The sequence below is a fragment of the Chenopodium album genome, chromosome 7 (genome assembly GCF_948465745.1).
Source record: "Chenopodium album chromosome 7, dcCheAlbu1.1, whole genome shotgun sequence".
NCBI lineage: Eukaryota > Viridiplantae > Streptophyta > Magnoliopsida > Caryophyllales > Amaranthaceae > Chenopodium > Chenopodium album.
The window spans coordinates 18,320,832-18,392,920 of record NC_137840.1 but is presented as its reverse complement, the minus strand read 5'-3'; the positions used below and the strand labels follow the sequence as shown (position 1 = coordinate 18,392,920).

At 36.4% G+C, this 72,089-nt stretch overlaps 3 protein-coding genes across 3 annotated transcripts; all 3 read left to right on the top strand.

Annotated features, from left to right (window-relative positions):
• The first annotated feature begins 32,645 nt into the window (after positions 1-32,645).
• On the top strand, positions 32,646-39,190 carry LOC145640063 (uncharacterized). Its single transcript, XM_081691372.1, has 4 exons — positions 32,646-32,899; positions 38,376-38,664; positions 38,746-38,872; positions 38,975-39,190. Exons 2-4 carry the CDS (start codon positions 38,393-38,395, stop codon positions 39,188-39,190), a joined length of 615 nt encoding a protein of 204 aa, XP_081547498.1. The 5' UTR covers positions 32,646-32,899; positions 38,376-38,392.
• LOC145640064 (uncharacterized) lies at positions 34,543-35,895 on the top strand. Its single transcript, XM_081691373.1, has one exon. The coding sequence runs from the start codon at positions 34,543-34,545 to the stop codon at positions 35,893-35,895; it is 1,353 nt and encodes a 450-aa protein (XP_081547499.1).
• On the top strand, positions 38,982-40,735 carry LOC145640960 (uncharacterized). The gene is made up of 3 exons (XM_081692184.1): positions 38,982-39,263; positions 40,073-40,174; positions 40,268-40,735. Exons 1-3 carry the CDS (start codon positions 39,210-39,212, stop codon positions 40,520-40,522), a joined length of 411 nt encoding a protein of 136 aa, XP_081548310.1. The 5' UTR covers positions 38,982-39,209; the 3' UTR covers positions 40,523-40,735.
• The last annotated feature ends 31,354 nt before the right edge of the window (positions 40,736-72,089 follow it).

Below are 72,089 nucleotides of genomic sequence, written 5' to 3'. Positions count from 1 at the left end.
CCCACACGCCTTAATCCGACTCTACAATCAAAAGTTATGGAAGTATTTAAAAATACATTTTCGTATAAGGAAAACCGCAAACCAGCGCAACTCAATCAGTTGTGCGCGCCTGGCGCGCACGACTCATTGAGATGCGCACGGCACCCTGCGCCACTAAGAGAGTTGCTTGCGCCACCTGACGGCGCGACTCTAAAACCCTAAATCTAGATCCCTACGCCTATAAATAGGGGTCTTCGTTCAGCATTATGGGGACCAAAAATTTAGAATTAAAACCCTAGTATTCTCAAAACCCTAATCTCTCAACTTCTCTTACAATCCTACTATTTTTCTTCTCTTTTCCCAAATACTTTCCAACCCTAATTTAATCCATTGAAGTCCTTGGAGGTATGAAGAAGAAATAAAGTCCATAAACACATTAAATGGAGATTTAACATATAAGAAGAATAGTTAGTTTCCTGAGCACTTAAATAAATCACTTTCCTTTATTGTTTAAATAACTTTAATTGAATAAATAGTGTTGTTTGATCACTTGAAACAAACTTTTAATTAATTAATTCAAATAGTACTCTTTCGTTAATCAAGACTAGAGTTTGAATAATTAGTTGTTGTTTTTTCACTTATGACAAGAAGAATATTGTTTATTTATTGTTCTTTCACGAATATTGACTAAATAAGAATAACGACTTTTGCAATATAATTCCTACATGATTAATGCGTGTAAATAAAGTTAGGTAACTTAGTTTTAGGTATCGCGTTGCATATATTGTTTGGTGATGAAATTGTGAGAAAGGAAGAGCTAATAGAGGTCGCAGTAGGGCTAGAATAGTGATTCCTCCCTAAAAGGAACGTTATTTTAGTACCCTCACTCCCGAACACATTTCTGGTTTATGTAGACCAATTTGGGCATGGGTAAACTTACGATTCATGCTAATTGTCCCATGAACTCCACATGGGAGAAAGGCATGAACGAGGTTTATGAGTTTTCCTAAAACTCATTGGCGACTTCGTACTTGTGTCTTATAAAAAAAGCGTGATGATAAAATCAATTCTAATTCAAGGTCCCTCGAACAGTTTGGAATTCAAATCCTACTACACCTTAACAAGTTTAAAGTCCTAGGCTTTTAAAGGGCCAATGGGCATCTAAGGAAGGATCCCCTCTACGATGGGAACACCCTCCTTATAGACTATATATCCGTTGCTCATCCAATTGGTCTTCCTACTTCTCAACATGAAGGTAAACTTGATGGTCATGGCATAATTGGGTGGAAACGAATGTCACCTTACCGAGATGAGTTCTTACAAGCTCACCTTTATTTGTTACACCATATTATAGACGTGCACCCATGTTTAGACGAGCACATGGCTAGTTTGCGTGACGAATTTCCATCGAAAAGTGAAAGGGCACTTATGCAGTTGAATAATAAGAGGTTTGTCTATTGGTTTTGTGATCGAGTAATGGGTCCACTGGATGATACTAATTTGACCGATATAGTACGGTGGCTTGCGTACGGTCCTAAGGATGATGTTCATTCATTTGAGGGGTATAACATCAATGGGTACACGTTTTGGATTGAGGGTCGAGATTTGAAATCTTCCTCCACAAAAAACTTTGGTGTAACGCTTGAGGCATCGTCAAGGGAGTTTGCAAGTGCTAAGGATAAATCATCTGTCGATGCAAAGTTGTCATACTATGGTTGAATTCATGAAATATAAGAGCTTGATTATTGAAACTTCACGGTTGCTCTTTTCAAGTGTAAGTGGATTGATAATATTAGGCGTAATGTCAAATAAGATGACTTTACTCTTGTAGATCTTGGCACTTGAATGATAGTGCAGAACTATATATCCTTACGTCTCAAGCTAAGTAAGTGTTCTACGTAACTGACCCATTCAATTCAAAATGGTCTATTGTGCTAGCTGTCAAAAGAAGAATCCTAGGCATCCTAGACCTGTTGTACCAAATGACATAGACGATGAAGCAGGTTATATGCGATCGGAACACAACGAAGGAATTTCAGATTGAGGCAGTATGATTAAAAGTTAGTAATGGTTTCATTGCAAATATAGTTTAGTTATCATGTATATAGGAGCATAAATAGGCGAAAATGACATAAATGAGCTTGTACTTGACCCAAATCCTTTGTTTTTTATATAAACTAACATGTTTGTAGTTTGAAATTTCCTAAGTGTATTCATTATCATGCAAATACAACGTTATAAGACCTTAAGTAGGTGAAAATGGCTTTAGTGAGCTTCTACTTAACCCAAGTGCTTTGTTTTGTATATAAACTAACATTTAATCATTCTAAAAACTCATATTCATTATATTTAACATGTTTGTAGTTTGAAATTTCCTAGGCCACTGTGTAGCAACATATAGGCTACTATGCAGCCCGGCTAACCGGCTAACCAATTGCGGCTCTTGCTATGTTTGCGTGCCATAGCCTTTGGGAGTTGGAAATTCAAAAATTCATTCAGGTGCATATTACCAAAATTATTTGCAAGAACCTTTCTTTAATAAAATTGGTTTAACTTGGTGTAATAAAAGTGATAATGACAAAACTCACTATTAATTTAATAAATCATGAGATTTGTAAAAAATAAAAGGGAGTTGGAAACATGAACACAAAGTTCAATTTAAAGATTACAACTTTAACACCTGTAAATCCTTGAAAAATTATATCTTTTAATATGAAGACAAATAAAATTTCTATCACAAGATTTAAACTTTATGATTCCAATCAACTTAATACATAATTAAAAAAAAAGTTCAACAAAAATTCATGGAGTTTACCAACTCAAAGTTTCAATCACTTAAAACAATTAAAGATTTAATATTTAGTACTTGGAAGCAACAATGAACAAATTTTTCACACTTAATGTAATGGATTTGCAATTATGTGAAAATAAAAAACCAAACTTTCAGGCACCTATTATTACCAAGTAACCATGCTTAAAGTAGTTTAAAATTGCATATAAATTAAGGAAAGAGCCAAATACATAACCACCGTAAATATGCCATTAAGATTCAAGGTTAGAAAGACTTAAAATTTTACGTCAAAACAAAAAAAATCCTTAAATACACCTTTTCCACCAAAAATTCACTATTTTTAGGCAAAACTCTAGATTCAGGGCTAAAATCAGCTATAATACGGGCTTATAATAATAAAACCGAACTACTCATCTAATTAGCAACTTAAAACCAGAAAAATTAAGCCATAAAACACCTTGAAAAATATAAGTATAAAAATAAATGATTAAGGCTCCGATACCGTTGTTGGGTTTTGGTGAGTCTGACTCACCACAGAAGGAAATCCAAGCCAGGACCATAATCCAAAAAATTATAACCATAAAGCATAACTAACTTAAACAACAAGATTAAGAAAGAGAATAATACCTTTAGCATGTGCTTCGCTCTCTTACAAGAGCTCTTACATCTAAATCTCTAAGCCCCGCTTACACAAGGACATCCAACAAATTCCAGTCGTAATCGAGCACCGAAAATGGTCTATTGCTTAGGAGTTAGTTATGCCCGACCTAAATCCGAGTAAGTAATTGTGTTCAAAGGTTTTCACAATGTTGATGCTTTTTTCAACACTTACTCAAGTGCTTTTCCCAATACCAAAAGTTGTGTATTTATAGGAAAAGGCAAAAGTGAGAAAAGCTCTCCCATCAATGTGGTGTTAGGTTTCAGTGAGTCCGACCCACCGCGGAAGGAAACCCGACCCAAAAACCAAACTCACAATAATTATAACCATAGTTATAACGATAAATACCAACCTAGGAAGTTTTAAATACCAACCTAGGAAGTTTGGAATACTTCCTAGGTTTGTATTTATAAGCAAAGTCTCTAAAAATTCCATCATCTTTCCATGTGGGAGATTTTGATTTTATTCATTTTATTTTAAATCTAAAATAAAAAAAAATAAGCAAGCTACTAATAAATCAACAAGTGTCAAGCTCACATGAGGGGTTAGGTGAGGACCATTTGGGGGAGGGGGGACCAAAGATGCTCCCTACTCTCCTTGTAAAAATTGGCCACCTCATTCCCTCATAACCGTTTATTTTTGTGCCAGATTGCAGCCCAATTGGGTAACAACACATCCAAGTGGGCTGGCATACACTTGGCTAGTAGGCCTCGCACTTGCATGAGGGCTTCTTGGGCACCGAGGCCCCACTAGGGTTACGAGGCCCCACTTGGGCACCGAGGCCCAGCTGCACGCAAGGCCAACCATGTTGTGGCTAGCTATTACATGCTGGCGCGCCTAGCATGCTGGCCCTTGCGCCTGGTTGCAGTGGCACATCTATTAGCCAATGCACGCACGTGGTTGCGCCCAGCCATGCTAGCATGGTTGTGCTAGCACACACTAGCCAGCCTAGGCTCGGCTTGGTGTGCATGCCAGCCACCATGCTAGGCCATATGCCCCTAACACTCGGTTTTTTCGGGGCATTCTTAAACTAGGGGTGTTTTAGGAATTTGTTAATTTATTAGTTTTTCTCGTCACGTCTTTTTATTATTATCGACAGGACTTATGACGCTCGGTTTTGACGCTGCAAGATCGAATTTCCAACGTCTAAATATTAATTACTTGGGAGACTCATTAATTTCTTCCGAATTAATTCTAAGCTTTGGTTCACTAGTTGCTTGGGTTTGACCCGAAGGGTTCCCTCAAAATTAAGCTGTAATATTAATTATTCATTAATATTACTGATCGGAAGCGGCCTCTACCTAGGCATTCCGATCACTTGACCTCTTTGAATAATAAGCTTTCTAATAATTCCGAGCCATCTATCGGAATAATACACTTGTTCAAAGGACACCTATCCTTTCAAACTCCATGCGGACAAGTGCGCATCTAGGGTATAGCCTTTTTCCTTGGTCACTTAATGTCTCTTGATGAACTATGAGGTAAGATTTTTTCGTCATCCTTATTATGTCTAGAAGTGTTTCTCGATCCCGTGTTCGACTGCCAATAAATAGATGATTTTTTAAATCCATCCGAGCACGACCATTTATTTTACAGTCTCGCTCTTCGAGAGGCCTTGTAAACAACAAAGACATCTTTCCTATTTTATTAGGGGGGGATACCTAGACTTGTAATGTAGCTTCTCTTACCGAGAGGACCTAGCCGACCAAGTGTTGCTGTTATAATCCCCTATTACGGCAAACGTTTGACAACATCAAAGCAGATTAGTACTCAAACAAGAAAACTCACAATACTCATGGTCGACGAAATAGGTTCGGATAACCATAATGAAAAGTATACTTATACTGATTTTTAATCTATTAAAGTATTCTCATGGGTCGACCTAGTATGGTTCTAAACCAATACTTGTGCAAATGATTTTTGACGATCATATCCTTATAGCACAAGAAACAGTGCTATAAATCAAACTACACACTAATCTCAAATGGTCATTAATTGTCCATCGTTTAAAAAACCTTGATTAGGGATACTTTTCGATTATAATATTAAATGTTCACTTAATAGGTGTTTCCTTACCAAGATTGGTCTTGATACCCGATTTTTAATATTCTAAGAACGAATGGACTCATTATTTAATCCTAAACCACATTTAAATAGCAAACGGAGCAAAACATGAATGGTTTTTCTTAGTGTCATACATTAAATGTTGAAAATTAACTAAAATACTAAACTAGGAAATCAAAGCAAGTCTCCCACATGTCTGATTCTCATTGCCTTAACGTGGTTGTTGTGCTTCACTTGAGGCAAAGATTTAGTAAGTGGATCGGCTACATTATCATTCGTTCCAACTATGCAAATTCTGATTTCACCTTCTAATTTCCATTCTTGAATCATGTGAAATCGCCGCTTGACATGTTTGACCTTCTAATGTTCCCTTGGTTCTCTAGCCTGAGCAATAGCTCCATTGTTGTCACAATAGAGGGCTATTTGACCCTTGATTGAGGGTACAATATTAAGTTCACCAACAAATTTACGAATCCAAACATCCTCCTTAGCTGCTAAGTATTCAACTTTAGTTGTAGAATATGCATTTGTACTCTGCTTGGCACTCTTCATTAATTTAATGACTATTTGTAACGGGCAACATAAATGCCCGTTACAGATAAATACTTATTCGTAACGGGCATTTTTGTTGCCTATTACGAATAATACTTATTCGTAATGGACATTTGTAGACACCCAAATGTGTCACCCCAAAACCGAACACAGTTATGAATACCTTTCACGTCGCTTGATTATCGAACAAAGTTAAAGTGTGGAAAGTCCGATGATGTGGATGTTTTTATTAAAATATTTCTTATTATGTTTTCAAAAATATTTCTTTTCTTAATCCTATTTAAGAAAATAGCCAATCCAATTTAGTTTGGTCCATGACAAGGGTCCACTAATGGTGTAGTTGGATTGGGCGGAGCTTTCCAACGATATATTATACGCCCAATTCCAATGACTTATGAGGAAGTTATAGATTAAATTAAATTAGGCACAATGATTTTTAAAGGTGGCCCAATGATCTAGAGGAGGGCCTGTCAGTTATATTTTTAAAGGATGTTTTATTTAGAATAAAATATATTAAATTTTATTTCAAAAACTGCTCGGACGCAAAATTACCCACAAGCGGTTTTAATGGTAATTACGCGTGGATAAGCCCGTTGTCTTTTGGACCAGCGCGAGACGATAGATTCGTTGCCAGGCACTGACCTTCGCCGCCTGGTGCTTGTTGTAGTCGCCTGGTGACGGGCCTGTCGCCTGGCACTAACTCCTGTCATTTGCGACAGGAGGTATTTCATTCCGAATATGATTTTCGTTGACCCCGTGCTATTTTTCCTATAAATAGGGGTCGTATCTCCCTATTTTCAAATCATCTACAACAACAATCATTTCTGTCTTTCTCTCTCTAAAATCTAGAAGCTTTCTCTCTCTCTCTCTCTCTCTCTCTCTTGTTTTTCTAAACCTCCCCTTTTACAAAATTGCTCATACATTAGCTTTAGAAACACCTAGCCAAGTTCGAAGTTGCCTTCGCCCTACACGTGAATGGTTTTATATTTCTGAGGGTTAGGTCCCAAATCTCTATTCCAATTATTTAATTTAGTTATTTGATTTTAATACTTTACCTTGAAGTTACTAACGTGTGTATTTTGATATTAGAAAGAGGTACGAGGCACCGAAGTAAGTACTTTAATTGCTTTATCGCTTTAATTGATATAGATATCATGCATAAATTATTTTATTGATTCCTAGCATCATGTTAGGATGTTATATTACTACCTAGTATTATATTTAGGGTAAATTAATGTTTCTAATATCAAGTATGATTATTGTGATGCTTCCTATTTCTTTCTTTATATCATGTTAGTATCATGTTAAGTCTAAAGCTTTGATCTTTTATGTTTAGTGACATGCTAGTGTTTGTTATTAATCATGTTAGTATCATGCCTAGGATCTTGCTAATATTATTATGCTTTAACATGATTATTTTGATTATGATTATTATTTTAATTATGATTATTATTATGCTGCTTGATGTTTATTATTGTCATTGCTTGATCACACCTTTTATTGATAGGGTAAAGTCGTATCCCCAAATCAAAAGTAATTCCTAAATCCTCTAACTAATGTAGATAGGGAAGTAGGGTCGAATCCACAGAGAAACGAGTCTTTCTATTCCTAATTAATTAATATAATCTAGATTATAAAGTAACTAAAATATAATGATTGAAATAAACTAAACTACGAAGAGTAAAAGTGGGAAATAATAAAAGTAGGAGGAAAAACAATGAATAAAAGGCCTAGGGAATAGGTTCACCAATAAATAATATTCCAGGGAAAAACATAATAATCAATCATCAATGCATACATTAATCAGATCATAAAGGGCTTTCGCTACGTATTACAATCACAAAATTAATTTACTAGTATTAAATCTCAACTCTTGAATCTCGACCTAACCATTTATAAATTAACTTGTCTATTGAAACTAGACCTAAACACCAATTCTCATCTGCCGAATCTCGAATCAATATTGTTAAACTCATGCATAAAAGAATTGCGCAAATCTAGTCACAACGCATTAAATAAATCAATAGGAAATTAATCTAGCATTGACAATTAACAACAATAAATTACCCTTCATATTATTTATGGATCCCTAAATCCCTAGAAATTAAACTATTCACACATAATTAATATAAAGAGATTAATAGTATAAAAGTAATAAGGAAAACAAAATAGTAAATCTTGTGAAAAAGTAGAAAAGAAAAAAAAGAAAACTAAAACTAAAAGAAAAGAAAAGAAAAAAACTAAACTTAAAACTAAACTAAGAGAACTTGCCTACAAAACTACTACTATCTCCTTTTATAACAAAAAGGAAGTTAACATCCTAATCCCACTCAAACTCAAAGTTGCGGGAATTTTGAGCAAACCAACGAAGCCCAAAACAACGAAACTCAATAATGCATAAACGGGCCCAATAGCTGAATGTCCAACGTTGGTACTTTGCTGGAGGAGATCTCGCTGGGGCAAACTTTGGGCCATCTGTTCAAGCCTTTTCCACTTGGGCCGAAATTTCATTCTTCTTAATTTATCTTGGACTTGCAACACAATTAGTATTCCAAATAAACTGAGCCCTTAATCACCGAACCAAATTCCTTTAACACGGTATTGGGCTTAAATTATTCGATCAAAAAATACGATCAAACTCCAATATCTTTGTAGTGGTCTAATAAGCTCTAAAATTGTCACAATTCTTCAAATTCCTACAAAATAAAACCAACTCTACAAAAACACTAGAAAACGTATATTAGTAATAAAAATAGCTCCGCAAAACTCAAATAAGCACAAATATTACCGTGGGATGGGGAATAAATATACATATAAAATACACTCATCATTTATGCATGTTTAAAGGGAATTGGTACTTGTAATCACGCTTAATTAGGTATTTAATAATCTTGTTTAAGCTAATATGATTATAATTCAAGTGATCGCCAATAATAGGTTTTGTTTGTGCATCAATATTCAACCAACATAGGTAAACAGATTTAGGGTTAACTTAATGGTTGTATGTCAGTCAGAAAGCACACGTGAATACGAAAAGAATAAAGTAGAGGCCTATTATTAGGGCAAGTTCAATCTCTTTTAGGTTGGGTTTGTACCATGATCGTCAAGGGGTGTAACCTTCACCCTGTGAATGGTTTACAAGTTCCTAAAACTTGTTGGCGACTCTTTTACTCTAGCTTCCTTCCCTTTGGATGCCACCATGCATAAGTCTATGATCAAAGTGGGGTTCAAGTGTGGGATGGCTGGAAATATTCCATACATCATTTTTATTGGCCATTACAAATAAGTACTTATTCGTAACGGGAATTTTTGTTTCCCGCTACAAATAAGTTCTTATTTTGATACAATAAGTCACTATTCGTGACGGGCACTCAACACCCCCGTTATGAGCAACTCATTTTTTGTAATGGGCAACTAAATTGCCCATTATGAATAAGTACTTATTCATAACGGGCAACAAGTTCCTTGTTATGAATAAGTACTTATTCGTAACGGGCGGTGCCTGTTACAAAAAATAATGGCCATCCGTAGCGGCCGCATACGTAACGGACGCTACCCGTTACGGATGACGAGTGACATTTATGTCACTCCTAAGGTGTAGTTTTAGAGTCTTTTCCGTGTTTATTTTCCCTTATTTTCCTTTTATTCTTTTGTTTTCTCTTTAATAAAGTTTCTAGTTATTTTGGTAATTTTGGAGCATTTTAGTTTATTTTCTTTATTTTATTAGTTTTAGTCTATTTTCGTATTTTACTTTATTTTATTTGCTTACGTAGTTTTAATTATTTTTAGTTTAGTTTTATGTCTCTTACTTTCTATTTCATTTAATTTATTTTTATTTTATTTATTTTATTCTATTTTTCGTTGTTTTGTTTTATTTCGTCCTTTGTTTATTTTCATTTTATTTTATTTTATCTTTGTCCCGATTCTCCCTTGTTTTTATTTGGTTGTGTAGGATCGTGCTCGGAGGTCGGAGGCTCGAGTCAAAGGTCTTAATCCAAGAAGCTTTCAAGCCCCAAAGTTGATGCCCAATCTTAACCATCACCACACCCCATTATCCTCTACCACAACATCACCTCCATCTCCCCTGCTCCCTCACGCACACATCAGCCCACCATTCCCACAAACCAACAACAACCATACCTCCAGCCTCCAACCCTGCAAACACCACACACACCAGCACCAACCACCAGCTACCAACCACCAACCTTTCCCCTGCTCCCTCACGCAACCACCAATTCATCTCACCAGCCACCACAACCGCAGCCTCCTATCTTCCTCCACCAACAGCAGCTGCAACAGCGCACACCAAGGACCTCCATCTCACCACCATTAAAAATCAGCAGCCATGATTTCTCCCCCACCTCTAGCTCCCACGCATCTGACCACCAACGCGCAACCCCACAACCACCAACGCTGCAACCCAATACACAACCACAACAACCCTTCGCACCTAACAACCAGAACCCCTTGCTGCCACCAGTCCACCACAATTACTCACCCAATTCCGCAATTGCAACCACCAACACCCCAATTATCCCCTGCTCCTTGGCCACCACAATCAACCACAGCACAATCATTCTTACGCTCCTAAACCAGCAACAATTAAGCAACCAATTCGCACAAGCAACGACCAAAAATCAGAGCAATTAGCAAATTCTCAAGGTTCGAGAAAACCAATAAGAGTTCGGTCGAAGTGCGAGTCAGAAACTTTTGAGGTTTGTTATTCGAAGAGGAGTGGTCGAACACACCCATGGTTCGACCGAACCAACCCCGTAGTTCAGTCGAACCAACCATCGGTTTGATCGAACAACTTCACGAGCCTCGCGCATGGTTTTTAATGAAGATCGAACGGCCTTGATTGATGCTCAATGATAAGAGATGATGATTGAAGGTGGTGATTTAATGATAATGGTTGATGATGGTGGTATGATGATCACAAATAAGAGCAGCCATGAAGATCGAAGAAAGGAATTGAGTCTGATTGTCTTGTGGGGAATTTGGGTTTTTATTATTTTCTTTTATTTTTATTTTTATTTCCTTTTTCTTTTCTCTTTTCTTTTCTCTTTTCTTTTCCTTTATTTTCTTTATTTATTTCCTTCTTTTTTCTATTTTTCCTAGTTTTATTAAGTGAGTATAAATACCCATTTTTGGGGTAATTAGAAAGGAACAATTATACAATAACTATCTATTCTACTCTCTAATTAGTTTTAGGTTAGGATTACTTCATTGGTAGAGAGAGAAAGTGTGCTTATATTCATTAATGAACTTGGATTTTGAAGAAGGAGCTTGTTCAATTCTTTGTAGACCTTCATCTTCAATTAATGAGCAATCTCTTACTCTTTCTCTTTACCTTTGTTTTTTATTTTGCTTATTTGCTTTGATTTTTCTTCTTTGCTTATTAATCATGTTGATTCTTGTTGATTTGATGATTGATATTGTTTTCAATATGATTTGTGAGTAATCACCTAGCCAAGGGTGTGGGGATGGTGTAGTTGAAAATTGTTCATGCTTATAATGTTGGGGTTATGTTAATGGTGATTAAAGTCTTTGCATGCTTGATATTCTTTGGTCTTCTTACAAGTGCACGTTGTTAGTTGATCAAAGATGAGTCTTTGCTAACAAGTAACGGAAGTTGACTTAGTTAAGGTTCATTACTATCGATTGTTATTTAATAGTACCTCCTAATATATGGTTCTAATGTGGAAACATAGAGGCTATGTAAGGAGAAGCCAATTGACCCCGGAAGGCGGTTAGATTGGACCCCTTTACTTCGATATTAATGCATGTTTAGTTTACAATTGATTTGCTACTTTGTTGTTGCATGATCAAGCGTCAACTTCACCTAACCATTTCCCTTAATGTTTTATTTCTTGTTTTAACATCTTTAGACTTTAGTTTATTTATCTCCTATTCCGGACTAGCTTAATTGTCGATAACATTTGATGGTGTTTATCCGTTCTCTGTGGTTCGACCCCTATGCTTGCCTTATACTCGTATTAGGTTTGTTTAGGTTGTATAAATTGTATTTGATCTAGGGATAAACAATTGATGACGCGTTTATTCCCTTGTCAAATTGGCGCCGTTGCCGGGGAACGGCTTCCATTACCGTTATGTTATCTTATTGAGACTAGTCCATTGTATATATTTTTCTTTTGATTTGTTTTTGTTCTTTTTGTTTTGTTTTTGTTGTTGAAAAATGGCACGTTTTTCTTTTCCTCAATATGATGTTGAGTCTTTTTATGTCTACTTCCATAGACTTGTTGGGTTTTTGAACTATAATGGTTGTAATCCTTGTGAAGCTTGTGAGATTTGTTTTTATGGCATGAATGAACAAACGAGATATGAAGTTGAAAGTAGGTTTAATGGCGAATTTCAAGCATTATCGGTTCATAGTGCTTGGAGCTTTTTTATACGGTTTGCTAAGGTAATATGTAATAGGGCATGTGATGTTGCTAATTTTGATTCTCAATGTGATAATAGTTTTATTAGTGGCATGCATCCCCATGATTTGTCTTGTGATCCTATTTGTGAACCTAGTACAAGTGATTTCAACTCTCTATCAACTATTGTTGATGATGAATCTCATTTGCTTGATTATACCCCCTCTCCCCAATATGATGATGCTCATTTTTATAATGTGAATGATCCTCCCTCCTCATCTTCTTGTTCTTGCATTGCTTCAAATGATTTCCCTTATGCTTCTAATGAGTCCTTTTATGAGGGTAATTCTATGGAAAATTTTAAGGAAGAGAAGATAATGAAGATAATGGAGATGATGGAGAAGTATAACGAGATGAGGGAAGTTGAGAATAGGGAGACGGAAGCTAGAATGAAGATGCTTGAGAGCCAAATTCTCCAACTAGCCAACTCTCAAGAAAATGTCCTTCCTTCTTATTCTCTTCCCCATATGAGTGAGGATCTCATTAGAGAGCATTCGAGTGATGGTGAAGGAGTTGAAAATGAAAAGAGTGTTGATTTTGAAAATCCTAATCCTTCTTCCCATCTTGATAAGTCTCAAGTGTATGTTTGTGACCCTTCAATATATGAGTATATAGACTCTTTTGAGGAAATGTCCCACATATTTTTCGAGAGTCATATGAGGACTTATATATTATTGGATGATTTCATCGAGAACGCTTCTTGGGACTTAGATGAGTTTGAGATGAATCTACCTCCATTCATGCACGGTTTTGGGACCTTGGGTTTTGATATAGTTGAAGGAAAGGTTGTTTATTGTGGTGAAAAGGAGGATAAGGTTTATTACCTTGGAGTTTTTGAGCTTGAGGGAGATGTAGAACGTAAGGGTTCTTCATTTGAGGATTCCATGATTGATTTTCATTCCCTCATTAGTGATGTGAGATCTTGTGATGAGGGATTAGCTACCCCTTTTTGCCTTTCTCATACACCTTATTCCCAAAGGTTTAACCATATATCCTTCTATCCTATGTTCCTCCCTTCTTTTCTCAAAGAACCTCTTAGGGATCCTCTTCTTATTCATGCCTCCGAAGCCCAAAACTCTTTCATTGTTGATGAGGAAAAGAGTTATAATGCCAACCAAAAAGATTTTTGTGAGGATTTTTCTTTTTCTTCTTCTACTTTTTCTTCTTATTTTCTTGATTTTTCTTTTGATTCTTTTACCTTTTCTTTTCTCCCTTCTCTCAAGCATAAAGTATCCTTGTACTTTATGTTTTCTTGTCATATGAGCATCGTGTATGCTCTATTTCTTGATATGTTTGCCGGTGCATATGACAAGCTTTTGCGTTCTTTGTCGGGTTATTTACTAGATTGGTCATGCTTGGACGTTAAGCAAGCCTTTACGGGAAGTAACCCATGTTTTATTGCTTTCTTTTTCTTTCTTTTGTGTTTCTCATTTATGTTTACTCTCTTGTCTATGTGTATAGGTACTCGATGCATATACTCATGTGCAAGGATTTTGGATTGAGCTCCTTGAGAAGAAGCACACCGACGATTGCTTGCATTTGGAAAAGCAATAAAGACGAGGAATTAGATGAAATTGTAGACAATGGGCTCAATTGCGGGTTTCAACACCCACCTCACATTTGGTTTACTCTTTCCTTCTTCCCTCATCTTGGATTTGCTTTCTTAATTGCATTTGTATTTAATGAATATGAATTGATGTGTGAATGTGTTTTCTTTCTTCTCCTCCCACCCACCCTTTGTGCCTTTATTTTTAGCATTGAGGACAATGCTCCATTCTAGCTTGGGGTAGTAGCTATTTGCTAGCTTGGGGGGTTATCTATATCTCTTGGTGGTTTTTTAATCCATAGTCTCATGATTGCTTGATTTATTTCTCTCATACTTGCCAAAGTCTATTATTGAGATTGGTTTTCTATGTTTAGATGGCCATGAGCGCCTTATTGAGTTGACTTTTGGTATTTGTAGCTTTGATTAATCATGCTTTCATCTTGCACAATTGTATATGCATTCTTGAGTATTGTTGGTTTTGTGAATATTTGTGTGTATAGTGTCTTTCCATGGCATTCAAGGAAAGTTTCAAAATGTTTGTTTTAAACTTGGACATAATTGGGCTTTAGCACCTAGAATACCCTCTTTACTAGTTGTTAGAGGTTTTCGTGCACTTGAATGTCGAGGTTGGTTCACACATATAACATTGCCAAGGTAGTAGAACATAAGGGCTATGAGACCTTAGGTCACTTGGTTTGTGGTAAGATGGTTGTCGCTCTCTAGCTAGTTGAAGCTTTAAAGGTGATTTTTGCTACTCCACTTCCGTCATTTTTTTGAGGATGTGTCTATTTTGTTCTAGCCTTCTACATTTCTTGCATGTGTGGCGTTTGGATCCTTGGCATTGCTAGCTTATATCGAGAATTTGGCTTAATCTACCCAAGATCGAGACCGAACCAACCTAGGGGAAGACGAAGGCAATTAGGATTTTTGTTTTGTTTTATTATTTTCTATTCTTTTATTTTTCTTTTGCATTTGCTCATTTTGTAACCCAATTTGATCCATTTTCCCTTCTTTGGCATAATCACATTACAAACCAATGGACCTTTGCTTTATTTTTCACCTTTATTAGTTTTTGTGAAGCATTCTCTGGACTTGATTTGTATATTTAGTTAATGAAAGTGAGAAAAAGAATGAAAAAGAAGTGAAAAACTCAAATTTTGGTACTTGTGATTATATTTGTTATGTTGAATGGTTTGAGTAAATGAGAAGAAAATAAAGGAAATGAAAGAAAAAGCCGCTCAAAGTTTAAAGAGGCGAGAGCAAAGAATAAAAAGAAATGATAAAAAAAAAAGAGAAAGAAGAAAATATTGAGAAAATACAAAAATATTTGTTGTTTGGTTGAAAAAGAATAAGCTTGGGGGAGGAGTTGCTAGAATTTTTGATTTGAAAGTTGGTAGTTTATTGAGTTTGAATTGAGGAATGATCAACCTTGCTTCACTTCTAAGTTTACCACCAATTTCCAAATTTATTTCCACACCCTTTACCCTAGCCTAAACGTTTCAACCCTTTTAAGACCTTTTGACCTTAGTGAGGTTTAGTTACTACCGATGGAGGGTAATCAAGCCAAGCCTATTGAGGGAGCTATCAATGCCAAGATGTCGGGTAGCCTAAATGTTTTTCATTGATTATTTCTTCCGATTCCTTCGAGGAATCTCGAGATATCACCTTAAAAGTGGATGCAAAACTAGTGAGGATGCGGGAGTTTGGTTGGAGATAAGGAGGAGTGTAAGTCCCTCTAAGTTCTCTACCCTTTGCATGCTCTATGTGTGCATCAACCTTGGCTATTCTTTTGCTCGGCTACCTTTAATGTCTAAAAAAGATTGTATTCTTGTGCATTTAGCCCATTGTTTGTGTTCGGTTTAAAATATTAGAACTCGAGTTTTCTTGATTTCACCTTTGCCTTGAATGTTATGTGTTGCCAAGAGTTGTGGGTTAAACCTCTTAGGAAACCCTAACGAGATCTTACTCGTCCTTTTTGGTGACATAGGGGTTTAAAGGGCTTGATGCATACGTTAAATGCATCCGTCATTCCTACGACAGTGAGTTAGTGTACATTCTTTCTCTTTGTTTCTTTTGCTTTAAATAATTCCATCTTGTTCTCTTTTGCCTTAGCTTTGCTCGAGGATGAGCAAAGGTTTAGCTTGGGGGAATTTGATGAGTGACATTTATGTCACTCCTAAGGAGTAGTTTTAGAGTCTTTTCCGTGTTTATTTTCCCTTATTTTCCTTTTAATCTTTTGTTTTCTGTTTAATAAAGTTTCTAGTTATTTTGGTAATTTTTGAGCATTTTAGTTTATTTTCTTTATTTTATTAGTTTTAGTCTATTTTCGTATTTTATTTTATTTTATTTGCTTGCGTAGTTTTAATTATTTTCAGTTTAGTTTTATGTCTCTTATTTTCTATTTAATTTTATTTATTTTTATTTTATTTATTTTATTCTATTTGTCGTTGTTTTGTTTTATTTCGTCCTTTGTTTATTTTCATTTTATTTTATTTTATCTTTGTCCCGATTCTCCCTTGTTTTTATTTGGTTGTGTAGGATCGTGCTCGGAGGTCGGAGGCTCGAGTCAAAGGTGTCAATCCAAGAAACTTTCAAGCCCCGAAGTTGCTGCCCAATCTTAACCATCACCACACCCCCTTATCCTCCACCACAACAGCACCTCCATCTCCCCTGCTCCCTCACGCACACATCAGCCCACCGTTCCCACAAACCAACAACAACCATACCTCCAGCCTGCAACCCCGCAAACACAACACACACTAGCACCAACCACCAGCTAACAACCACCAACCTTTCCCCTGCTCCCTCACGCAACCACCAATTCATTTCACCAGCCATCACAACCGCAACCTCCTATTTTCCTCCACCAACAGCAGCCGCAATAGCGCACACCAAGGACCTCCATCTCACCACCATTAAAAATCAACAACCACGATTTCTCCCCTACCTTCAGCTCCCACGCATCTGTCCACCAACGCGCAACCCCACAACCACCAACGCTGCAACCCAATACACAACCACAACAACCCTTCGCACCTAACAACCAGAACCCCCTGCTGCCACCAGTCCACCACAATTACTCACTCGATTCCGCAATTGCAACCACCAACACCCCAATGATTCCCTGCTCCTTCGCCACCACAATCAACCACAGCACCACCATTCTCACGCACCTAAACCAGCAACAATTAAGCAACCAATTTGCACAAGCAACGACCAAAAATCAGAGCAATTAGCAAATTCTCAAGGTTCGAGCAAACCAATAAGAGTTTGGTCAAAGTGCGAGTCGGAAACTTTGGAGGTTTGTTATTCGAAGAGGAGTGGTCGAACACACCCATGGTTCGACCGAACCAACCCCGTACTTCGGTCGAACCAACCATCGGTTCGATCGAACCACTTCACGAGCCTCGCGCATGGTTTTTAATGAAGATCGAACGACCTTGATTGATGCTCAATGATAAGAGATGATGATTGACGGTGGTGATTTAATGATAATGGTTGATGATGGTGGTATGATGATCACAAATCAGAGCAGCCATGAAGATCGAAGAAAAGGAATTGAGTCTGATTGTTTTGTGGGGGATTTGGGTTTTTATTATTTTTCTTTATTTTTATTTTTATTTCCTTTTTCTTTTCTCTTTTATTTTTTCTTTTATTTTCCTTTATTTTCTTTATTTATTTCCTTCTTTTTTCTTTTTTTCCTAGTTTTATTAAGTGAGTATAAATACCCATTTTTGGGGTAATTAGAAAGGAACAATTATACAATAATTATCTATTCTACTCTCTAATTAGTTTTAGGTTAGGATTAGTCTTCATTGGTAGAGAGAGAAAGTGTGGTTTTCTTCATTAATGAACTTGGATTTTGAAGAAGGAGCTTGTTCAATTCTTTGTAGACCTTCATCTTTAATTAATGAGCAATCTCTTACTCTTTCTCTTTACCTTTGTTTTTGATTTTGCTTATTTGCTTTGATTTTTCTTCTTTGCTTATTAATCATGTTGATGCTTGTTGATTTGATGATTGATATTGTTTTCAATATGATTTGTGAGTAGTCACCTACCCAGGGTGTGGGGATGGTGTAGTTGCTAATTGTTCATGCTTATAATGTTGGGGTTATGTTAATGGTGATTAAAGTCTTTGCATGCTTGATATTCTTTGGTTTTCTTGCAAGTGCATGTTGTTAGTTGATCAAAGATGAGTCTTTTCTAACAAGTAACGGAAGTTGACTTAGTTGAGGTTCATTACTATTGATTGTTATTTAATAGTACCTCCTAGTATATGGTTCTAATGTGGAAACATAGAGGCTATGTTAGGAGAAGCCAATTGACCCCGGAAGGCTATTAGATTGGACCGCTTTACTTCGGTATTCATGCATGTTTAGTTTACCATTGATTTTCTACTTTGTTGTTGCATGATCAAGCGTCAACTTCACCAAACCATTTCCCTTAATGTTTTATTTCTTGTTTTAGCATCTTTAGACGTTAGTTTATTTATCTTCTATTCCGGACTAGCTTAATTGTCGATAACATTTGGTGGTGTTTATCCATTCTCTATGGTTCGACCCCTATGCTTCCTTATACTTGTATTAGGTTTGTTTTGGTTGTATAATTTTTATTTGATCTAGGGATAGACAATTAACGACGCGTTTATTCCCTTGTCAACGGATGACCTTTTTTCCACTAGTGACCCATGATTTGAGAATTGCATTAATTGGTTGAATTTGATTGTGATTTTCCTTGTTAGTCACAGTAGACACCTAAATATATCTCCCTAAAACCAAACCCGATGATGAACAATCTTTCACCACCATTATTGGTCAGGTTTAGTATTAAATCCCGAGAGTGCTTAAAAATCGTATTTAATTGAATTTAATTTTTGAATAGTCCATGGATCTGTCTTGATGTTTAGTCAAAGCATAATTCGTTTTTAATTTCAGCCCAAACCTTTTTATTTTATTTATTATTTTGTCCCAAACCTTTTATTTATTAATTATTTATGAATCAGATATATGGCTCGGAATTATCAATCGACACTTAAAAATGTTGAACGAAATAAGGTTAAAAATGAATTTAGAAAGAAAAACGGACTACAGGTTCCCACGTCACGGCAGTAAGCACTGGGTCACGGCATCCAATGTCGCACCACGGTGGGATTTCCTGTGACACGGTGCCTGTGATGTGACACGAGGCAGTTCCGTGTCCTTTCCCCGTAAACCCTTTACATTTTATTCCCCGTACCCTAAATATTTCCCGTATTACACTGTTGTCCACCGTGTCACGGGAATTTCCCCTGTCTGACGGTGCCTTGCACCGTGTCACGATGCCCTCTGCTGTGTCGCGGTGCTAATTTTTTAGGGTTTTTATCTTTTTAAGGTTCCTTGTGTTCCCTCTACTCATTTTTTCTATAAATACCCCCACATTTCTGATGTACGGGGCATCAATTAATTCTCTCTTTTTCTCTCTTCTATGCTCTAACCTAAACACTAGCCGACCTTTTCCCTTTCAAAATTCCCTCTTCAAGAAGTCTAAGGATTCCATACATTTTTCGTGGTTCTGTCCTTAAGCCAAAGCATGAAAGGTAGATTTGTTTGAGGGGTTGGCCCCAAATCAACACTATTTAATTTAATTTAATTATTGTTTTATTTTTTTTCCTTGAAGTTACTAACTCTTTTATTATTTTTAGTTGCAAGCAAACAGAATCAAAGTAAGAACTATGCTCCTTTTATTTCTATTATTTTTTTAAACGATTTTATATTGTTGGATTTATTGTTAAATTGCTTCCAATATTAACGCTTATTTTATTGATCACCATATTGCATGTTTAAAGGGAATATGTAATTGAAAATCACGCCTAATAAGATAATTTGGACGACCGGTTCAAGTTTCTTTTTTTAATCTTGTTATTTAAATTAAGTGATCAAAAATATTTTAGAATAATGTGTTACATTAATATTAAACCAATTTAGCTTAATAATAGTTTGGAGCAAATTGAATATTTTGTTTGCATGCCTTTGAGATCGCAAGATTACTTTTCAGTATAAGAATCGAGTAGAGGCCGATACGGGCGAATGTGACTCCATGACTCACTTTGTACCATCATCCTCGATCCTCTTTTCGTGGTTCCAAACCATATGGATGATGAATGGGGTGTAACCTTCACGGGTCAATCGTTGTTGCATATCGTTGTCCCTTATCGTGGTTGCCTTTTATGATCCGTGAACGGTTTACAAGTTCCTTAAAAACTTGTTGGCGGCTCCGTAATTTCCTTGTCGCTAATCGTATATGTCAATTCTCACTTCCTATGAGTGCCAAGAATATTCCCAACATAATTTAACGTAGGCGCACTTCGAACGACGCCTACAATTTGCCGACTCCACTTGTGAGGATTCTTAGTTATTTATCGATTTGAGTGATTGGTATTTAATTAAGATGAGTGGATTAGACTTGAAAGATTCTTGAAAAATATTCTTGAAAAATATTCCTGTGATTAATTTGGCATTTTTTCATAAGCATAGACATTTTAACGTCGCATTTAGGTCTGTCATGTAGGAAAAATTGAATAACTTTATTGCGTACGAAGGAAAATAGGGTACTAGTTAGATTTTCTGACTGCCGCGACATGGCAGAATCTGCCGTGTCACGGTGCCGTACAACGTCAGACGGTGTGAAGCATCGTGCCACGGTGGTCTCTGCCATGTCACGACAGTTCTTAAATCAGTCTTGTGGCTTATTTTCTCTTTTCACAGTCAAATTCCTTCGGTTTTTTTAAAAAAACATGTGTGTTCTACATACGTCTTAGCCCCAGGGGGATTTAAGCTCCATCAAACAAAAAAACGCTCATGGCAATAAGGGTTCATCCGAGTTATTAAATCCACCCAAACCATGGAGTCGAGTTTGATTTCATCACGAACTCGCGGAGCCGCCCGTTGGCATACACCCTCAAGGGAGGCAGCATTGCAAACGCGTCCAAACTTTTAACCATTGTGCCCTTTTTGACACCCAAAGCTTGACCAATAGTTGAACATAGATCTTGACCTTAGGTTGCGAACTCTTTTTACATCATTGTGACTAAATGCTACGTGGTTTATTTGGTGCCAACCTTTATGTGTTTGCTCTTTTTCTTTGACCTATGACCGAGGGTTTTTATTTTTACATAGTAATTAGTACGAACTTAAAATTGATTAAAACCTAGAAATTACATAAATTTAGGCCTTGAATTGCGCACCGTGTCACGGCAGGTCTGCCGCGTCACGATGTGCAATGGCATGAAGTGCTTTGTCCCTTCTAACGGTGCACTCCACCGTGTCACGATAGTCAGCACCGTGACACGGTGCCCAGGAGGATTTTCCAGTCAGTCAATTTTGGTCTTTGTAAATGCTTATGTGGTTTGTATGTTTGGTTTGGTGTCATGTATAGCTGTACGGGCATAACACGTATCCATAACCTTCACTTAATCACTCACCTATCGTGTTCACACACTTTTCCGTTAGTCGTGCACTATTTCATGATTATACTTTAGGGTGGTCTTGTGTCGTCTTTTTTTTTCGTTTTTTTCGGAGTAAGTCGGATGGTATCCTCCCATACTTTATTTAAAATATAAAGCAAATCTCAAAATAAAAAATTAAAAAAAAAAATCTTTCCTAGATGGGTCAAGGTTAAGTTTAGTCATTAAAGGTGTGTTTGTTTCGATGTCACAGCACTTGGTCAAGAAGGAGGGGTAGATTGTTACGGTTCGAGTCAATACCTCAACAACCTCTTATACGGTAGAGGCATACAAGGAAACCACCACAATCATCTCCATAAAGTCCATCTCCAGTCTACTTTCAACCAATGGCTACTAAGGAGGATATCGAGAACATCAATAAGACCATTGAGATGTTGTCTAACATGATGCAAACACTCACCAATAGAGTGAACACTGTAGAGCAAGACAATCAAGACAATGTCACTGCCGCTGCAATGGACAAGATCAATGAACAAATGAGTAAGATCTCTGAAGAGTTCACTTATGTGGAGCAACCTGTCATCTCTTTGTCCATAAGGGATAAGCTTCCTGAGAAGTTTTCCACTGCTGACATTCCCAAGTTCAAGCCTACTGATTATCCGTTGTTCCACTTGAAGGCTTTTTCTGCGACTATGGCTCTTAAGGGATTAGTGTGACACTCTTCCCTACCGTGTCCCCTCTTTTGTTGGAGCATGCCTGTCAAAAGTGGTTTTACTCTCTAGAATCCAAACATGTTGCAACTTGGGAGGATGTAACTGAAAGCTTTATGAACCGTTATAAGTGTAACATCCAAGCTAAGACTTCTGAACGTGAACTCTCCATTCTTAAATAGAAGGAGAATGAAGGCTTCACTACTTATCTAAGCAGGTGGAGAGAAACTGCTGCACTCTTGGTGGATCCTCCTAGGGAGAAAGAGATGGTTCGCCTGTTTATTGCAAATCTGACTCATAAGTACAAGCAACACTTGAAGTTTCTGCCTTTGAATACGTTTAAAGAGGTGTACGATATTGGAATCAATATCGAAGATGAACTGATGAAGACTGCTTGTAGAACCAATAATAACAACAATACTTGGAAAAACAAGAAGAACAACACTCCTTCTTCTTCGTCTTCCAAGCCCAATAATACTACCAACAATGTAAATATCAATGATGTGTTAGCTCTTAATGCTCCCCCTCAGAGATTCCAAAGGCAAAGGAGGGATCACACGCCTTTAAGAATGACCTACGATGTTTCTTTTGATCGCTTCCATAGTCAAGGACTGAATATGCCAATTGGACCTTTTCCATAACCTGGACAAGAGAACAGAACTACTAGCTATGACCCTAATGCTCATTGTAAGTTTCATTGAGGAAAGGGCCATACTACTTGGAAGTGTTTAAGGTTGAAGGAAGCGATCCAAGACCTGATTAATGCTAATCAACTTCCTTTCCCTCTAGGCGACAAGAAGCCCAATATTAAAACAGGTCCTCTCTCTGATGCTTTGGCTATCATGGTAGATTAAGTCTCTTTTGATCCGTCAATACTCATTGAACCCGTGAATGAACCTCTGCCGGAAGTTGTATTTGTTTCAAACTACGAAGAAGTAAATGGAATTTGGGATAGTGACGATGAAGACGTCTATCTCAAAGATATAGCCTGTTCGTCTATTGGCACCAGAAGTGGACGGTTTCCACATCCTAGTCCACCTCCACCTCCACCGCAATCACAACCAATAGTTGATCCCATTAACCCTGTGAAAAACGATATGGTAAAACAATTACAAAAGACTAAGGTGGAAATGAATGTATGGAAGCTTTAGGCAAGATATTCGAGCATCGAAAGGCTATGATGAATGCTCTGGTGAAAATAGGAGTTGATAATGATACGACTCCTTAAGGACTGGTCAACTTTCTCACTAATTAATTGCCAAGCACCATCAATCTGATTTCTTTCTCTAACAAGGATCTGCCCCCAGAAGGGGACTAACATAACAAGGTCTTACACCTCACTGTGGTGTGTAGGCAGATTAATATCCTTATGAGCCTGGTTGATAATGGCTCTTCAATCAATGTATGCCCACTCCGCATTGTACAAAATTTGGGCATAAAAAATGAAGAATTGACTCCCTCTACTAAAGGGATTCGTACTTACGATAATAATCGTCGTAAAGCCGTGGGTACTATCATACTAAACATAACTACTAAAGCCATTGAACGTCTCACCAAGTTTCAAGTGGTGTACATTAAGGCTTCTTTCAATCTGCTGTTAGGTCATCCTTGGCTTCATGAGCTAAAGGCGATCCCATTGTCGTTGTATCAAAAGGTGAAAGCTATAGTTGGAGGGGTTCTAATTACCATTGATGCCTCCCCCATGTGCATTCAAGTTATCGATACTTCCATCGTCCATATCAAACATGACGAGGAAGATTAAGATCTGTGGGGTTTTTGCTGGATGATGTTGTCATGATCGAAAAAGAGGAGAAGTGTCACCTCGGCTTTTTATCCTTATTCAAATACCAATGTTAATGCCATTATGAAGAAGCAAGAGCATTTCCCTGGGATGACCATGAGACTCAAACAGAAAATGGCTGAACTTTGGGGCCATCTTGGTGCACTTAAGAAGGATACCTTTAGCTTGGGATTCAAGCCAACAAAAGAAAATGTGAAACAAGCTCTCATGAAAATGAATGCTCACAATAATGCTCGAATCATGAAGACGGAAATGGCCATGGACCCATATCCACTAGTGGAAAAAAGGCCATCCGTAACAGGCAAAAACTGCTCATCCGTAACGGGCAGTGGCCGTTAAGTATGCGGCCGTTACGGATGGCCTTTCTTATTCGTAACGGGCAACGTCCGTTACGAATAATATGTTATTTGTAACGGGCACCAGAAAATCCCATTAAGAATAACCCATTATTCGTAACGGGCATTTATGTTGCTCGTTACAAATAATGGGTTATTCGTAACGGGATTTTAAGGTGCCCGTTATGAATAACCCCGTTACGAAAATCCCGTTACTATTAACGGGGTTATTCGTAACGGACAAGTTCTGCCCGTTACGAATATTGTGAGGATCAATTAAAAAAAATCCAGCACATGCTGGACAGCTAGCTTGCACAATTATTTTATATATATATATATATATATATATATATATATATATATATATATATATATATATATATATATATATATATATATATATATATATATATATATATATAGTGCAAGAACCCCTCAATAACCATTACAATCAATACCAAAATGCCCCCATTACAATCAGTACCAAAATGCCCTAATTGAGCCTTATGAAATATTAATCTTCCAAAAATCTTCCCGTTAAAAAGAATTGTGGGGGTCTCTAGCCCTTATTGACCACACCAGAGAGGCTTGAAGACCTTAAGAGCAGTCAATCAACTCCCGCGTTGTGATACACACCTGAATAGAATACCGCGAGAGAGGGTCAGTTCTGTTATATTGAAGTTAAGACTTCATAATACAACACAACTACGTAAATAAATTAAAGGACTACTTGTACTCTGTACCATTGAATATGGAGAATTGCTCAGTAAATTGGTCCTTGCCATTCCACATCATTCCTCCGGAAAAAACATGAGAACAACTGACAAGACTGACAGAATCAGTTTAATATGCAAAAAACAGCACAGCACTTAAATGCAATCGACAGAAATCTAGCTTGAATGCTATAATTCCAGGCACTAAATGAGTCTCTAACTCGCTACAAGCCCACAAGTGACTAAAATTTGAAATCACATCAGTCATATTCTTTCAATAAATGCAGCATTGTTAATTTTTACTACAGCCGAAGCTCCAGTGGCATTCCTCTTAAAAGAGTAAAAAACTTAGGATAGAAACTAAAACACTTCTTCTAGGACCGTTATAACTTGAAAGGGTAACAAAAATAGATAAGAACGAAAGCCCCTTATGTTTAGTATTAAGTTTATAGTTCTGTCACGTGCACTACAAATTACGATAATCCAGGGAAGAAAATTTAAAATAGAAAGTGAATAAACATGCACAAAACAACAGATCACTATTAGATTAGCTAACAGCGGTCAAGCCGCTAAATATTAGTATATATGTCAAGCACATGTAACTCACGTTGCAAAGTCTGTCACAATTAAAAACTTGACATAGTGAAACACATGAAAATCAGAAAGAAAAACGCCAGAGAAAATCTCTCAAAATCTCCAAAATGTAAGAAACGTCCATAACTGTAGCGTGTGAATTACTAACACACATTAGAATCAGATACTTCACCACTATTGAAAATAGGAGTATATAAGAATACTTGAGCCATGTTAACAGGTATTGACCACTAAAGCCTTTTCTACATCCTCCATGATTAAATAAGAATTTTAAGCCACGCCTCTAATACACCCATTTACACTTTGCAGGTGCTATATGAGCACCAATGTTCCCAAATAGGCTATGTGGTTGTCCTTGCATGTCTAACTGCTAAGGACAATTGAATCAGGGGTTTCTTATATAGCTAGAACGACCTTTACATAGTAATCCACTAATCCAACCACACTATTATTCACTAATACTTCAGACTCTAAAATAAAAATATTATAAAGGTCTGGTTCAAGTTCTTTACAGATTAGAAGATAGTGTATTGACAATCCCTGGAAGATGCAATAGCTGAAACAACTAACTACTATGGTATATCTGAAGGTCAGAAGATAGCTCATTGACAATCCGTATAAGAGTAGCTACATCATTATCTAACTAGTAACTACAGTGGAACACTCTGGGATATGCACACAGAATTTCCCAGCATGACTTCACAGGTAGTATAAAACATTCAATCTGGTGGTAAAACAACGTCGAATTGACTCGAATTTAAAATTGAAAATTATTGAATCAAACCCGATGACATTATAGTATAATGCAACAATCCATAGCTGGGTGTATTCATCATTTTTGAACTATTAAAAAACCAAAACTCCATAGAGCTCAAAATGCTACCACCAATCCCAAAGGTTCAACTCAAAGCTTGAATGACCCTGTGCCCTGTCTGTCTAAGTCACATGGACGGATGGACCTTCTCCCTTCCCTAGAAATCCCATACATAAATCTAATTGGCATAAAAATTATAGCAATAGGAGAATTTAATCCCCATAGAAAAAGATACACTCGAAACTTGGAAAGGGACGCTGGAACATGCATAACAGTCTTGCATAAACATATCCCAACAACACCAATAACAACAAAGCTTTAATTAAAGAAAAAAAAAAGGTTAAATATAGGAAACTCTATACCTACTAATTGACTCTGTTGTTATACTTCATCCTCCGTTTTCCTTTACAATAACACAATGGGATCTTCTACAGTACCTGTTTAGCTAAGCAAGCTCATATCAAAATTTTTGTTCATTCCAAACTTAAATTTTTTTTGTTAATTCCAAACTTAAAATGAAAATTAATCACTTGAATTGAATAGTGAAATTTTAAAACCCCAATTCATGCGTGAAATGAATAAAAAAAAACAGGAACATTTTGAGAGCTTCTGAATATAATTTTATTTCTCAATTTGTGATCAAACATTGGTATTGTTGCAATCTCCATTCCCAGTGCCACATACACAAGTCTACAAAAGCCAACCTATGACCCATATTCAATTTGATCTTCCTACTGTCCTAAACTTGTTCATCTCAAATTATAGCAAATCTCAAAGTAAACTTGCAAAAAAAAAAAAAAAAAAAAAAGAACACATCACTTGTCCAAATCAAATTATAGCAAAGTTAAACTAACAATTAAAACCCTTTAATCAGAAAACAACAAAATCATAACATTATAATCAACAAAAATGGCGGATAATGAGATAAATTACCAGGAATTTGGAGCCAACTTAGTCAAAATAGGCGAAGAAGCAGACCCATAAATAAAATCATCAAATTTCACGGAAAATTAAGCCTCTTCTGCAAAATCAACCTCAGCTTCCGAATCCTTCTTCCCTTCTTACCTAATAACATCTCCAAACAATAACAAAATCATAATCAAAATCGCAAAAATAAAAATAAAAAATCAAGTCGTCAAATCAAAAACCCAAAAAAGGGGGAAATTACCAAGAACAACGTTGCTTAGGATTGTAATCCCATTAATAGTAATTCCATTTCAGAGGCTTGTAAGAGAAATTGCTCAGGATTTCAAGACCGATCTTCGCTTCCAAAGCTCCGTCGTTGCCGCTCTTCAGGAGGTTGTTGATGGTTGGTTTGTTTGAGGATACTAACCTTTAAGCTATTCATGCTAAGAGGGTTACTATAATGCCTAAGGATATTCATCTTGCTTGTCGGATTCGTGGTGAAAGGGCTTGAGATTAAGTTTGATTGATTTTAATTAAGATTTGTAATTTAAGGATGGATTTGGGAAATTAGGGTTTTGTAGTGATGATTTTGTATTTAAATGGAGTTCTGAATGTTTGTTCTATGTTCAATGAAAATTGCCATTGAAACCTGAGGAGAACGAAAGAGAGGGGAGAGAGAGAGAGAAGAGAGAGATGTGAGTGACGGCTGGGTCGGCTGCTGAAAAATGAAGTTAGACATCTAGGGTTTTTTAACATATAACCTATTTGTATCAGGCAATTGGTGCCCGTTACAAGCAATAAAGTATTTGTAACGGGCAAAATAAAAGTCCGTTACGAAAAATGGTATTCGTAACGGGCAAAATGATGTCTGTTACGAATAATTTATTATTCGTAACGGACCATTATTTTACCTGTTACGAATAGGTTTATTGTAACGGGCAAATTACTGCCCGTTACGAATAAGGTGTTACAAATGGAATTTTCTCCACTAGTGATCCATTCACTCTTAATGGCCAGTATATCAAAAAAGGGGAAAACTTCCCATGCTATGAATTCCGTGAGCCTTTCGTCCATGATGGGAAGCATGAGCAAGGGTTCGAGATGTTCCTTGATTGTGACTTCGTCTTTGAAGTTGATGAGCTCTTCACAACTGAGAAACCTGCTAGTTTAAGCTCTTAAGATATGATCAATAATCTTCTTTTTGGACTAGAAAAGAATGAACCCAAGCCCGTCTGCAATGATGATTCCGAGCTCATTCAAGTTGTCATATCAAGCAAGGATTTTGACCCCTCTAAATTAATCGTCCCGGATGATAAAGTGTCAAAAGGATGGCGCAAGATGGTGAAGATCACTACGTCAAGTGCAGAGAAGTTGGAAGTGACCGCTGGCGAAGGTCCTATGTTTGATGAATCTAAGTCGCTTGGGTCTGAGTTCGAGTCTGAGTCTAAGTCTGTAGATGAGTCTTTAGGATCTGAGGCCGACCCCCTTTATGCTATAGAGTGTAATGTAGTTCCCCTGAATGTTAAGTCTCTTGTTGAGTCTCCTCTTTCTATCCCAAATAATTCTGGCAAGGTCGCAGCTGACCTTGCCCTCCTTGATGTATTGACCAACTAATTCAATGAAATGAGTACCTTTGCTTACGATGCATTTTATTCACCTAATTTTGATCAATATTGATGTGCTAATGATAAAAATGACAAAGAAATAATATAATCAATGGAAGAAAACGTAAATAAAATAGCAATCATTTAAGATACAGAAATAATTAATATTTCTAATGATACGACTATCAAAGAAGTAAAAATTGGATCAACACTAAGTCAAGACGAATGCAAAGAGCTAATTAACTTGATTAGTGAATTTGTTGATGTATTTGCTTGGTCATACCAAGATATGCCAAGAATTGACAGGGATATAGCTCATCATACAATACCGCTCATTCAAGGTATGAAGCTTGTCAAACAAAAGCTGCACCGAATGAAACCAGATGTGGCTCTCACAATCAAGGAAGAAACCAGAAAGCAAATGGCTTCAGGTTTCATCAAAGTACACAAGTATCCAAAAAGGATAGCAAATGTGGTTCCAGTTCCGAAGAAGAATGGAAGGGTTAAAATGTGTGTTAATTACAGGGACCTCAAAAAGGCAAGCCCGAAAGATGGGTTCCCCTTACCTCACATTGACATTCTGGTCGTTAACACAACAAACCATTCACTCTTATCATTCATGGACGGCTACACCAGATATAGTCAGGTATTAATGGCCTAGGAAGACATGGAGAAAACCACATTCATCACACAATGGGGTACATATTGCTATACGGTAATGCCATTTGGGTTGAAAAACGCAGGTGCCACCTACCAAAGAGAAGCCACACCATTGTTACATGATATGATGCACAAAGAGGTGGAGGTCTATGTTGATGATACGATCGTCAAGTCAAAGGATCACCCAGGCCATATCATTGCACTTCGCAAGTTCTTTAAAAGACTCCGCAAGTACAACATGAGATTAAATCCAGCAAAGTGTGCATTCAGAGTTACGTCAGGAAAACTACTTTAATATGTGATCAGTTCTCGAGGGATTGAAATAGATCCCACAAAAATCAAATCAATCATGGCCATGCCACCACCCAAGACTGAAAAAGAAATTTGAGGCTTCATTAGAAGGCTGCAATTTAAAAGTAGGTTCATATCCAAACTCACTGCAATATGTGAACCTATATTCAAGAAGCTTAAGAAAAATGTTCCAGTCACATGGGATACTGATTGCCAAAAAGCTTTCGACAAAATCAAAGTGTACCTGGAACACCCATCCGTGCCAGCACCAGTAATGCCTGACTTTCCTCTATCTCTCTACCTTACGGTCACAAGAGAAACGATGGGGCAATTCTAGCACAAGAGATCGAAAGCAAGGAGAATGCAATTTACTATTTGAGCAAGAATCTACAAGGATTTGAGACACGATACACACCACTTGAAAAGTTGGGTCTCGCGCTTGTGTGGGCCGCACATATATTAAGACATTACATGCTCACTCACAGTGCATGTCGTGTCCAAGATGGATCCTCTCAAGTACTTGTTCGAAAAAGCAACACGCAATGGCAGATTATTAACACTACAAAAATGAGAGCATTTTAGCAACAAATTTTGACAACAAATTTCAAAATTGTTGCTAAATAGCAACTAAAATAGTTTTTTTTGTTGCCTAATTAATTGCGATCAAATACGCTTCTGTTTTCAAATAAATAATGGCAACATATCTTTGTTTTGTTGCTATTGAAAACAAGTTGTCTTACTAGTTGTTGCTAGATGTCAACATATTTTATCTTGTTTCCATATATCAACAAATTATGACAACTAATTTTTTTATTTGTAGCGATTTAGAAACAAATCGAGGCAACAAATTTTTGAATTGTTGCTATTAGAAATTAGTCTTCTCATTATTGTTGCTAGATGACAACATATTTTTTATTTGTTGTCATATAGCAATGCCATTTTACAAAATGTTATGGCAGCCTATTCTCTAGTTGTTGCTATTGGAGACACTTGTTTTGTTATTTGTTGCTAAAATCACATCACATTATAATTTGTTGTAATTATAAACAAGTTGTGTTATAGTTTGTTGCTAATTTATTTGGAGTCATTAAATTAGTATACATAAAATATTGTAATAAATAAAATGGAAACAAGTCATCTTGTCCTATACAAAAGAAATATTAGAAGGAATTAATAATCGTTCAATCACTTTAGCAATAAAACAAAGGCGATAAAATAATGTATACTATATTATGATTTCTATGAATGGTTCATTAAACTTATTATAATTAATTAGATATATATATTTACTAGTAAGGACTTGTTCTCTTCAGTTTAATTTTAATTCAGTTTAGTTCAATTCTAATTTCCTTCAATCGTAAACAGTTCAGTTCAATTAAGTTCAGTTTAGGCCTTAACTCAAGCTATAAATTGCACTAGGGCATCTAGGTCTTATTTTCCTAGATTTAAAAATATAGACTTATTATCTTATTATCTAAACTCTAGTTATCTCAACTTGTCTTAATTTATTTTTTGACCAAAAATAGTGGAAACAAGTAATAAATCATCGACTAAATAATAGTTGTAATCACATGTTAAACTTTATATATAGATGATACGTGTATCTTTTATGATACATGTGTCCTTAATTATAAATGTTATGATTGAGGATTTTTCTTTTCTATAAAGATCATATGTTACATGACATGGCTCAATACCTAAGTCTTTACAGTTAAACTTTAATTGTAGGTTTAAAACTTAGTAAAATAATTTATAAAAGTATATAAATAACATAATATAGCTAGATTAAGACCTAAATAAATAAAGGAGAGCACTATATGTCATGTGAATTTAATGTGCTTTTTAAGATATTGTTTTTATCATTAAATTAGTGGGTAGCCGAGAACCAATCTAGACCTCCACTCCTCTAGTTATAACAAAACTAGTCCTAACAAATGTGTAAGATGCTGCTCGAGCCCTAGTAAATCATGAGCCTTGGAGATATTCTAATCTCGTTTAAGTAAAGCAACGAGATCTATCAGGTAATGATATTATAAACTTGTTAGTTCGTGTATCATTGTTGTTGTTGTTGTTATTATTATTATTATTATTATTATTATTATTATTATTATTATTATTATTGAGCTAAGCTTAAGTAAGTTAAATGCCAAGTTGTTTCAGATGAATTCGTTTGTCAATTAAGCGACCTTGAAAATTTTGTCGGGGTTCATTTTTCTATTAACAAACAAGCTTTAAACAAGTTGGTTGTTTAATAGACATATTTACCTGTTTCTTTGAATTGGTTACTTCATTTTATGGTGATCTTCACCTTGAATTATAAAAAGATTCAAAGTATATATAAAAATAAGATACTTCCTCTATGTTTTTTATAAACCCATTTGCTTTTTAACAATAATCAATACACTTTTTAATCTATTTAATATTTCATGTGATGAAAATTTATACAAAGCTACATTTAACAAGACCCCCACATGATTATGTTTACTACTTCAATCGCGGAAAAAATTATTATATTGCTTCATTATAATTTTTGTAAGATATATTATGGTTCATTATATAAACATAAAGTACACAATAATCATACATGACACATTATAACCTTAATTTGGAAAGTTTATGATTAATTAACAAAAAAAAAGCTATTATAAAGTACTATATCTTTATATAACCGAACTAGCTACTAGCTACTTTCCTTCTTTTATATGGAGTCAAACTATTATACAAAATAACAAATATCTACTTTCCTTCTTTGTCAAAAAAAAGAAAAAAAAAATTCCACAAGAAACACGCACTAAGAAGTTATCAAAATCCAAAAAAACTCAACACAAAAACCCAAAATTGATAGGCGCTTACCACCAATTCATTGAAAAGTTAATAATTCCCACAAAATTCCCCTCAAAACCACAAAACTTGGTTTCTAAAGATTCATAAACCGTTCGTACTATCCCTAATTCAAAGAATCAACGCTTCAATTGATAAATTCTTCGACAAAGTTTCAAGGTTTGATCTATTAGTTGTTTGGTTTTCTTATATAAAATTGATGTAATGTATGCAATTGATGGTGATATATAATTTGCAATGCGTATGTATACTAGTAGCAATTGAATTAAGCTAAATTTTAATTGATATCAATTTAATTTGTTGTTGCAATATCCTGCTTCTATTCGTGTAGCTCAATTAATTTGCAAAATTTCGTATGGCTTTAATTTAATTTAATTTTTCTGCATTAATTTAATATTATTTTTTGCAATATCTTGCATCAATTCGTGTGGCTCAACTAATTTGCAAAATTTTGTATGGCTTTAATTTGCATAATTTGCTTTAAATTAATTTTAGTTTTACAATATCCTTCTTCAATTTCCGATAACAGTTTGCATGTATGGTTAATTAGTTTTCTATTTCTAAACATATTATCAGAAGGAACAGACCAACCCTTAGAACGACCTACTGTAAATGTAGTTGCATCATCCTTTTCATAAGAAGTACAAGACTAACGAGCCCGAGCACATTGACAAATAAACTCATACACATTGTGTTTTATTGAATGAAAAAGAAAAAAAAATATACTCTCTTAATAGGTATGCCTCTTGAGTTAAGTAACAGAGTGGTCGAGAGCGTGATATGAAAATAGAGAGGATAAGTTAGTATGAAGAGTAAGACTCTTTGGTGAGATGAAAAGAGTTGGAGTGGTAGAAGGGTTTATGTAGAGGAAATGAGAATTGAGAAGGGTGTACTTTACAAGCTATGGTAAAGAAGGTTTTGTTTCTGATTCTTGTTTTGGGTTTCTTAGCATTTTGAGCAAAGTATAAGAGCATATTATTTTGATGTTACTTTATTTATGCTCTGTCATCTTGCAGTTTAATTGGGAAATTAGTTTTGATGTGCAGAAGGATATGTTATTTAGGTAAGCTGGGTGTCACACTCATGTTATTTAGCTTAGCTGGGTGTCACACTCATATTAGCAAATTAATTGTATATTACTTGGTTCGTTTAATTGGAAAATTAGTTTTGATTTGCAGAAGGATATGTTGCTCAGACTTGGATATAGGTGTCGTTGTTGACAAAATGTTAATATGACATTCTAGACTTCTAGTTTTAATTTTTATTTTCTCTTCATATAAGTCCACTATATATTGGGTTTGGTATATATTGTGCCAAAATATTAGCAACATTCGGCATAAAACCTAGTAAAATCAAGTATGACCTTCGTATTTAAATAATAAATCACATTTTTCAATTAAACTAAATTCTAGTAAAATTAATTGCAGCCTCCATATCTAAATAATAATTCACATTTTTACTTTGTTTTTGACATATCATGCTGAAAAGGTATATATGATGTTAATCGGTAACAATAAAATGGAATTAAAAGAGATCTTAGAGATGGATCTGACATTTTTTTTGTATTCGATAATTTTCATTTTGAAAAAATTCATTCGTCTTAGTGCTTATGATATATATATCATGCTGAAAAGGTATATATCATGCTGAAAAGGTATATATGATGTTAATTGGTAACAATAATTTTCAGTTTGATGACCTTAAATAGTTAAATGACCTAAAAGAATTTCATTCGTCTTAGTGCTTTACTTACTTTGTCTATGCTTTTTGTATCATTAATTTTTTAGTGAAACTGCAATATAATGAGGGAGGATCAATCATGGATGTATAAACGGTTGGAAGGAAAATTCCTTAGTCCAACCTTTGCTGGAAAGGTCAATGAATTTATTACATTTGCTACCACACAAGACAATGTCGTGATAGATGGTGTGATGAAATGTCCATGTGCAAAGTGTCGAAATATTCCTTATCATGATCTTGATACCATTAAGGAGCATCTCTATAGGAATGGTTTTTTTCCTAACTATTTCAAATGGGTTTTTCATGGTGAACTACACTTCCAAAGAGAATTCCAAAGTAGCAGCTCCATATCCACCGAGGATGCATTGAACCCATATAGAAACATGGTATTAGATGCCTTTAGACTAGAAGGTGATTTAGAAAATATTGAAGAACAACCACATGCTAGTTACAAGAAGTTCTTTGACATGTTGAAGGCAGCCGAAGAGCCATTGTATGATGGCTGCAAGTTATCTGTATTGTCTGCTGCTGCAAGGATAGCAAACATCAAGTGCGAGTATAATATTCCACATAAAGCTATAGATGGTGTTGCTTCCTTAATCAAAGACATGTGCCCAGATGAAAACAAGATGACAAATAGTTTTTACAAGACTAAGAATTTGCTTGAAGGGCTAGAACTTCCACACCAAAAGATTCATGTATGTCCAAATGGATGTATCTTATTTTGGAAGGAACACAAAGATCTCAAAGAATGTCTGTATTGCAAAGGAAGTCGTTATAAGACACTAAGAGAAAGTGGCAACAATTCTCCTCATAGTTCTCTTATTTACTTCCCAATAGGTCCGCGGTTACAAAGATTATATGCAACAAGATCTACTGCGGAGAAGATGAGGTGGCATAAAGATAATCCTCGAGTTCATGGCCTTATGTCACATCCAAGTGATGGAGAGGCGTGGAAACACCTAGATGAAGAGTACCCTTCTTTTTCTGTCGAGCCTAGAAATGTCCGACTAGGTCTTTGTACCAACGGATTTTCACCATTTGGAAAGACAAGAAGACAATATTATTGTTGGCCCGTCATTTTAACTCCTTATAATCTTCCACCTGAATTGTGCATGAAGAAACCTTTTATGTTTCTAAGTCTAATAATTCTAGATCCGAAGAATCTTAAAGGGAATCTCGATGTGTACTTGCAACCTCTTATCGAAGAGTTAAAGCAATTATGGGAGGTTGGGTTACCAACTTACGACATCTCTCAAAAACAAAATTTTCAATTGAAGGCTGCATTGCTTTGGACTATCAGTGATTTTCCGGGTTATGGCATGCTTTCAGGATGGACCACGGCGGGTAGATTAACTTGCCCATATTGTATGAAAAACACTAAGGCTTTCACTCTTAAAAATGGTGGGAAATAAAGTTGGTTTGATTGTCATCGTCAGTTTTTACCCCATGATCATAGTTTTCGAAAAAATAACAGTGCTTTTTTTAAAGATAGAGTTGAGAATGATTCCCCACCACCACGAATGAGTGGTGAGGACATTTGGAATCGAGTATCTTTATTTCCAAAAACTGTTGAGAAAATAAGGGGTGATGGTAACAAGCCAGAAGGATATGGAGAGTTCCACCATTGGACTAAGAAAAGTGTCTTTTGGGAGCTTCCATATTGGAGCAAACTCTTGATACGCCACAATCTTGATGTCATGCACATTGAAAAAAATGTATTTAATAATGTGTTTCACACTGTAATGGATGTTAAGGGTAAAACTAAAGACAATGTGAAAGCAAGAAGTGACTTGGGGGAGTATTGTAAACGACGAAAATTAGAGGCGCAAGATGTTGTTAATAGTAAAGGGGAAAAACGGACTTTAAAACCGAATGCTCCTTTTGTGTTGCCTAAAGAGAAAAGGAAACTTATTTGTGAATGGGTGAAGAAATTAAAGTTTCCTGATGGATATGCTTCTAATTTAGGTAGATGCGTTGATTTAAAGGAGTGTAAGCTATTCGGTATAAAAAGTCATGATTGTCATGTTTTTATGCAACGATTGCTGCCAGCGATATTTAAAGACTTGTTACCCTTAAATGTGTGGAATGTTATTACTGAGTTGAGCCAATTTTTTAGAGATATTTGCTCTACCACCTTGAAAATTACTAACATGGTGCGCTTGGAAGAAAATATTCCTGAAATTATTTGCAAATTAGAGAGAATATTTTCGCCTGGTTTTTTTAATAGTATGGACCATCTTCCTATTCATTTGCCTTATGAGGCAAAGATTGGTGGGCCGGTTTAATATAGGTGGATGTACCCTTTTGAGAGGTAATTATATAAAATTCATCTTTTACTTTTTTAAAAAAAAATTAATTTGAAGATACGTAGCATTTTTTTTTATAGGTTTTTATACCATTTAAAGAGGAAAGTTGGTAATAAAGCGCGAGTGGAAGCCTCAATTTGTAATGCCTACCTACTTGAGAAGGTAACAAATTTTTGCTCCCTTTATTTTGAAGAGGAGGTTGACTCTAAGGTGAAGGATTAAGGATTGGGTGCACATGCTGAAAGTGAGTTGAACAATAAGCCTGACTTACCTGAGATGTTTTCTTCAACTTTTGGACATAGTTCGTCAAAAGGTCAAATTTGTTACCTTGTTGAAAAAGATTACAAAGTTGCTCACCGATATGTTTTAAGTAATTGTGAAACTCTACAGCAATATGAAAGGTAACTTTTGGTAAAAGTACTATAACATGTTGCTCGTAACATATCTATATGTTTATATACTAATATAATTAATAGTTTGTTTAAAAAACAAATTATCAGAGGACATAGATGCCAAAGTTCAGATGAAGTTTGGATAAAATATGAAGACAAATATCCTGATTGGTTCAAAGATTATGTAAGTCACTTAACTAATATAAAATACTAAATAGATATATGATTAACTAGTTTTTTTAAATTAGCATGTTAGATATGACTGTAATGACTTTCTAAACGTTTGATAAATATAGGTATTGGAAAAGGGAATAAAAAATGACATTGTTCGCTCGTTAGCGTTTGGACCACTGACAAGAGTTCGGAAATTTAATCACTATCACATCAATGGCTATCATTTTCATACTTATTATCATGGAAAAAATAAGTCAACTATGAATTATGGTATATGTGTGAAAAGTGTCCAAGGAAGTGATTATTATGGAATTCTACAAGAAATAATAGAGTTAACTTATGTTGGAGCAAGAAAGCGTTATATAACGGTGTTGTTTAAGTGTGAGTGGTTTGATGTTGGACCTGGTATTAGGATACATGATAAGTATAATCTTGTTGAGGTGAACTATTCAAAAAGATATCAAAAGTATGATCCGTTTGTACTGGCATATCAAGCCGAACAAGTATATTATGCTCCTTGTCCTAGTAGTAGTAGTAATGAAAGAAATCAGTGGTGGTTTGTTTTCAACATTAAGGCAAGAGGAGTTATTGATGCGCCTGTTGAGCCTAATGCATTCCAAGTTGTTTCAATTTAAAATCCTCCTTTGTTATCTGAATTTGAAGTAGGTGAGGAAGAAGCCCAAGAGCTGTCTTGTAATGAATATGAGGAAGTGGAAGAGGGAGAGGAGGAGGAGGAGAAGGAGGAGGAGGAATTTGAGGAAGATGATGATGAAGAGGAAGATGAAGAAAATAGTTCATTTTAGATTAGACATTTTACATTTTACTTTTTACTTTGATTTATCTTAATTTTCAAATATTTTTAATGACTTTAATTTCTTGTTATTGTAATTTTAATAATTATAGTTTATTTTATATGAAATTTATATCATATAGTTAATATTACTTCTTTAGTATAGTTTTTTAGTTATAAACTTTAACTCTTATAGTGCCTATATTACCTTGCCTTTTCTCATTTTATAGTGTGCAGATATACAAAAATGGTTCTAACCAGAGGTGGCTTTAATGGGAGGGATTCAATCATTAGACGTCAACCTAATGTTTCACCACAACTTTCTTTTGAACAAACACCATCACATGGTGAATTGAATGATAATTCTCATATGGAAGAACTATATAGGGATCAAGAGGAGATGGAAAATGATGATGCAGATGGTTCTGGCTATAATGAAAATGAAGAGGAAGTAGAGTTTCCTGATGACACGGGTAATCCAGATGCTTCTCAAGTATTGCACAAAACAGAGGGACTATGGTGAGTAACCTTAGTTAATAAATTGAATTGCTATATTTATACATTTATTTGTTGTTTCTAATTTCAATATTTATGAAACAGGTTTCATTCTCGTGAAGTTGTGGATGAAGTTGTTAAAACTTCATATAAAACTTATTTTATAGGGCCATGGATTAACTGGGCCAAGGTTTCGAAAGAAGCAAAGGCAATTTGGTGGAAAGCCTTTAAGGTATTTTTCATTATGAAACATGATAATTTTTAACAATTCAAAGTCAATTTTTCCTTTAATAAATTATATTTCACTAACAAGTGGTGCATCGTTGCTCAAAAGGCTAAGTTTTCTTGGGATCCTTCGATGGCAAAAATGGTAAAGAAAGGATGGCAACAAAAATGTTCTAGACGCCTTTCTAATGTGGTGAGTAAGATGTTCACAACAAAAGGTTATCGCGCTAAATGGTGTCACCTAAGCATTAGGAAACGACTTGCAGCAATTAGAGCAACCGATACCTTCAAAAAGAAGTCTGCCCAATATATATTCGTTAAATAGAAAGAGGCCTGGGAAAGAAATGCCAATCCATTGCCAAGGATCTAAATCAACCGGACAAATTAAGATTGAATTGGTATGTCATTTACCGAATGATTTAAAACTTGATATTTTAATTTTATTAGTAATGTTGATTTCTCGTTAGGTTAATTTGGGAAACCAATGATTTCATATGTAGAGCAGGGACTTGGAAAGAATAAAAGTGAACCATTAGCTATTCACATAAGGATTGTGATCCCCAAATTAGTAGTAGTGTATTCTATCAATTGTTGGTATGAATTGAATGATCTGATTAGCGGGAAATAATGGATCCGTTTTTTTTGCCTTACTTATCCAAATCATTTGTTAGATTCTCCGAGACTCTTGCTTTATTGGTAGTATTAATCTTGTAGTCATTATTTTCTATTTTAATCATCAATCAAAATCTCTCAACCTTACCCTGCTATTTTCCCCTGTTTGTTGTGTTTATTGTTGTTGCTGTCTGCTTGAGGGCTGAGTCTACTACATGCTGCGGCAGTGCTGCGGTAGTGTTGCAGTTACCGCTGATGTGCTGCGGCACTATTGCTGTTGCTGTGCTGCGGCAGTGCTGCGGTAGTGCTGCTGCTGTGCTGTTGCAGTCCTGCCGTGCTGATGTGCTGCTGCGGTGCTGCGACAGTGTTGCGACAGAGCTGCTACGACAGTGCTGCTGTTATGCTGCGGCAGTGCTGCTGTTGTGTTGTGTGCTGCTACAGCAGCACTGCTGTGCTGCTGCAACAGTGTTGTTGCTGCTGTGCTGCTGCAGTGTTGTTGCCGCTGTCGTCGTTGTAGTGCTGCGACAATAGTTAATTAATTCATCAAGTAGGCTGTTTCTGCGGCAAATTAATTTTTTTTTCTTGACACAAGTAGGAGAAACAACTACAAATCGTTCCTACTATAGCCGAGTTGTATTACAAATGTCATGTTAAAGAGAATAAAGGTTTTGTGAATGAGACTGCACAAAAAGTTTGGGTAAGTATTGAAGTTTGTAATAGAATGTTATTATGCTTGTGTAGAATATAAGAGAATACTCATACTAACCTCATTTGTTTAATTATTTTATAGGTTGATTTTCAGAATAAGAAAGCCTTTAATTTAGAGAGTGAAGATCCTAAAACGGAGGACGATCTACTTTTGGAAGCCTTAGGTGGATGGAAAAATGGAAGAATATATGGTCTCGGAAGTGCTATTGACAATTTTTATGTGAAACCAAGGAATGAACCTAGTTCGAAGGCCCGAAATGAGTTAGTGACTAATTTGCAAAACCATGTTCAAGAACTCAATATGAAAAATGTAGAACAAGCAAAAGAACTTGAATAGACAAAGGCAAGTCTTGTTGAAGCTACTACAAAGCCGAATGAAACAACAGATAAGCTTAATGAAACAGCAGCTACTATGAAGGCTATTCAAGAACAAGTTCAATTCCTAACCCAAAATGCAGTGCTTCGCTGAATTATAGATTTTCATTATCTACAAACTATATAATTTTCTAAGTAGTAAACAATCATATATTTGGTTGTTTATTTTTAGCGTTGCCTATTTTATCTATATTATCTTTTAGTTTAGCCTTTGATGTACAAGTATTTTAAAGATATGATTTTTGTTTTATTGGCTTTGGATTTTATTTTTAATATAATATTTGTTATTTACTCTAATTGTTGTACCAAAATAGAAAATAATAATAATAATAATAATAATAATAATAATAATAATAATAATAATAATAATAATATTTTGTTGCTAGATTTGGCAACCAATTAAAATGGTTTGGTTGCTAATATCGTTGAAATAGTTAGGAACTAAAGGGATAATTTTGTTGCCATTTTTAGGAACCAATATCAACAATTTGTTGCCATTACTAGCAACCATTATTTATATTACGTCGTCGTTGTTAGCAACCAATATTATAAATCCGTTACCAATATAAGCAACAATAGTTAGAAATTTGTTGCCAATGTTAGCAACCAAGATTATAAATCCGTTACCAATATAAGCAACCATAGTTAGAAATTTGTTGCCAATGTTAGCAACCAATATCATATATCTGTTACCAATAGTAGCAACAATACTTAGAAAATTGTTGCTAGAGTTGGCAACGAATACGCAAGACATAGCAACAATTGTGGCAACCACATATAAATTGATGCAATGTAGCAACACTTTTTTTTTAAAAAGTGGTAGCCAAAATCACATGGCAACAAGCCTTTTAACAACTAGTAATTTTTTTTCCAATTTGTTGCCAAGTCAAGTTAGCAACAAAATTATTGTGTGTAGAAACAAATTTTAGTTGTTGCTAAAATGCTCTATTTTTGTAGTGTAAGGTGGATAGTCAACCTTGCTCAGTTTGACCTGAAGTTTTTACCACAAAAAGCCATCAAAGGTTCTACGGTTTCTGACTTCTTAGCAGATTTTCCACTAGAAGAAGTTGAGAAAGAAGAATACGAGTACAATTTCCCAGACGAAGATCTACTCATGACCGAAGATGATAGCTGGACGCTCTATTTCGATGGAGCTTCGAACCAAAAGGGTTGTAGTGTAGAAGTCCTGCTCGTATCACCCAATAAAGAGCATATCCAAATTTCTATGAAGCTCAACTTTGATGTCACCAACAATGCCGCAAAGTACAAGGCATGGTGATTCGTCACTAATCATTAACCAGATCTCCAAGAGATGGAAGGCGAGAAGTGAAAGTCTCGCTATGTACAAAGCTCATCTGGAAACTCTCACGGAGCAACTAGATGAAGTGGAATATACGTACTTGCCTAGAGAAGAAAACCAGTTTTCCATAGCACTGGCTAAATTAGCATCAATGGTGCGAATTCCAATGGACACAATTAGAATGTCGTTGACCATAGAAAGAAGATATGAGCCGGCTTATGTTCATAACTTGATGATGAACAAGAAGAACAAAAAGAAGATGAAGAACCATGATATACATATATCCTTAATTACGTGACGAAGAGAGAATACCCTCCTAATACTGATAAACGGGCACGCCGTGCTTTGAGGCTCCTGCCCTCACAGTATGTGCTCATAAAGGGAGAACTCCAAAAAAGGATTGCACTAGGGAGAAATCTCTTATGCATAGCTAAGAAAGAAGCACACAAAACCATGGATAGCCTTCATGCGAATATATGTGGAACGCATATGAATGCTAAGATGTTAGTCCTAAAGCTTCAATGACAAGGTTATTATTGGACTACTATGGACAAAGATTGTCACGAATATGTCAAGAAATGTATTAAGTGTCAAGTCTACACAAATTTACAGCACGTTGCACCTTTGCTTCTCTATACGTATAATTCTTTATGGCCTTTTTCTACTTAAGGTATCGACATCATTGGAAAGATAACGCCACCAAGACAAGGGGGGATGAATTAATCCTTGTAACGATCGACTTCTTCACCAAATGGGTCGAAGCTGCCTCATATGCTAAGCTAAAAAAAAAACATGTAGCTCAATACATTGAGAAAAATATTATATACCGCTATGGGGTACCTCATGAGATGATCTGTGATAATGGAACACATTTCCAAGCGGAGTGTGCAGAACTATTAAAGAAATATCATATCAAGCATTACACATCATCACCCTACAGACCACAAAGAAATGGTGCGGTCGAATTAGCCAACAAAAATGTGAAAACTATCATCGAAAAGATGACGAAAAAGTACATAGATTGGCCAAGTAAGCTACATTTCGCCCTTTGGAGTTATCGAACCTCTGTTCGTACATCAACGGGGGCTACCCCTTTATCTTTGGTCTATGGAGTTGAATCTGTACAACCAATAGAGCTTGAAATCCCTTCTCTCTTAATCGCGTTGGAAAGCCAACTAGATGAAGTCGACTGGATTAGAGCAAGATATGATGAACTAGTCTTACTTGACGAAAAATGCATGGCAGGTTTCATTCATGTCCAAACCTACCAACAACGTATGGCGCGACATTTCAATAAAAAAAGTCAAGACTAGGAACATCAAGGAAATTCACTTGGTGCTTAAGGGACTTCGCAAAAATTTGTTAGATCCAAGAGGAAATTTTAGACCAAATTGGTCAGGTCCATACATTGTGAAATCCATTTTGTTTGGCGGAGCGGCACAATGGGTAGACATGGATGGTAACGGTTTCCACATTCTAGCCAACTTGGATCAACTCATGAAATTTTATGCCTAGTTGCATGGGTCATGACCCAATAGAGCTACTTTTGGCCTGATTCCTTTATAAGGATACGTAGGAAACCCCTCAAGGGGTCCCGACCACTTTAAATAATAAAATCCTTCCTCCGTCGATCAAGTACAACACATAAGATGGCAAAACGGAGCTAAAATCAAGAAAATCATACATTGCGCCTGTTCAGCATTTACCGCGCCACGGCAGACCCCACCGCTAGACGATAGAGTACCCTATGGCACAACACTTAAAAAAAAAATGTTGCGCCATGTCAGCATTCCCGGTGCCAGAGAATGTTCACCATGTCAAGGCAATTTCCACCGTGGCATGGTGGAATTCCAGCAAAGAAAAAAAATGTCGTGCCGCGGGAAGTGTCACCCAGTCACGACAATTTTTACCGTGGAACGGTGGATTTCCAGCATAAAAAAATCAGCTGATTAACCCCGCGTCACAGTATTTTTACAGTGTGACGTGGTGAATTGTTCCATGGCGCGGCTAAACTGGAATTCGCGAATTCAGTTATTTGTTCGACGATTGTTATTATTCTTCCATTGTGTCCGACTTCTTGACTCGGATAAAAAAAAAAGTCATTATAATTTTTATTTAAGGCAAAAATAAATATGCTATTATTATTATTAAAATAAATGTGACTACAATTATTAGCAACATGCGCCTTATTTAAAAATAAAAATTACAAAAGCAAAGCAATATTGTTACAATCCTTCTTTACTTTAGGAACCTCCTTCTCTTTTTCAACTAGGTCGGCCTTCACCAGTAATGTATCTGTTGTAGCCCGAACCGTCACACCCCTAGTTGAACTTTCACCCCTTTCACCTTTCTTAGAATTCTTCGATTGCTTCTCTCTATAAACCATCTTTTCATTCCTCTTTCCTTTCACATAATTTTTCTTTTTAGGCATTATAGGAGTCTTAAACTCAATTCCTTGTGTTCTTGGACCTAGACGATCTTTGGGAGGTGCCTTCTTACTTCCAAGATGTCCCTACACATCAAAGTTGCGTGATCCGACTTGATCCCTTCTACTTCTAGAATACAACCATGACTTGTATGCACTAGATAAGGGAGGAAGAGCTTGGTTACTCGCAAAAACAGTCCACAAAGCCCTTCCAATCCAATAAGCCTCGTACTTGTGAACGTTACTTTCATGCAACGATACTTCACCAGGACTATTGTTATACTGTGGAACTACTTGTTCAAGTCCATATTGTCGCATCACTCGAGAAGGACAATAAAAAGTCAGCTTTTAAATACTAGGAACGCGACAATACGGAGTATCATTTGTGCCAACCATCCTAGCTAGCCTCCACCAAGGCACCACCCACCGAATAAACAATTCTCTCTTTGGAAAGTAATTCTTCTTCCTACGGACTAGATTGTTGGGACCATATTTTTCAATATCGTTGGGGGCTTTAAAAAGTTCTAAACGCTTCGTCAACCTAATCTGCAAAATAATAAAAAAAAATCAGTAAAAAAAAAATTGCAGAAAACCACCGTGACACGGCAGAATGCATCGTGTCACGGCAGACATGCACCGTGACACGGTACCTATTTTGTGTCACAGAGGCTAATCAGAGCGCATTTTTACCTACAGCAGTACTAGAGAGCCCTTCCTGACGGCTTTCCAGCCAGCTTTTGCTTCGTCAAGGTTGCGCAAAGTTTCTCCAAGGTAAGTAGGCATAGGAGATCTCTCATATTCAACATGTTCAACCACAGACGCTAACCAAGCATGTCCTACTCTACCGTTTGCATATAAAAGCTTGCTAAACATGCAAAAAATATAAGCCCTTCTACGGTATACATGATAAGACTAAGAGACAGGTCGATTAAAATACAAATTTGCAAGCTTTTCTAAGTCTACTTCATTACCACACACTATTTTACTTAAATCTGGATCTGTCAAATTCAATGGCGTTCAAAGTCTTGGTAATAATACTCATGTAGGGTAGGCATGGCAATGAGGTTTCTGGCAGGAAAACCAAAGGTGGCAACAAATTCCTCCGGCAAAGGACAAATTTCATCATTATAAAATTTAAAACAATGTGTTTCTAAACTCTAATAGTCTAAAGCTGCCCTAAGAAAATCATGTTCAATTGCTACATGCCTCAAAGCTAATAAGCCTCTGACATGAAACAATTTCAACTCTCTTTTGTCAGCATTGGTCAAAGAATAAGACCAGTCGGGCAATGTATTGTTAAAATTCTGAGACATTATTATTTAAATATAAAATTCTAATTATTTTATGTTTCATAATTATGCATATCATGAATAAACTGGTCCTATTTTATAGTCAAAACACTTGAAAATACTCAAAATCTATCTTTCTATGCGCGCAAACTACACCGCTGCAGAATAAGCGCACTGTGACACGAGAAATTCCACTATGTCATGGGGAATAGTGGCGCGACACGGCAGACTTTGCCGCGACACAGTGCCCACGCATTTTCATTTTTTTATTTATTCTTTACCTATTTTTATCCGGATTTTTATTCTTTTGTCTACACTATTTATCTTCTAATCATGTTTTTCGAGAGTTTCATTCCTAATAAAAAAATCTCCATTTATTTTATTTATTAATTTTTTATTATTGTTTTTTTCTTTATTATTTTATTATTCATTATTATTTTATTATTTATTATTTATTATTACTTTATTCTTAATTCTGTTTTAACTTTTTATTTTTTATTTTTATTTTTATTTTCCTTTTTCTTTAGGGGAAGTTGTAAAACTTGTCCTATTTTCATGTTTATTTTATTTTTCTTTTTTTATTGTGGGGGAGTTGTAAACTTGTCCCATTTTCTTTTTTATTTCTTTTTACTTTTGAGGAAGGTCGGTACCCTCCACTTACGATTTTTTCACGTCATCAATAAATACAAAATCACACACAATGAGTCTCAAGCACACACTAATACACACTAATAAATTCATAAACTGTGAATATAATATACAAAGTGAATCATGATGCATAAAACAGTGTCAAGTGTCATCAACCAAAGTACAAAATAAAAACCCTCGGTCAAAAATTTGTAGAACTAGAAGAGTGAGAATCAGTGTCATCTCCAGCCTGTGAATACAAGAATGGTGAACTTAAGAGTCCCTATATCATCCGGGTACGAGGAGTAGTATCCCTACTAGTCCTTGTAGCTTCGGACAAACTCAAAGCAGGACCCGTCGAACTAGCAAACGGCATAGACTGACTCCAAGAGGTAGGAAGCATCGGTGGAGGCATCGTCCCAAACACTGGAACTGAAAATGAGCTGGGCACCTGTGGAGGAAGCGTCCCAGACAATGGAACTGAGTATAAACCCTGGTTCATAAGAGTAATAACTGACATGAATTTAGGCTGTGAAAGCTCTGAAGATGAAGGCCGCTGCCACTGACCCTGAAAGTCTTGGAATGACTGAGAAGGCTGAGGCTGCTGCCACTGAGCCTCCTTAAATGGTTGAGAAGACCGAGGCTGTCGTTGAGACTAAGAATGCCGACGAACCTCAAGAGATCGTATGCCGCGACTTGGCTCCCCCTCGTCCGAGCCTCTGTGCCTCGAGTGCGAGCGAGACCTCTATTGCTCCTGAAAAACACAAAATGAAAAGATGTCAATGGTGCAAGATAAAAAAAAATGGTAAATATGGGGAAAATGGTGAATATACTTCGAGAACATCGCATGAATCGCCCCGACAACTCGCACCATGTCGAAGCTTGATGATACAGTACTTCAAAGCATCAACCTGCTTCATGAAACCCATCATGGTCGAGTGCGTAGGCTGAGAACAAAGTAAAGAATAATAAGTAACAAGCTGTATTAAAAAGGATGAATAGTGTGCTAAAAGCTTACCAGCTCAAACACATAAGGCAAGGACTCCTGTGCCTGTCTGAAACCCTCTGGCACGTCAGCAATATGATCCTCAATAATACTGATCGTCCCCGGGTAATGGACAGATTGAGGCGAGACATCAATCTTCCCCATACGACGAACAGTCGTCTAAAAATACGATCGAATAATCAGGTTATTCGACGATTTAAACAAAGACTAGCAAAAAAATTCTAAAAAAAAAACTAAAAATCATACCTCGAGAAGACGGGGTGGAGGAGCCAAAGAGGGAAGCAAGTTCTGCGAATAATCGCCCTCAATACGCAGAAGCTCCTGCCAAGGAAAAGTGTAGCGCTCTCCCTTGTTTATCAACTCCCTAAGCAAACGCGAATCCAACATCGACTCTGGTGGAGGCAAGGGCACCATAAAACGATTAGCGCTATACTGACGAACAACGCGCTCCACAAGATACCAAGAAAAGCGTCCAGCACCAACATAAACAGTGCGGTACACCGAAAGCCGCAAGTCCTCAGGAAGATCAGTCATCCCATCCCAAGGCCGATACTGGATCTCAACAGTGACCTGAAAAACATAAAAAGTTGCATTGAACGCCAAAAATAACATCAAGGTAGAGAATAACATGCTGCAAAATCAACTCTTACACCAACAGAAGAAGTGCCTTGGCGTAGCAGCCCGTGCAGCGTTGGGACGGATTCAACAAGGAAGTCATGGACCGCTCCACAACGCTGTCGAGGGGCCGATCCCGGAAAGTACTCATAGAACCACAGCTGCAATGAAAAGTAGTCTCTAAGCACATGAGTTAAACAGGTTATAACAAAACAAGAAGAAGAAAGATCGTCACCTCTACGACTCTCCATAAACCGTAGACAGTGACAAGGGTCTGGTCATTCAGCTTCCTGCAGCCATGATGTAGCGACGAGAAAAGATGGACATATCCAAGGCTGGCCCAGCTATAGGATCCTATCTCACCGATCCTGACCAAAGAAGGAATGTAGCAAAAGAGCGCATGTGAACTCCTATCAGGAGAAAGAGTCACGGAAATGCGAATCAAAATGAAGGTCCACACTCGCTGCTCTTGTGACGTCTCATCCATGTCAAAGCCACGGGCCAGAACAGAAGCCAACTCAGATCGCCCGCTCTTAGGATTACCTTGAGGCACCGGCTGAGTCTTGATATGCTGACCGACTGGACCTAACAAATCTGCTACCTTAGCTGCCCCCCAAGTGAGGTAAGGAATCTGCGCTACAACCCACTCGGTGAAGCGTAAGCCGCTGATCATTCTAAAATCCAGGCGGGTCACTATCATCTCCCCCGAAGTGAAATAAAAAGTGTTGGTAGTATCCCAAAAATATTCCAATAATGCACGAACGACTATCGGGCCACAACCCCGGGGGCTGTTGAACCCTACGACCGTCGAATAAAAATCTCCTAAACCAGCAGACTCCCACAGGGCCTTCGTAACAGGATCCTTCGTGATAATCCCATATAGCCGGGGAACCAAATCTCCAACTTAAAATTAATAATGGCGAAGCGTGCCATCGATTATGCCGGCAAGTGGACGGTGAGAAACGTTGTTGTCACGGCAGAAAACCAACTCGCCTGGTGTCCACAGAGGTGGAATCCACCTGCCCCTACTCGAAGAAGGACGAGGCTCGGTCTCTAGGGCATCGTCGTCCATGCCCTCAGGAACTGCGGGAGTGTCCTCCCGAAAAGCTTAACGCCGGCCACGAGTAGAAAGATTGTGATCTCGTTGTCTAGGAATGCTATTACAAAAAAATAAAAATAAAAAAAAAAACAAAAAGAAAAATCTAAATACTTAGCATCATTTCCTAAGTTATTTAGTTATTTATTCAAAAGCGGCTTAACAACTACCTCAAGTTGCATTTTCTATTATACACAAAATTTTTACCTTAAGGCTAAAAATTAGCAAAATAATGGAATTATTTCTAGTATTTACTTTCTCCATGACGAACTAATACTATGTTCTCCTAATTGCATGATACTATGTTCTTCATGACAATATAGTACATACACAAAACAAAGCATGTTTCAAAATTAAACAAGAACGATAAATCGGCACATCATGGCATATTTTACAAGATCTACAACCGATATATCACTGTTTCAAGTGCAAAAGAATAACATGAACAACAAAAACACCATTTTACACAAGTAGTATCAAAAAATGGTGATTTGCTCAATTTCTCACCAAAATACAAAAACTTGGTCTCAAATTGCTCACAAACACACATACATTCACATACAAGTCAATTCATACCAAGAATTTTGACATGGAAGCTCAAAATTAAAAACCCCTAATTTGGTTTTTTAGGGTTTCAAGCAACAAATTTTGAGACAAAAGCAAATGAAAGTTACATAGATCCTTGTGAGAAATTCAAAAAGAGGAAATTAGCAAAAAATAAAGGAGCGAATTTGGTGGAGACTTAAGCTTAAAAAGATCAAAATACCCGAAAAAATGGTGCAGCAACCACCACGACACGGTGGTCTAACGCCGAGGCACGGTTAAGCTTCCCCATATCACGGTAAAATATGGACAGCGGCGAAGCTCAGGCAGCACCAGTGGGAAGCAGCGGAGCTCAGGAAGCAGCAACAACGGCGAGAAAACGGTGAAATAAGTTCTCCCGCATCGAGAACAGACATCATGTCACGGTGACTAGCGCCGCGTCACGGTGGGACCTGACGAGTGATGGTGCTGGGCTTCGTGGCATGGTGGCAGGAGACGTCAACATGGAAAAAGAGAAGAAAAGGTTAGAACAGAAGGAATTCGAGAACGAAAATGGCAAAAATGGGAAGCAAGAGCTCGAATTGAAAGACAAAGATATAACCGTTACACTACTCGTTCTGGTGCCAAGATTCTTGTTACCACGTAACAGCATTCACGCGCGTGGCACGGTGTTGTAATTGTGGCGCGTTGACAATTTCAGCAGAAAATAAAAAAAATAAAAAAAGGGGTCCTGCGTCACGGGGATTTCTACCATCAGACGGGGCAATCCACCGTGTCGCGGGATTAATCGTCGTGGCGCGATGCCTTTTTGTTTTTTCCTTCACGCTCCTTTCAACCTTCTGGCACATACTTTAGCATCTTTGATCAAGTTTGAATGATTTTCCGCAACTTTTGGTCAACTATTTTCTCATTGAAATTGCGCGAAAAATTATAATAGGTATTTAGAAGGTACCAAAATTACTGATTTACCCCTAATAAGCATTAGGGTTGCATTTTCGACATTTTAAACACCTAATATGGTCTGATAGTTGACTTGAAGGTAAATCATCTGCGACCCATGTTCGGGGATAATCGAGCCATCATACACTTGCAAATTTCAGAGATTATATCAGTTGTCGGTTTTCCTTAAGCATGGAAAACATTATCGGTGGATTTTTCTTCATGTATAGAAAACCGCCAAGTCGGCTTTCCTCAAGCATGGAAAGCGTTAACGGTGGATTTTTCTTCAAGTATAGAAAACTGCCAACTCGGCTTTTCCACAAGCATGGAAAGCATTATCGGTGGATTTCTTCAAGCATAGAAAAACACAAAAATCATATGTCGACTTTCCTCAGTCATGGAATGTATCATCCGGTAGGTTTCTTCAGGCTTATAAAGCTACCAAATTTATCAGTCGGCTTTCCTCTAGCATGGAAAGCATTTCAACAAACGTCATCCGGTGGATTCCTTCAAGCATAGTAAGCTGCCAAACTCATTTGTCACTGATACACTGGTGTCAGATATGTATTTCATCCCTTTACTTTTTCATCTACGGAACTAACATTTTTCTACAGGTAATGGCGTATACAAAGTGATTTAGGATCGCAGAACGTCTTAAATCATTCTCCGTCCCTATCGACTACTTTGACTATCGTTTTCGAAACTAACGTTACTACAAACTCAATCATAGTGGGGCTTCTGTTGACACCTAAAAATGTCTCCCCAAAACCAAACCCGATGATGAACAATCTTTCACCGCCATTATTGGCCAGGTTCAGTATTTAATCTTGAGAGTGCTTAAAAATCATATTTAATTAAATTCAATTTTTGAATAGTCCTTGGATCAGTCTTGATGTTTAGTCAAAGCATAATTCATTTTTAATTTCAGCCCTAATCGTTTTATTTTATTTATTATTTTGGCCTAAACCTTTTATTTATTAATTATTTATAAATAAAAAATGGCCCGAAATTATCAATCGACACTTAAAAATGCTGTACAAAATTAGGGTAAAAATGAATTTAGACAAAAAAACTAACTACAGGTTCCCGCGTCATGGCAGTAAGCACCTTGTCACGGGATCCAATGCGCGCCACGGTGGGATTCCTTGTGACACGGTGCATGTGCTGTGACACGGGGCAATTCCGTGTCCTTTCCCGCGTCACACTGTTGTCCACCGTGTCACGGGAATTTCCCCCGTCTGAGGGTGCATATCACCGTGACACGGTGCCCTCTTCCGCGTCGCGGTGCTATTTTTTAGGGTTTTTATCTTTTTAGCATTCCGTGTGTTCCCTCTACTCATTTTATCTATAAATACCCCGTCATTTTTTATGTACGGGGCATCAATTAACTCTCTCTTTTTCTCCCTTCTATTCTCCAGCCTAAACACTAGCCTACCTTTTCTCTTTCAAAATTCCCTTTTCAAGCACTCCAAGGAGTGCATAATTTACTCGTGGTTCTGTCCTTAAGCCAAGGTGTGAAAGGTACAACTGTTTGAGGGTTTGGCCCCAAATCAACTATATTTAATTTAATTTAATTTAATTATTGTTTTATTTTTTTTCCTTGAAGTCACTAACTCGTTTATCATTTTATAGTTGCAAGCAAACATAATCAAAGTAAGAATTATGCTCCTTTTATTTCTATTATTTTTCTAGCTATTTTGCATTGTTGGATTTATTGTTAAATTGCTATTATAAAGGGAATGTGTAATTGAAAATCACGCCTAATAAGATAATTTGGACGACCGGTTTAGGTTCCTTTTTAATAATGTTATTGTAATTAAGTGATCACAAATATTTTAGAATAATGTGTTGCATTAATATTAAACCAATTTAGCTTAATAATAGTTTAGAGCATATTGAACATTTTGTTTGCTTGCCTTTGAGATCGCAGGATTACTTTTAACTATAAGAATTGAGTAGAGGTCGATACGGGCGAATGTGACTCTAGGACTCACTTCGTACCATCATCCCCGATCCTCCTTTTGTGGTTCTGAACCATATAGAGTTAGTAATCTCATGGATTATGAATAGGGTGTAACATTCACGGGTCAATCATTGTTACCTATTGCTGTCCCTTTTCGTGGTTGCCTTTCTTGCTCGGTGAACAGTTTACAAGTTGCAAAAAAACTTGTTGGCGGCTCCCTGCTTTCCTTGTCCCTAATCGTAAATGTCAATTCCCACTTTCTATGAGTGCCAATCATATTCAAAACATTCTTTAATGTAAGCGCACTTCATGAAAGGAATGGTGTCTTTCGAACAACTTTATTATTCTGATAGTGGGTTCATAATTATTGGAAAGCTAATATATTCAGTAAGGTCAAGTGATCGGAATGCCTAGGTGGAGGCCGCTTCCGATCAATAATATTAATGCATAATTAATATTACAACTTATTCTTGACTAGACCCTTTGGGTCACACCCAAGAAATGAATGAACAGACACGATGAACAACCTAAAAAAACCTAATACGAGTGTAAGGCAACCATAGGGGTCGAACCACAGAGAACAGTAAACACCACCAAATGTTATCGACAATTATGCTAGTCCGGAATAGGTTATAAAAAAACTAAAGTCTAAAGATGCTAAAACAAGAAATAAAACATTAGGGCACCAAGGGAAATGGGTAGGTGAAGTTGACGCTTGACCAAACAATAAAAAAGTAGCATATCAATGGTAAACTAAACATGCATGAATATCAAAGTAAAGGGTCCAATCTAGCCGCCTTCCGGGGTCAATTGGCTTCTCCTAACATAGCCTCTATGTTTCCACATTAGAACCATATACTAGGAGGTACTATTAAATAACAATCGATAGTAATAAATCTCAACTAAGTCAACTTCCGTTACTTGTTAGTAAAGACTCATCTTTGATCAACTAACAATGTGCACTTGCAAGAAAGACCAAAGAATATCAAGCATGCAAAGACTTTAATCACCATTACCATAACCCCAACATTAAAAACATGAACAATTAGCAACTACACCATCCCCACACCCTTGGCTAGATGACTACTCACAAATCATATTGAAAACAATATCAATCATCAAATCAATAAGCATCAACATGATTAATAAGCAAAGAAGAAAAATAAAAGCAAATAAGCAAAATAAAAAACAAAGGTAAAGAGAAAGAGTAAGAGATTGCTCATTAATGAAGAAAACCACACTTTCTCTCTCTACCAATGAAGACTAATCCTAACCTAACCTAAAACTAATTAGAGAGTAGAGTGGATAGCTATTGAATGTCTAATTACCCCAAAAAATAGGTATTTATACTAACTTAATAAAACTAGGAAAAAAAAAGAAAAAGAAAATAAAATAAAATAAATTAAAAGGAAAAGTAAACAAAATCAGAAACTAAAATAAAAATAAAATAAAAGAAAGAAAATAAGAAAATAAGAAAAGGGAAAAGAAAAAGAAATAAAATTAAAAGAAAAAGAAAAATAAAATAAACCCACCAATTCCCACCAACACAATCAGCTACCCCATTTCCCCTTCTTCTTCGAAATTGGCTGCTTCAATATAAACACCAAACAACCATCATCAATGGCTCAAAATCATCACCGACATCTTCATCAACCAGCAATCAATAAAGGTCGTTCAATTTTCATTAAAACTCGCGTGAGAAGCTCGTGAAATGGTTCGATCAAACCAGTGGCTGGTTCGATCGAACTACGGGGTTGGTTCGGTCGAACAAAGGGTATGTTCGACCACTCCTCTTCGAATAACAAAACCCCCAAAGTCTTTGACTCGAAGTTTGGCCAAACACTCATTGATTTGCTCGAACTTGATTAATTTGCTAATTGTTCTAATTTTTGGGTCGATTGGTGGTTTGAGTAGTTGCGGGTCAGGTGTGGTGAAGGGCTGCCATTTTGGGTGCAGTAAGTGCCCGCTGCAAAGGGTATCGAGAATGGAGATGAATTGGAGCTATGGGTTGCGGGCTGCTCTGATTTGGGGCGCTGTAGTGTCGGCTTTAATTGGTGGTTGCGGTGGTCGGTTGCGTGGTTATTGTTGATGTTTTGTTCGTTGTTGTTGATGTTGTTGGTGGTTGAGAACGGTGGCGCGGCTGGTGGTGATATGCGTTGTTGGTGAGAGCAGTGATGCTGTGGGTTTTCGTGGATGGTGGTAATTGGTGGTTGATTGTGGGTTTGTGATTTGGTTAATTAAAGATGGTGGTGGCTGTTCGCAGGTGAGTTAGTGATTGTTACGGGGGTGATTGGTGGCTGCTGTGGTGTGTGGTGTTTGCGGGGTTGCAGGCTGGAGTTTATTGTTGCTGTTGGTGTTGGTGGTGTTGCGGGGTGAAGCAGGGGAAAATGGCTGAGGGGCTACTGTGGTTGATGTGGTGGAGGATAAGGGAGGTGGGGTGATGGATAAGCATGGCAGCAACTAAAGGCAGCAGCTTGTTTGGAAGCTTATGCCTCGAACCTTAGACCTCCAAACACGAAAATGACTTTAAAACCCGGAACACTTACAACAAAAAACACGAGGGGATTATCAAAATATAAAATAAAATAAAATAAGAAAAGGTAAAATAAAGTAAAATAAAATAAGATAAATAACACTAAACTAATAAAAATTAAATAAAACTATACAAGTAAAGAAAGTGAAATAAAATAGACTCAAAACTAATTAAAATAAATGAAAGTAAATTAGAATACTTTCAAGGAAAAATAAAGAACGAAATATAACAAATCAAAAGCAAATAAAATACGAAAATAAACTAATTCTAATAAAAACTACGAAGAGAACTAAAACACGACAAAATTACCAAAAAAAACAAGAAATGTTATTAAAGAGAAAACAAGAGAAAGAAAGGGAAAATAAGATAAAATAAACACGAAAATGACTCTAAAATTACTCCCTAAGAGTGACATAAATGTCACTCATCAGCAGCGCATGTGGGAGCCGACAAGTGGCAGCCGCCATGTTAGCACCTACCAAGTGGCAGCGCGCCACGTTGGCATCATGCCATGGTTGCAGCATATGTGGCAACCTGGAGATGGGTCATGGACACGGGCCAGAAGAAAGTGGCCCAATAAAATCCAACTTGGGGCTCAAGGTTGGGTGACACATGGTTAGTTCACAATGCATGTGAAATGCCATGGGGACCAAGTGGGAAAGTGGTCCTCACCTAACCATGGATTTTTTTGTGAAAAAGTCCCACATTGAAAGATGAGTGGAATTCACAAGTTATCCTTCCTTATAAATAGCCAAAGTATGGCTTGAGAATTCTTTGCTTAAGTAGCAGTTCAATGGGGCATTGCCTTTGCAAAAACTCTTAAACTCATATAATACTCGGGTTTTGTTCGGGCCTCGCTAACTTCGAGGCAATGGACCTAGAAGTCGGTTGTCGTTCTTGCAGGTGGATTTCCGTTGGAGGCTCTCGTGTTTTTGGGGCTAAGCTTTCAAGTAAGAGCTCATTTGGTCAGGCGAAGCACACTCCAAAAGGTAATCATTTTATCTTTGTGTTTAATTTAATTATGTTTATGGTTTATTTATTGCTAGCGCGATCTTGTTATTGGGTTTGTTTCCGCGGTGAGTCGGACTCACCAAACCCCAACAGCGGTATCAGAGCCTTGCTCGTTTATTTTTAAAATCATAATATTTTTCAAGGTATTTTTATGGCTTAATTTTTCTTGATTTAAGTTGCTAATTAGATTAGTAGCTCGTTTTATCCATTTAACCTCGTATTAGAGCTGACCTTAGTTCCCGAACCCAGATTTTGACCCAAAAATAGTGAATTTTGGGTGGAAAAGGAGTTCTGTAAATGGTTTTTCCTTGTTAGTACTCAGTTTTTAGCCAGAAAACGACCATAAATGCATTTGTCGAGGGATTTTTCGTTTTTACGAAAAAATTTAAGTCTTTCTAACCTTAAAAAGTAATTGCATATTTGTGGTGGTTATGTAATTGGTTCAATACATAATTTATATGCATTTTTAAACCACTTTGGGCATGATTACTTGGCGGTAATTTGTGTTTGAAAGTTTGGTTTTATTTTTCACATTTTGCAAATTAATTGCACTAAGTGTGAAATTGTTGTTCTTTGAGGCTTCTAAGAACTAAAGATTCAATGTTTAATTATGTTAAGTGATTGAAACTTTGAGTTACTAAATTCCATGAATTTTTGTTTAACTTTGTTGATTTAATCGTTTTGAGTTGATTGGAATCATAAAGTTTGAAACTTGTGATAGAAATTTGTTTATCTTCATATTGGAAGATATAATTTTTCAAGGATTTACAATTATTAAAGTTGGAATATTTATTGAACTTATGTACATTTTTCCAACTTCCTTTTATTTTTTCAAAAACTCAAGATTAATTTAAATTAATTAAATTGATAGTGAGTAATTTCCTTCTTATTTTTGTTGCACCAAGTTAAACCAATTTTTTTAAAGAATGGTTCTTGGAATAATTTTTGTTTTATGCACTTGGATGAATTTATTTAAGTTGGACATGTTATAATTTTCATTTTTCCTTAAAATTAATTGATTCTAAAATTAATTTAGCAATTGATTGAATATGTCACACAAAGTCGGGATTTTTTCCGAAGCATGAGGACCAAATTGAGGCCTAAGAGACCCAAGCATGCTCTCGGCCTGCCGGGTTTCTCACGCAACCCCACATAGGGTTGCTGAGGCTACTAGCTAGGTGCCTCAAAATGGTGCACACGCGCGTGGTGGCTGCTGCACGTGTAGCCCTTGGCGCGCTATGGTAGCCTTCTGGCTTGTCGTGGGTAAGCCGCCTAGTGTGCTTGCATTTGAGCTTAGTTGAGGATTGTTTTTTTTTTTGTGCATATCTTGGTACATCATTAAGGGGAATATGCGTACACATTGCTTGTGAAAGCAATGTCGTGCAATGAGATCGTGCGAGTTATGAGCACTCTAAATCTTAATGCTAGGCACTTGGATATTTTTTACTACATAAAGTTTTGCTTATTTTTCCGTTTTAATTATTTTATTAATCTAATATGGTTTTAATTATTTTAATGAATTTTGTTCGCTAGGCCTCGGTTTTATGAGCGGCATTTGCAAATAAATTTATTTTGGCAAATAATTGGGTTTTACCAGCTTAATTAATTGGATTAATTAAGATGAATGCAGAATTTAGTGGGAGCTTCAAATATTAATTGCGCTTATTTACATAATCGGTTAAAACTACTTTGAATAGTTTTAATTAGGCGTGTTAATTGGATTAACTACCTAGATTAGCTACTAGCACTAGGTGAAAAAAGGCCTTTGGCAGCGGTTCAAACCCGGTCTAAGGCACGGGTTTGAACCGCTACGTATGTGAGGGGTGCCAAAAACCATCTTTTTAGCACCGGTGCCATAGGGTAAAATAGGCACCGGTTAACCGGTGCTATATGCCCACTTAGGCACCGGATAACCGGTGCCTTAAATTGCTCTCTCGCTAATATTTTTTTTGTGGTAGCTATTTTAGGCACTGGTTGCTGCCTAACGGGTGCCTATTCACCAATTTTTTTTTTTTTTTGTTTTTTTTTTCGAATTTTCGTGCAATAATATTTAAAAAAAATAACCTGTTTCCAGCAATAATAATAACCTGTATTCCAGCAATTATATTAAATATAATAATTAATAATATTATTATTATAATAACTAATAATAATATTATTAATTATTACAATAAGATACAAAAATAATATTAAAAACAAAAATTCAATTATATATATAGATATAAATATTCCCAAACGCAATACAAAAAAAAAAGTTGCTTACATATACAAATAATAGTAAGTACATATATAATGAATAATAAGTTATATAGTTCAAAAGTTAACATAAATAATTTACAATTACAATGTTATTTACATGTTGAAGGTGATAAAAGACGCCATCATGTCACGAATTTCATTAAGCTCCTTGATTGTCAACGGACCATCCTTTTGGACCTTGCAAAACTTGAAATACAAAAACATTATGTTAAAATTAATTAATTAGGCAAAACAATATGTATTTTATCAAATATTACCTATATGACTTCTATGTAGCCCATTTCCTACATTACTTATCAAATGAACTATTTCTTTCTCATAACATGTCAATGTTTGGTAGTTGTATGTGTGTAAGCCCTAAAATTGTATACGAGAGCATTTTATTAACGTTTATGAAGCTTTTTACTCAAAATGGCCCGAATATGGCCTATATGACATTACTTTGCCCATTTCCTAAATTTATTATTAAATGAACTTTATTTATCTCATAACATGTCAATATTATCTAGTTATAGGTGTATAAGGAAAGAAATCACATCAAAAGAGTATATTAACACAAAGTGGCCCTAATATGGCCCATATGACTTCTATTCAGCCCATTTTCTACCTTTCTTGTGAAATAGCCTTTTTATTTTTCATAACATGTCATTTTTGGGTAATATTAGGTGTTTAAGGGTAGAAATCACATCAATATAGCATTTCAATAAGTTTAACAACGCATTTTACTCAACATGACCCAAATAGGGACTGTATGACTTCTATGTAGCCCATTTTCTACATTACTTATCAAATGAACTATTTCTTTCTCAAAACATGTCAATGTTGGGTAGTTAAATGTGTGTAAGCCCTAAAATTGTATAGGAGAGCATTTTATTAAGGTTTATGACGCTTTTTACTCAAAATGGCCCGAATATGGCCTATATAACTTTACTTTGCCCATTTCCTACATTTCTTATTAAATGAACTTTATTTATCTCATAACGTGTCAATGTTATCTAGTTATATGTGTATAAGGAAAGAAATCACATCAAAAGAGCATATTAACACAAAATGGCCCTAATATGGCCCATATGACTTCTATTTAGCCCATTTTCTACCTTTCTTGAGAAATGGCCTTTTTGTTTCTTATAACATGTCATTTTTGGGTAGTATTAGGTGTCTAAGGCTAGAAATCATATCAATATAGCATTTCAATAAGTTTAACAACGCATTTTTACTCAACATGGCCTAAATAGGGCCTATATGACTTATATGTAGCCCATTTTCTACATTATTTATCAAATGAACTATTTCTTTCTCATAAAATGTCAATGTTGAGTAGCTGTATGTGTGTAATCCCTAAAATTGTATAGGAGAGCATTTTATTAAGGTTTATGACGCTTTTTACTCAAAATGGCCCGAATATGGCCTATATGACTTTACTTTGCCCATTTCCTACATTTCTTATTGAATGAACTTTATTTATCTCGTAACATATCAAATTTATCTAGTTATAGGTTTATAAGGACAGAAATAACATCAAAAGAGCATATTAACTCAAAATGGCCATAATATAGCCCATATGACTTCTATTCAGCCCATTTTCTACCTTTCATGTGAAATAGCCTTTTTGTTTCTCAAACATGCCATTGTTGGGTAATATTAGGTGTATAAGGCTAGAAATCACATCAATATAGCATTTCAATAAGTTTTAGGACTTACCTCATCAAGCTGTTGAGTGTCCTTCAGGGTGAGCCCGGTTCCGTACTTTATCTTGTAATGTACCCATGTGTCTTTCAAAAGGGTAGCACCACCTCATGAACACTGGACCGCACAACTTAATCTCACGCACCAAATGAAGAATCTGATGAACCATTATGTCAAAAAATGAGGGTGGGAAATACATCTCAAATTTGCACAAAGTCACAACCACATCTGCTTGCAAAGCATCTAGTGTACAAGGATCAAGAACTTTGCTACAAATTGTATTGAAAAACGAACAAAGGCTTGTCATCGCTTCCCTCACGTGTTTTGGTAGAATACCACGGATTGTAATCGGTAGGAATACTTGCATCATAATGTGACAATCATGGGATTTCATACTTGTCAGCTTCAATTCTCCATTTAAGGTTACAAATCTTTTCATGTTAGATGAGTACCTTGATGGAACCTTAATGCCGTACAGACATGCACAAAACATACGTTTCTCTACCATCGACAATGTATTGTAAGCCGGAGGTAAATAATTTTTTTCATCCTTCCCTTTACCCTTAACTTTCATATTTGACGCATCTTTGTCTTTCCGTTTCCCTTGCTCTTCTCCTTCCTTTTTTTCGAAACATTTTCATATTCTATTCTCGGCTCCGTCCCCTTTCTAACCTTTTCTTGAGGCCACAATTCCGGACAAATCCCCATCTCTTTCAAATCTAACTGTGCACCCTTTCCGTCCTTTGTTTTGCCAAGGATATTCATAAGTGTCCTCAAAAGAGCATCACACACATTCTTCTCTATAAGCATCACATCAAGACAATGTCTAAAGTCATGTTCTCTCCAGTATGGAAGCTTCCAAAAGAATGATTCTTTCTTAAACAGAGCAGCTGAGACCATAGTTTTTTCTGATTTTCCAAACACTGTTCGTATCCCTTTCACCCGAGCACTAATCTCAGCACCAGCCAATGGTCTAGGCACATTATCCTCTTCCACGGTTCCATCGAAAGCCTTTTTCTGCCTAGGTACGGGTGATCACGCCTAAGGAACCTTTGAGTTCGTAGGTTGACATCTTTGTGAGAATGAGTCAGGTATACGCTTGATGTGTCATCAATACATATGGGGCATGATTTTTTCCTTTGACCTTGTACCCACACAAGTTACCATATGCAGGGAAGTGATGCATGGTCCACATAAGGGCTGCACGCAATGTGAAAATCTCGTTCTGATGAGCATCAAAAACGGAAACCCCTTCATCCCACATCTTTCTTAAGTCGTCAATAAGCGGTGCAAGGTAAACATTTATGTCGTTTCCAGGTTGCTTAGGACCAGTTATTAGCAATGAAAGCATTACATACTTACGTTTCATGCACAGCCAAGGAGGCAAATTATAAATTACTAAAAGTACCGGTCATGTGCTGTGTTGGGTACTAAGAGTGCCAAATGGATTCATCCCGTCCGTGCACAACCCAAGCCTTAAATTTCTGACTTCTTTACCAAATTCCTCAAACTTCAAATCAATGTTCCTCCACTGTGGAGAGTCAGCTGGATGCTTCAGCATTCTGTTTTTCTTTCTTCCCTCTGCATGCCACCTCAAGTTTTTAGCGTCTTTTGGTATTGAGAACAGACGCTTAAACCTTGGAATAATGGGAAGATACCACAACACCTTAGCAGGAGGTCCCTCCGTGCCAGGATTGCAACTCATGCGCTTGTACCGCGACCGCTTGCATCATGGACACTCCAGCAGTTGTTCATACTCATTTCGATACAAAATACAGTCATTAGGCCATTCATGTATCGTCTTATACTCCAAACCAAAGGGACACATGAGCTTCTTTGCGTAATAGTAAGACTTAGGAATTTCATTCCCATCAAGCAACATATTACTTAATGCGGTCAACAAAGAAGTAAAACTGATGTCCGTCCACCCATGCTTCAACTTAATGTTGGAAAGTGTTCGCACGGCCGATAGTTTGGAGTATTATTTGCACCCGGTATACAAAGGCTTTTTAGAAGCCTCCGATAATAACTTAACCACTTTACCTTTAACACCATGCAACATCTCATCCACTTGTTCATCCTCGACCTTATCCGCCTGATCATCATCGGCTCCATCCTCACCATTATCAACAATATACTCATTATTCTTGTATTCCTTGTCCACATGAATCTCATTGCTTCTAACACGCACATCATTCCGATCAAGATCCCCACTGTACTCTCCACTTTCTCTGTGCCAAATCCTTACATGGTATAATTGCCTAAACCCACGACATAATACATGATCTCTAATGATTTCAACACTATCGACCACATTCACATTATTACAATCAACACAAGGACAATAAAGGCCTTTGCCTCCCAGATTGCGTTGATAAGCTAAAGCCCTATCGCAAAACTCTTGAACCCCATTCCAAAATTCCAATGTATCGCGTCTACCATACATCCAACCACGATCCTTCTCCATTTAGTAAATTGTCTCAACATATATAGCAACATATAATTTAAAATGTGTAAGTGCTACATATATTATGTAAATCAAATTCAAGTACAAAACGTGAATATACCATTCATAAAGTGAAAAAATGCATGTCTCCAAAGGGTCCTTATCACTCCAACCTAACCCATTCTTGAATGTCTACTCTCACTAGTGAATGTATGACAACTTTCCAATTTTAAGGAAAATCCGGCAGCATTTCCCCCTAGTTCTCCAAGTACACGATGTAGATAATTAATTACCCACATATGTACCCAGAGACCATAGTGAGGAAATGGTAAGCCAAGATGTTCCTTAAAATCGAAAAGAAAACATACATTCACCACCTAAGTGAGAGTACACATTCAAGAACAGTCCCAACCGGGGACTATTCAAGACTTTCTCCTAATGAGAAAGCCTTGAATGGGTATCTAGGCATATGATGATGCAAGTATCCTATATATTGTTGTATTTATTTGCAATTAAACAATATACAAGTTGCAATTTCATGAATAAACTTTTATTTAATGGATAAATAGAAAGAAATATAGCTAAGTAAAGTTTATAAGTCATACCAATATAGCAACTACCCACTTGAGCTCAATATGTAGTCCTCAAGCTAATTAAACTCTGATGAGTGACATTTATGTCACTCTTAGGAAGTATTTTTAGAGTCATTTTCCCGTTTATTTTATCCTATTTTCCCTTTCTTTCTCTTGTTTTCTCTTAATAACATTTCTTGTTTATTTTGGTAATTTTGTCGTGTTTTAGTTCTTTTTGTAGTTTTTAGTTTATTTTTCGTATTTTATTTGCTTTTGATTTGTTATTTTTCGTTCTTTATTTTTCCTTGAAAGTTTTCTAGTTTACTTTTAATTATTTTAATTAGTTTTGAGTCTATTTTATTTCACTTTCTTTACTTGTATAGTTTTATTTAATTTATTTTAGTTTAGTGTTATTTATCTTATTTTATTTTACTTTATTTTACCTTTATTTTATTTTATTTTATTTTATCTCTTAGTAATACCCTCGTGTTTTCGGTATTCAGGTTGATGCTCGATTTTCAAGTCCAAATCAGGTTCAAGGTCCAAGGAACCATCGGGATTTTCAAGAGGAGGAAGCTAAGCTCAAGGGAAGCTAGAGGAAGCATGATTCAGAAGAGGTTCGGCCGAACCCCCTGATGGTGTGGCCGAACCAAGGTGTGGCCGAACCTGCTCAGTTGTTCGACCGAACGTAGAGGCAGGGGCAAGATGAAAATTGGCAGTTTTGCAGGAGTGGCCGAACCACAGGAGTTCGACCAGACCAGGATCAGGGAGGTTCGACTGAACCTACCCATGGTTTGGCCGAACGTACCCTGTAGTCCGGCCGAACCTACCCTGTAGTCCGGCCGAACCTTCCCATTTGTTCGGTCGGACCTCTCCTTTTATAATCTGGCTCTGTACGGACTATATAAGTCCCATCTTAAAACATTCAATAACTATCATCTATTCTTCTCTCTAATTAGTTTTAGTTTTAGGTTCGGTTAAGGTTAGTCTTCATTGGTAGAGAGAGAAAGTGAGGTTTTTTTCATTAATGAACTTGGTTTTTGAAGAAGGAGCTTGTTCAATCCTTTGTAGACCTTCATCTTCAATTAATGAGCAATTTCTTACTCTTTCTCTTTACCTTTGTTCTTGATTTTGTTTATTTGCTTTTATTTTTCTTCTTTGCTTATAAATCATGTTGATGCTTATTGTTTTGATGATTGATATTGTTTTCAACATGATTTTTGAGTAGTCATCTAGCCAAGGTGTGGGGATGGTGTAGGTTCTAATTGTTCATGCTTTTAATGTTGGGGTTATGTTAATGGTGATTAAAGTCTTTGCATGCTTGATATTCTTTGGTCTTTCTTGCAAGTGCACATTGTTAGTTGATCAAAGATGAGTCTTTACTAATAAGTAATGGAAGTTGACTTAGTTGAGATTCATTACTATCGATTGTTATTTAATAGTACCTCCTAGTATATGGTTCTAATGTGGAAACATAGAGGCTATGTTAGGAGAAGCCAATTGACCCCGGAAGGCGGCTAGATTGGACCCTTTACTTCGTTATTCATGCATGTTTATTTTACCATTGATATGCTACTTTGTTATTGTATGGTCAAGCGTCAAGTTCACCTACCCATTTCCCTTGGTGCCTTAATGTTTTATTTCTTGTTTTAGCATCTTTAGACTTTAGTTTATTTATCTCCTATTCCGGACTAGCTTAATTGTCGATAACATTTGGTGGTGTTTACCGTTCTCTGTGGTTCGACCCCTATGCTTGCCTTATACTCGTATTAGGTTTGTTTTGGTTGTATAAATTGTATTTGATCTAGGGATAGACAATAGACGACGCGTTTATTCCCTTGTCAAATTGGCGCCGTTGTCGAGGAACGGCTTCCATTGCCGTTATGTTATCTTATTGAGACTAGTCCATTGTATATGTTTTCTTTTGATTTGTTTTTGTTCTCTTTGTTTTGTTTTTAAAAAAATGGCTTATATTTCTATTCCTCAATCTGATAATGAACCGTTTTGGGTGTATTTCAATAGACCTGAGGATTTTCTAGATGGTGTTAAAGGTTTGACCAAGGGTGATTATTGTGAAATCATCAATTTGGGATTAAATGAGAATTTTAGAGGAGTAGTTGATTATATGTTAAATGGTAAATTTCAAGACATGTCTTCGGATGAAGCTTAGGATTTCTATTCATGGTTAGCTAGGGATAATTATGATTGGGAGAGGGCCAATCATGAGACTTATGTTCAGGATTCTCATGCTTTTAATGTTGATGCTAATTGTCATGATTTGTCTAATATGAATTCCCATGATGTGCTTGATGCTCCCCATAGTGACCATGTAATACATGATTTCAACTCCCCTCCCTCTATAGCTCAATGTAATGAGGTACATTCTAATGATGATGAAGTGCATGCTCTTTCTCATATTGCATCCGATTTTTGCATGAATTCTAAAGGTGTGCCCCATAGTCCCCTAGATGATTCCAATGAGCAAGCTTTTGACTTGTCTATCCATGATGATTTGGACTCATTTGAGATTATGGCTCAAATATTTCTTGAGTTTCAAATGGTAGCCCATAACCTTATGAGTGAGTTCATTGATAAGGCTTCATTAGAAAGAGATGAGTGTGGGAGAAATTTGCCCCCATTCACTCTTTATTTTGAGATGGTAGGCCTTGAGAAATTTAAGGGAGATGTTGTTCAAGGATGTGAAGAGGAGGTTGAGATTGAATCATTTGGAGTTTTTGAGCTTGGGGGAGATGTAGAACATGAGGGTTCTTCATTTGAGGATTCCATGATTGATTTTCATTCCCTCATTAGTGATGTGAGATCTTGTGATGAGGGATTAGCTACCCCTTTTTGCCTTTCTCATACACCTTTTTCCCAAAGGTTTAACCATATCTCCTACTATCCTTTGTTCCTCCCTTCTTTTCTCAAAGAACCTCTTAGGGATCCTCTTCCTATTCAGGCTTCCGAAGCCCCTAACTCTTTCATTGTTGATGAGGAAAAGAGTTATAATGCCAACCAAAAAGATTTTTGTGAGGATTTTTCTTTTTCTTCTTCTACTTTTTCTTCTCATTTTCTTGATTTTTCTTTTGATTCTTTTACTTTTTCTTTTCTCTCTTCTCTCAAGCATAAAGTCTCCTTTTATTTTATGTTTGCTTGTCATATGAGCATCGCGTATGCTCTGTTTCTTGATATGTTTGCCGGTGCATATGACAAGCTATTGCGTTCTTTGTCGGGTTATTTACTAGATTGGTCATGCTTGGACGCTAAGCAAGCCTTTGCGGGAAGTAACCCGTGTTTTATTGCTTTCTTTTTCTTTCTTTTGTGTTTCTCGTTTTTGTTACTCTCTTGTCTATGTGTATAGGTACTCGATGCATATACTCATGTGCAAGGATTTTGGATTGAGCTCCTTGAGAAGAAGCACACCAATGATTGCTTGCATTTGGAAAAGCAACAAAGACGGGGAATTAGATGAAATTGTGGACAATGTGCTCAATTGCGGGTTTCAACACCCACCTCACATTTGGTTTACTCTTTCCTTCTTCCCTCATCTTAGATTTGCTTTCTTATTTGCATTTGGATTGAATTAATATGATTTGTTGTGTGAATGTATTTTCTTTCTTCCCCTCCCACCCACCCTTTGTGCCTTTATTTTGAGCATTGAGGACAATGCTCCATTCTAGCTTGGGGGAATTAGAAGCTATTCGCAAGCTTGGGGGGGTTATCTATATCTCATGGTGGTTTCTTAATCCATAGTCTCATGATTGCTTGATTTATTTCTCTCATACTTGCCAAAGTCTATTATTGAGATTGGTTTTCTATGTTTGGATGGCCATGAGCGCCTTATTGAGTTGACTTTTGGTATATGTAGTTTTGATTGATCATGCTTTCATATTGCACTACTTTATATGCATACTTGAGTATTGTTTGTTTTGTGAATATTTGTGTGTATAGTGTCTTTCCATGGCATTCAAGGCAAGATTCAAAATGTTTTGTTTCAAACTAGAATACCCTCTTTGCTAATTGTTAGAGGTTTCCGTGCACTTGAATGTCGAGGTTGGTTCACACATATAACATTGCCAAGGTAGTAGAACTTAAGGGCTATGAGACCTTAGCTCTCTTGGTTTGTGGTAAGATGGTTGTCGCTCTCTAGCTAGTTGAAGCTTTAAAGGTGATTTTTGCTACTCCACTACCATCATTTTTGTGAGGATGTGTCTATTTTGTTCTAGCCTTCTACATTTCTTGCATGTGTGGCGTTTGGATCCTTGGCATTGCTAGCTTATATCGAGAATTTGGCTTAATCTACCCAAGATCGAGACCGAACCAACCTAGGGGAAGACAAAGGCAATTAGGATTTTTGTTTTGTTTTATTATTTTCTTTTCTTTTATTTTTCTTTTGCATTTGCTCATTTAGTAACCCAATTTGAGCCATTTTCCCTTCTTTGGCATAACCACATTACAAACCAATGGACCTTTGCTTTATTTTCACCTTTATTAGTTTTTGTGAAGCATTCTTGGGACTTGATTTGTATTTTTGGTTAATGAATGTGAGAAAAAGAATGAAAAAGAAGTGAAAAACTCAAATTTTGGTACTTGTGATTATATTTGTTATGTTGAATGGTTTGAGTAAATGAGAAGAAAATAAAGGAAATGAAAGAAAAAGCCGCTCAAAGTTAAAAGAGGCGAGAGCAAAGAATAAAAAGAAATGAAAAAAAAAGAGAAGAAAATATTGAGAAAATACAAAAATATTTGTTGTTTGGTTGAAAAAGAATAAGCTTGAGGGAGGAGTTGCTAGAATTTTTGATTTGAAAGTTGGTAGTTTATTGAAATTGAATTGAGGAATGATCAACCTTGCTTCACTTTTAAGTTTACCACCAATTTCAAAATTTATTTCCACACCCTTTACCCTAGCCTAAACGTTTCAACCCTTTTAAGACATTTTGACCTTAGTGAGGTTTAGTTACTACCGATGGAGGGTAATCAAGCCAAGCCTATTGAGCGAGCTATCAATGCCAAGATGTCGGGTAGCCTAAATGTTTTTGATTGATTATTTCTTCCGATTCCTTCGAGGAATCTTGAGATATCACCTTAAAAGTGGATGCAAAACTAGTGAGGATGCGGGAGTTTGGTCGGAGATAAGGAGGAGTGTAAGTCCCCCTAAGTTCTCTACCCTTTGCATGCTTTATGTGTGCATCAACCTTAGATATTCTTTTGCTTGGCTACCTTTAATGTCTAGAAAGGATTGTATTCTTGTGCATTTAGCCCATTGTTTGTGTTTGGTTTGAAATATCAAAACTCGAGTTTTCTTGATTTCACCTCTACCTTGAATGTTATGTGTTGCCAAGAGTTGTGGGTTAAACCTCTTAGAAAACCCTCACGAGAGCGTACTCGTCCTCTTTGGCGACATAGGAGTTTAAAGGGCTTGATGCATACGCTAAATGCATCCGTGATTCCTACGACAGTGAGTTAGTGTACATTCTTTCTCTTTGTTTCTATTTTGTTTCCTTTGCTTTCAATAATTCCATCTTGTTCTCTTTTGCCTTAGCTTTGCTCGAGGACGAGCAAAGGTTTAGCTTGGGGGAATTTGATGATTGACATTTATGTCACTCTTAGGAAGTATTTTTAGAGTCATTTACCCGTTTATTTTATCCTGTATTCCCTTTCTTTCTCTTGTTTTCTCTTAATAACATTTCTTGTTTATTTTGGTAATTTTTTCGTGTTTTAGTTCTTTTCGTAGTTTTTAGTTTATTTTCGTATTTTATTTGCTTTTGATTTGTTATTTTTCGTTCTTTATTTTTCCTTGAAGGTTTTCTAGTTTACTTTTATTTATTTTAATTAGTTTTAAGTCTATTTTATTTCACTTTCTTTACTTGTATAGTTTTATTTAATTTTTATTAGTTTAGTGTTATTTATCTTATTTTATTTTACTTTATTTTACCTTTATTTTATTTTATTTTATTTTATCTCTTAGTAATACCCTCGTGTTTTTGGTGTTCAGGTTGATGCTCGATTTTCAATTCCAAATCAGGTTCAAGGTCCGAGAAACCATCGAGATTTTCAAGAGGAGGAAGCTAAACTCAAGGGAAGCTAGAGGAAGCATGATTCAGAAGAGGTTCGGCCGAACCTCCTGATGGTGTGGCCGAACCAAGGTGTGGCCGAACCTTCTCAGTGGTTCGGCTGAACGTAGAGGCAGGGGCAAGATGAAAATTGGCAGTTTTGCAGGAGTGGCCGAACAACAGGAGTTCGACCAGACCAGGATCAGGGAGGTTCGACTGAACCTCTCCATGGTTCGGCCAAACGTACTCTGTAGTGCGGCCGAACCTACCCTGTAGTCCGGCCGAACCTTCCCATTTGTTCGGTTGGACCTCTCCTTTTATCAGCTGGCTCTGTACGGACTATATAAGTCCCATCTTAAAACATTCAATAACTATCATCTATTCTTCTCTCTAATTAGTTTTAGTTTTAGGTTAAGTTAGGGTTAGTCTTCATTGGTAGAGAGAGAAAATGAGGTTTTCTTCATTAATGAACTTGGATTTTGAAGAAGGAGCTTGTTGAATCCTTTGTAGACCTTCATCTTCAATTAATGAGCAATTTCTTACTCTTTCTCTTTACCTTTGTTCTTGATTTTGTTTATTTGCTTTTATTTTTCTTCTTTGCTTATTAATCATGTTGATGCTTATTGATTTGATGATTGATATTGTTTTCAACATGATTTGTGAGTAGTCATCTAGCCAAGGGTGTGGGGATGGTGTAGTTGCTAATTGTTCATGCTTTTAATGTTGGGGTTACGTTAATGGTGATTAAAGTCTTTGCATGCTTGATATTCTTTGGTCTTTCTTGCAAGTGCACATTGTTAGTTGATCAAAGATGAGTCTTTACTAACAAGTAACGGAAGTTGACTTAGTTGAGATTCATTACTATCGATTGTTATTTAATAGTACCTCCTAGTGTATGGTTCTAATGTGGAAACATAGAGGCTATGTTAGGAGAAGCCAATTGACCCCGGAAGGCAGCTAGATTGGACCCTTTACTTCGGTATTCATGCATGTTTAATTTACCATTGATATGCTACTTTGTTATTGTATGGTCAAGCGTCAACCTCACCTACCCATTTCCCTTGGTGCCTTAATGTTTTATTTCTTGTTTTAGAATCGTTAGACTTTAGTTTATTTATCTTCTATTCCGGACTAGCTTAATTGTCGATAACATTTGGTAATGTTTACCGTTCTCTGTGGTTCGACCCCTATGCTTGCCTTATACTCGTATTAGGTTTGTTAAGGTTGTATAAATTGTATTTGATCTAGGGATAGACAATTGACGACGCGTTTATTCCCTTGCCAAACTCGTGCTTCAATTCACAAATCTGTTAAAATATATATATATATATATATATATATATATATATATATATATATATATATATATATATATATATATATATATATATATATATATATATATATATATATAAATTAGGTTAAATATAAGTTATGTACTATTTCTTTCTCATAACATGTCAATTCACTAATTTATTTATAAGCTAAAACACATCATTCATTGAACTAACAATTGCTAAACTAACAAGGTTACTAATCTCTAATTTTTTCAAAATTACCCATCACAACAACTTTAAAGTAACCATTAACCCATTCCAAAATTCATCTACTTTAGTAACAAGCAAGGTTACTAATCTCAAATTAATTCAAATATACCCATCAAAACAACTTAATATTAACCATTTAAACATTCCAAAATTCAACTTATTTAATAACAAAGTTGACTAATCTCTAACTTATTTAAAATAATCCATCAAAACAACTTCAAATTAACCATTAAAAGTAAAATACCAAATTTGACCTATTTAATTAAGTACCAAGGTTAATATATTTTCTATAATTATTTCAAAATTATCCACCAAAACACATTAAATTAACCATTAAAACATAATAAAATCCAACTACTTGAGTAACAAGGTTACTAATCTCTAATATTTTCACAGTTTCCCCATTATATTCAAACCTAAATTTTAATTTACTAACAATGGTTCAAAATGCAAAACAAATTAATATATATAATTATATAATTGGAAAATAATGTAAAAAAAAAAATTAAAAATAAACCTTGAATGGAAGGAGACAAGGAGGGCAGCAGCTAGGAGGAGACAAGGAGGGCAACAGCGATGGTGCGCAATGGTAGAGGCAGTACTGCGGTGGAGTGGTGGAGGCGGTGCGCGGTGGTGGAACAAGCACCAATGGGTGCGCGGTGGTGGAACAAGCAGCAATGGGCGGTGCGCAGTGGTGGAACAAGCACCAATGGGTGCGCGGTGGTGGAACAAGCAGCAATGGGCGGTGCGCGGTGGTGGAACAAGCAGCAAAGAGAAAGAAAGGGAAAACAGAAGGGCAGGGGAGGAATGACAGAGAGGGGCGGTGGTTTTCGACTCCTCTGTGGCCGGTGAAGGTGGCGGCTGTGGTGGAGGGAAAGGGGGGAGGCACTTCAATTCAGAACGACTGAAAGAGAATGAAAGAAGGGATAGAACGAATGAAGGGAAGGAAAGAGAAAGAGAGGAAAAAGAATAAGGAAAGACGCTTTTTTTTTTTTTTAATTTGGCACTGGTTCAAATGGCACCGGTTCAAACCGGTGCCTTTTTAATTTTAGGCACCGGTTCAGGCTAAACCGGTGCCTTTTCTCTATTGGTAAAATCTCGCCCATTTCTAGACAGGTTTTGGCCACCGGTTTAGCCTAAACTGGTGCCATATGGGGGGTGCCTAATGCTTTTTTTCTACTAGTGTAGTTATTGCGTGTTTATGCATTGTTACTTGCTTATCGTTGTAAAATGCATGGGCCATTCACAAATAATGAATGGATGATTGGAATGTATATTCTCTCACAAGTTTTTTAAAAATGGCAACTAGTGGGGCCTGATTAGGATAGAAAATACGGACTGCGATTCGTGATGTATTTTGTAAATCTAAATACGGTATGCGTACCGTTGAGTATTTTTGTACCTTAATATTTAGATTAGTCTTAATCATATATTATTGCATAACTATGGTCAAGTCTTAAAGATGGAGGTTCTTAGAAGACAAAGCCATGAAATTGCAAAAAGAAGACCTTTTGAAGACTTGAAGAATTCAAGGCGTCATGCTAGTTGTCAATATGCATTAAAATGCTTATGATTTACATATTCATGATTATTTATATATGAATTATATGTTAGATGCA

Excerpts from the sequence above, each read along its gene's own strand:
- LOC145640960 (XM_081692184.1), top strand. The coding sequence starts at position 39,210 with ATGCCAATCCATTGCCAAGGATCTAAATCAACCGGACAAATTAAGATT. Across the intron at positions 39,264-40,072 it reads GACAAATTAAGATTGAATTG|GAGAAACAACTACAAATCGT; the intron begins GTATGTCATTTA and ends TGACACAAGTAG. Across the intron at positions 40,175-40,267 it reads AGACTGCACAAAAAGTTTGG|GTTGATTTTCAGAATAAGAA; the intron begins GTAAGTATTGAA and ends ATTATTTTATAG.
- LOC145640064 (XM_081691373.1), top strand. The coding sequence starts at position 34,543 with ATGAGGGAGGATCAATCATGGATGTATAAACGGTTGGAAGGAAAATTC.
- LOC145640063 (XM_081691372.1), top strand. The coding sequence starts at position 38,393 with ATGGTTCTAACCAGAGGTGGCTTTAATGGGAGGGATTCAATCATTAGA. Across the intron at positions 38,665-38,745 it reads CACAAAACAGAGGGACTATG|GTTTCATTCTCGTGAAGTTG; the intron begins GTGAGTAACCTT and ends TTTATGAAACAG. Across the intron at positions 38,873-38,974 it reads TTTGGTGGAAAGCCTTTAAG|GCTAAGTTTTCTTGGGATCC; the intron begins GTATTTTTCATT and ends GTTGCTCAAAAG.